General features: G+C 43.8%; 1 protein-coding gene across 3 annotated transcripts; it reads left to right on the forward strand.

Moving 5' to 3' along the window:
- The first annotated feature begins 3,680 nt into the window (after window positions 1–3,680).
- On the forward strand, window positions 3,681–54,944 carry LOC146816580 (uncharacterized). Of its 3 annotated transcripts, XM_085609135.1 has the most exons (6): window positions 3,681–3,780; window positions 3,890–4,020; window positions 17,064–17,107; window positions 50,928–51,014; window positions 52,509–52,631; window positions 54,465–54,944. In XM_085609135.1, the coding sequence occupies exons 1-6, from the start codon at window positions 3,741–3,743 to the stop codon at window positions 54,511–54,513; spliced, it is 474 nt and encodes a 157-aa protein (XP_085465261.1). In that variant the 5' UTR covers window positions 3,681–3,740; the 3' UTR covers window positions 54,514–54,944. The 3 variants fall into 3 exon arrangements, with proteins under 3 accessions (XP_085465261.1, XP_085465259.1, XP_085465260.1); XM_085609133.1 differs by lacking the exon at window positions 17,064–17,107; XM_085609134.1 differs by lacking the exons at window positions 3,681–3,780; window positions 3,890–4,020; window positions 17,064–17,107 and adding an exon at window positions 27,361–27,422.
- Window positions 54,945–72,089: the final 17,145 nt, after the last annotated feature.

Genomic DNA, 72,089 nt, shown 5'->3' on the forward strand with positions numbered 1-72,089 from the left:
TCTGTGACCATGAACTTTGTCTCATTCTCTGCGCGGCTCACGAAGCCTGACATCAGCTTGCTGCCTGCCAAGAACTGTATTTCACCTTCGAAAATTATCTGCTCCGCTCCCTGCCCAATGCATTCCTGTCTAGTAGCTTAAGTAAACATTCTTCCAGCTACCAAGCAAAGGCCCGACTTCTCTGTCTTCATACAAGTAATTCATAGCCCCGTTACTATGGAAGATTCCGCCCTCGCATCTAGTGTAGACACTTAGACGCTTGTACACGCACTAACAGTCAGTATAGTCAGTATAGAATAAGATTCTACTCTAAGAGACCTCTCTTTTGGATAACATAGTTCTTTAAACATAGGATGTTAGATATGATTTGGGATTAGGTTGACTTGACCCTCCAGACTTCTGTCGCCACATGTAGAGCTAAATGTCAAGTCCCCTTCACCCCCTAGTTGCACGTCAATCACACGTCATACTGCCGCGCGCGCATATCTGCCAAGTATTTCTGCTGACATTGCGAAATTCTTTCACGTAACCACCCTCTTATGACATCACATCTGATGACGTTCTTTCATCACTCCCAGTTACGCCTATTTTTGCTACGTATGAATATATTATCACCACTATCAATTGTTACGCCTCTTGTATTGGCCTCACTGTAATGCCTATTGTATAAAAGTAATTGATTGTCAATAACGTATGTACTTCACTTCCTGAACCTTCGTGGTGATGGAACCTGGAGCAACCGATTATAATCGACCATTGGAATAAAGCCCATTTAGAACCTCTAATACCACGGATTCTGCCTCTTATTTACTGAGCTATTTTTATTATGTTTCTGTATCAAATTAAGTCCCGGTAATTAAATTATTTACCACCAGGGAGGCCAATAATATCAAATATCGGTGGTCCAACAGAAAGATTGTCAGAGTATGTAGACATCTTTCTACAACCTTTTGAATCCAACTTACCTTCTATATAAGGGACACAAAATGTATCCTGAATTTACTAACTGATGTTACAGGGAAACCAAATATGACACTAGTAACATTAGATGTTACAGCCCTATAAACTAGTATCAAACATGACCAGGGGATCCAGGTACTAAAAAAACATTTTGGGCACAAGATCAGCAAGCCTACGGGAACACACGACAATGCTGGTGGACATGACGAAACGTATTTTGGAGAATAATGGTTTCTTATTTGAAAACAACTGGTACAGACAGATATATGGTGTAGCCATGGGCTCCAAATTCTCTCCTTCCTATGCCAAGCTGTTCATGGTTGGCTAGAGAAGGAGTGGATATGGGGCGCAAGAGGTACACCATGGCATGACTCTATCCTATACAGGGGTCGATATATTGCTGATTGCTTTATGATTTGGACAGACATGACAGAAAAATTACACAAGTTTTGTAAACATCTAAACCATAATGAGAGTAACATCAAATTTACCTCTCAATACAGTAAGGAGAAAGTGATATTTTTAGATGTGGAATTGTGTATACAAAATGACAAGATTCATAGCAGACTTAACCGCAAATCCACAGCTTGCAATGCAATTTTACATTCTACAAGTGCACATCCTAGGTACCAAATTAAGGCCATTCCTAATGGGGAACTAGGGCATGCTAGGTGCAATTGCAGCCATGACCTGGAGTTTCAGAAGTGTCTAAATGACATGAACACCAGATTCATTATGAGAGGGTATGATATCGCTACACTATCGTAAGCAAGAAATAGAATTACTAAAATACAAAGATCAGATACGTTGAGACAGATGTAAAAAAAATGGTATAAATCAGAGAAAGTACGCTTGATCACAGACTATTGAAATAGATCTAATATACTAGTACGACGCATGTAAAAACATTGCCATATATTGCACGCTGATAAGACTATTGAGGAATTCACTTCTGCAAGGGGAGATGTCTTAAGGATATACTGAACCCCAGTTACCCAGTGTCAAGTTCCCAGCAACACTGGATGAAGGAGTATACACTAGGGGGCAGATTTACAAGAAATTGAAGCATCTGTAGACATGCGTCAGTTTCCCTGTGCCAGCCTGCAATACCCTTACGCCACCATGGATGCGCCGCATTTACGATATGGCGCACCATGGTGCAATGATTGACAGATGCATCAGAAATTCTGAGGTATTTGGTGGCGCAAATGTCATGCATTGCTGGAGTCGTGTTACAAGCTCGACACAACTCCAGCAATGCATGGGGAGGCCTATAATTATAGTACTGCGTCACTCCTTATGCCTGCTTAAAGCAGGCGTGAGGGGTGATGCAGTACAATAAGTATAGGCCTCCCCATGCATTGATTCAAGCAGGCATAAGGTTTTGACGCAGTGGCGTCCTAGAGGTGGCGCAGTGAAATCTTGCAGATTTCACTGCGTCACTTCTACGAGGCTTTCCTGTGTGGGAACGCCCACCTGCATAAATTATACCTGGCGCAGGTATAATGTGACGCAGGGCTTTAAAAGGTGACGCATCTCCCTAGATGCAACACATTGTAAATTGGCCGCATTGTTTATGCCACCGCTGCATCACAAAAGTAATGCAACGGCGGCGCAAAAGTGTCACAAGGGGCTTGTATATCTGCTCCTAGGTTTCTATAAATGTGGCCATTACGGAGTATGCAAATGGGCTCATGATAAGAAAAAAAGAGTTTGTGGGTTGTTACAATTAGACATTTGAAATCAGATCCAACATAAATTGCAATACTAAATTTGTGATCTAAGCGATAAAATACAGATGCAAACGTAGATATGTGGGGAGCACTATCAGAGCTCTCAAAGATAGGATCATTGAACATATGAAGGCAGTGATACACAATGACATGAGATACTCCATAGCTGCACATATTGTGACATGTGAGATGCAAGACAAGCACAGATCGTTTGAATTTTATGGCATAGAGCAGGTGCCAAGCGACCCTCGTGGGTGAAATAGAGACCTCACCCTACGGAGAAAGGAGGCAATGGGGATTTTACGCTTGAGATGTGTTTAAATGGGTCTCAGCACAGATCATGAGCTTCAATACTTTCTGGGCGAATGATAAAAAATATATTTATTGACAATATGAACTTCATTGAGTACACATGCATAATATGACTTACTGATATTTACACAATAATATGACATTGTCAATGATCCTAAGTAAACAACAATGCTCTTTTGAGTAGGAATACGATATAAGGTTGCAATATTATGAAGACTACATTTGTCATCCACACACCGCCTGACAATGTGCACTCCAAGTAAATGTAAATTGTCTACTCAGGTTATGAGTAATTGATATTGTATGATGAGATGATATTGCCAACTGTGCACTCCTCAGCCAATTCGTATAAAGCAACTAAATCGGCTATTTATTTCATGGTTAACTGATCATGTATGACGAGGTTATAGCTCCAACTGTGCACTCTTCAACTAATATATATGAACAAAATACTGAAGGAATGATATGTAGATAAGACGTACTTTTATTCAATCTTCATAAAAGAGATGATGACACTGGTTCCCAATACCAATCGAGATAGGGAATAATAGTAAGATCATAATAATGACGCAAATGATATTAACGCAGTAGGGCTTTCCAATATGGTGACCGCAATTTAGGTTGTTCGCTCATGATAGGAAACAATAGTCCTCTTTCACTTGTGATGAATTGATATTACGAGGCTGTATACCGGCCGGTCGCATGCGAAGACCCGAGCGCACTCGCGTGTAGTGCATGAAGATACTGAGCGCCGTACAAGTAAACTCTAGATTTGGTATGTATTTTCCCATTAGAATCTAGAGTTTTTTAGATATTGGTTTAATCATGAGCCTTAGTGAGCTAGACATCTGACATCCTACATGTGATTGTATTTTATGGATAAGGGTACTTAAGGAAGGAAGATCACGAAAAATTACGAAATAGTCCAAGCAAGAACACGCTTGATTCTGGAGAGTGGGGAACACCCGGAGATTACATATATGCAGGCCGGGACGGAAGTATAACCAGCAGAAAGGTAGGATGTCTTAACAATATTCTTTGAGACGTTTGGATGGTAGTAGACCGGAATGGATTTCCGAATAGGATAACTTATATAGTTTTCCCATGTCTCTCTTATATCTTATAGACAGATAGTTATTGACACATCAACAGGTACATGCTCTTTTTGAATTACACTGTGGTGGCGTGCACAATATTTACACACAGAAGGGTGTTTTTCTATATAGTTTTGCAATTATTATCGGCACTTATTTTGAGGCACAGTTCGGTAGGCTATATTTCAGCAGCACCAACTTTGAAACATTCAAATCAACCGTAAAGAAATGTCAGTGTACTTTATATGGATATACATTTATGCAAATCATCGGGAGATCTTTTATTGATTAGAATGCATAGCAAATGGTCGTTTCACAAATAATCTCAAAAAGTATAAAATTGTATCACATTTTACGCAGATTTGATGTCCGAACATATATCTTAAAAATGCACATGGGTTGTCACCATAAAGTCACCCTGAAAAACAGGGAAAATGATGTTGCTATGCACAAATGTCAGTGGTTTGGAAGTGCAAATAGTAACAATAATGAAAAGACACATTACAATGGCGTATATTCGCTATGTATTTTAGCCCTGATGAAGTTGCAGGTTCTATTCCCTGAGGCCTCGAAACACGTCTTGGCAAAAGACTAAAAGACCAAATAAAGAACACAAGAACTAAAGAATCTGTGGAAACTTGATACATTACGTACTTATTGTATGATGATATTAGTGTGTGCTAGAGGTCAAAATTCAAATGTTTGCCTCTGTGTCCATAATACGGCACGGCAAAGCCACAGAGTCAAAGTGATTCCCTCACTTGCATGAGGCCATGCTCCGTGCAAATGAGGAAATGTCTTCTGAAGATAGTGCAGGTGCTACATGTGCACCGGCACTATCAGTATTACAGAAGGGGCTGCACATTCATCTGCGGACCCTTCTGTAATAGCATAGTGCCCCGGAGCACAAAAAGCAGGCTCATCTGTCCGTTGTGCCCCCGGGGCAATATCTATAATCTATCTAATAAGGCCCTAGGGGCCGTATAAGTGAGAGGACACACTGTTTTGTTTGTGCCACAGTGCACTTTTAGACAGGTGCACCAGGCACAAACAGGGACTACAATGGATGTACTGCCCCAGGACAGCCACAACTTGTGCTGCCCCCAGTGCAATATGGAACGGTTGTTTCAAAGATGGTCTGTGTTTCACAGTGCAGGAGGCAACACGCAAGCACTTTGAAGAGATGAGAGCGATCCCTTGAAGGTAGGTACAGTGAGTGATTGCACCCACCTGCAGTGGGATGTCTCAGAGGTTCATGAGACGCTTTTACCCCCTTCCAGAGGGTTGCCTTCAGGGGGCGCACTTATAGTGTGCCACCTTTTTTGTGGCGCACTGGCAGTGTGATGCTTAACGCCATGTGTGCCTCTGCGCCCACAATACTGGGTGGGCGAAGAATCAAAGTAATTGCCTCATTTGCGTGGGACCACACCTTCATGCAAATGAGGGAATGCCCTCTGAAGATACCACTCACACTACATGTTTGCCAGCGCTAACACCATTACAGAAGCAACAGCACAAGCGTCTGCGAGCCCTTCTGTAATACCATAGTGCCTGGGGGCACAAAAAGCGGGCGCACACGCTGGTTGCGCCCTCGGGGCAATATCTGTAATACGGCCCCAGGTGCTAATCACAGCAGAATAAAAGTTCTATTATCGGCACTTTTTGAGACCCTTTAGCTTTGTTGTTCCAACCTAGGGTGATTCTTGAAAGGCATGACGAAAATCCCTGCTTCCCATGGGATGGTTGCTAATAAACTTTTCTCCTCTCTACACAGTGCTCAGTTTCATTATAGGCTCTCACCTTATACGCAGACACACATAAATGGAGATTACCGAAGCAGTTCCACAATTTGCTAACTTTTCAACAAAATAGTGCAACGGCCATGTTTGCATAATCATGTAAAAACAGTTCCATGTTGAGTGTGCGCATTGTGTGTGCATATAGTTCGCAGCGCTGCTTGAGCGCTGAGTTCAGCTGCTGTGGGCGGAGGAGGTTTAGAGTACCTGAGAGTGGGCGGGATAGCTGTCCGATCCCAATTGCTGGAGCCATGCTGTGGCTCTCTCCTGCCTCATGGACTACTAATACGGCACGTGCAGCGAGGTGGAAAACGCTATTTCCCCCGAAAGAAAATCGAAAGAAAGACATGAGTGTCATTACTGAGTTACACCCAGGTTTGTGAATCTAGGCAACTTAAAAAAAATGTAAACTTATGATACAAAAACAGGATAGAGATACATTTAGTCTCCAGAGCTCTCAGTGCATGCTGGGTAGTGCTGGGAACACTGGGCAGGACACAGGTAAAAGGCACATGATATGCCCAGATGTGACTGCAGGCCACATCTTGAACTGAGTGGGTACTGAGGGCCAAGGACAACTTAAGAATCTTGGGGGCCCTGGGCCAAATGTATTTTAGAGGCCCCTGTTCGGAACAGCTTTGAATTTATGATCCAATTACAGCTCTTTCATGCCTTCTCTAGCCAGGTCACGGACAGTGCTTAGGCCCAAATTCTAAATGTGTTTCCATCTAATATTCAGGACTATAATGTGTGTCTTCAATAGTGTCATACCACAGCAGCTCAATAATGTAATTGCAAATAATCGCTGTGACACCCCTCCCATTTCTCAAATGAGAGGTCCTGTTTCAATCTAAAAGAAACTTTTGTATGGATGTTGCATGGTCATGAAAAACAAAAACACAACATTTCCCTGTAAAATGTCTGTAATAAATTATCACAGATAACCTGCATTTAAAATACATTAAAGGAAAATGGTATTTAAAACAATCTATGTTTAAGAATCATTCAAAGTCATAAGGACAGGACTATCTGTAGAACCGAGAACCTATCAGAGAACCATCTACAAAGAATTCATGCTCAGCATCTTTTAACGGCTCATCTTGTATGTCTGGACATGGTTTTGTACTAAGTTCTGTTACATCAAGACAGTAATGTTCGGGGTCATCTTTTACTTCTTCATTGTATGGATCTGGTAACAGAGTAGCTGGGTTAAGTACAGTACATCGAACAATGGTTATATTTTCTGCTCCTAAAATGTTCCTTTCATATTTTGTTAATCTGCTTGGGGTAAGATACTGTTTATGAGTGCGCGTCAAAAAAATAACAACTGCATGGGGGACATATACCTTTACAGGGTGTCCCATCACAATTGTCTCACTTTGCTCCAGACTTACACATGTTGCTGCCACAGGTTTTAGGTATCCTGGCAATGCGGATGCTGCAGGATCTAAGGTAGCAGAAAAGTATGCCACTGGGCGTCGCATCAGGCCATGAATCTGAGTTAGAACTGAGAGGGCACAATTATTTGTCTCACAACAAAATAAAGCGAAATCTTTTGAGTAGTCGGGTCTACCTAAAGCAGGGGCTTCACATAAACAATTTTGTAATTTCAGAAAGGATTTCATGCTTTCATCATCCCATTCTATCTGTTCTTTTGCTTGTTTCTTTGTCATCGTATCAAGGGTTTTGCTAGCAAGGAGAATCCCATAATCCACTGCCTGCAATACCCAACTATCCCTAGGAACATTCTTATTTCCTTCTGGGTTTGCGGCACCTTCATTTGTTTTATTATCTTTATTCTTTATGAAGTCACTCTCCTTTCTTCTCATTCTATCTAGTGTCCCAGATATTTCACTTCTTTTTTGCAAAACTGTAGCTTCTCCGAGTACACTTTATGTCAACCTTTTGGCTAAATGGTTTAGCAAGGCTATGGAATCTGTAACACAGTCACTTTTTGTTTTTGAAGCGACCAAAAGATTATCAATATACTGTAAGAGGACAGATTCTTTAGGCATTACTAAAGTCTCAAGACATTTTTTCAAAATCTGATTAAAAATTTAAGGACTCTGTGTACCCTTGAGGGACACGATTCCAAACGTAAACATGATCCTCAAATTTGAACGAAAATAAAAACTGGCTATCTGGATGCAATGGGGTGGAGTTAAAGGCATGGCATAAATCAATCACGGTGAACCACCTCGCATTCCATGGTATTTGGAACAGGATCACTGCAAGGTTGGGCACCACTGGACAACAGGGCACAACAATTTTATTAATCTTTCATAAATCTTGAACTACCCTATATTTGCCGTTTGGTTTCTTAATGCCAATTATAGGTGAGTTACAGGGACTACTCAAGATCTCTTTTAATATGCCTTGTTCGACCATTCTGTTAATTTCTGCTGCAACACCGGCTTTAACTTCAGGCCTCATTTTGTATTGCCGGGTGTCTGGAAAAACCGCACCTTCCTTTACGGTCACTTTTACAGGGTCTACATCTGTCATTAATCCTACTTCTTTTCCAGTAAAATCCACACATCTGGATTTACTGTCAGTTTTACCTCTTCTGGCAAGTCATCCTGGGTTATCATTGAATATAATTCATTTACTATTGCTCCTTGCTTAGCTAGCATGATTTTGTATATTCCGTCTTCATCAGGTTTTTGAATAGCAACACCGTCCGGTGTGCAGAATATAGTGCAATTCATTTTGCACAACAAATCCCTTCCTAATAAATTCACGGGACTGGAGTTGCACACTACAAACTTGTGCATCTCTTTAAAGTTTCCAATGCATACTTTCATTGGCTTTGTAATAGGGGTCCTAATTTGTTTATTAGAAATGCCCACTACTTGGATTGCTTCTCCAGAGAGGGGTAGGTTTGGAATGTCTGCTATTCTCACAGTAGAACCGGTATCGCCAGTGTCCAACAAAAAGGTAATATCATTTCCCTCTACCTTTCCGTCGATATACGGACCTGACTGATCTACCGGTAAGGATGCGCCAAGTACGCAATCCTCATCCCCCCCCCTCTCAGGCACCGTCATTGATCTTCGTCCTCAAAATAGGGATCCTGCAAAAGAAACTGTGATGTTAGGTAATTTTTCTTACCACTTCCTTCTTGAAATCCGGTGTCCGTACTGTACTTGGCTTGACTCACAAATTTTGGCATAGGGGCAGGTGGCAATTGAATCTGCAGGTTTACAACCTGTTGTGGTTGACTCATTATCACCTCATTCTGCGTCTGTGGATTTAAATTTTGATTTGGGCTATTTTTATTTTGTATATTCTTACACTCATTTTTCCAATGCCCCAATTTTCCGCACCCGTGACAAGGGAATTTCTTCTTTGCCTCTTCTCTGCTTAATCGCCCTTTTGGGTTTCCCCCAATATTTTCGCCATTTCCTTGCTCATTTTCTGGTTTCCCTTCCATGTTAGTTCACTGGAGTTCTTGTTGTTCTGCCAAGTTTACTTCAGTCCACATCGCTTTCTCTTCTAAAATTTTCCGTCTATTGTCAATTTCATCTCCATAGTACTTTGCATATTTTAAAATCTCATCTATGGGCTTTGCTTGCCAACACAAATTATGCTGCTTAATAATTTCAGAAATGTCCTTCTTTAATCCAGTGACAAATCGATACACAAAATGTGTCATATCTTTATTCCCAATACTTTCCACCCCACTATACTGTTTGAACACCTGTAGGAGGCGCTCATAATATGCATGGACTGATTCATCTTTTTCCTGAGTTCTATCTATCTTTACCCAATCTGTCTCCTTTGGGGGAATTTTCCCTTTCAAGAAAGTTATGACCTGGTTATATTTTCTCATTACTTCTTCAGACGGGGCTCCAGTTTTCTTGTTTCTTGTGTAGTCATCATTTGGCCAATCATTCGTAATTTTACACTCAGCCCACAAATCAGCCGGTACCACTATGTCAAACAAACCATCCAAATCTTTCAACAGAACTTTCGAAACCTTCACAAACCTTTCGACTTGTCTATACCATTCAACAGGCTTCTCCCTCAGCTTTGGGAAATCATTTGTAAATGACAAAATATCCTGTCTAGTACATGGGACATGTACATAACCTCCCATTGGAACTTCTCTCATTGGGTACAGCCCTTCTGCTTTTTCAGTTTCTTTCATTAAATACTCTGATGTTACTTGAGTGGTCTGTGCTTCTTCCTTTTTCTTTGTCCCCCTTGCTTTCCACCTGTCTAGGTCCCCCCATTTTTGCAATATCGTCATTAATTCCTTAACTTGCAACTTTCTCCCCGACACGTTCATATTTTGAAAATCCTTATCCGAAAATTCTGCTCTATAAGGGTTTTGCAGAACCTTGGATCTTCCCACATCGATTCCCATATCCAATGCCAGATTCATTAATTTCTCATGAAATATTTTTGTATTTTGAGTTATACTTCTGCAAATGAACAGCAATTCTTCCTCATTAAAGGTATTCAACCTTTCCAACCCTACATTTCCCGTGACCATCTCTTCCAAATCTAGTCTTAGTTTAAAAACATCTAGTATTTTTGGTGGTGGATCGGGCTTTTCCATGTCTCTTGTCCATCTGTCTAACTCTTCTGGTGTTATTAGTGTGGCACTCTTTGTTCCGGTGGATGTCTCAAATCTCACTTCTTTTGAACAACCTGGTGTGATTCTTTTGGGTGTGTCATTTATTTGCCCTCTTATTGGAAGGTTCATTAATGAAATTACAGACTCACAATCACTAGCTTGGTCATCGACTAATATTTTTCCTTTTCTAGGTTCCATGATCGGTGTGGTCATGACAAGAGTTTTAGGACAGTTTGATTTATCTCCGTACAACAGGACTTATAGTCACAAGTATAGTTAGAGCTTCAGGATGTGTGTTTAACTGTGTTATCTTCTGTATTAATTCTTCTCTGTTTTTATTTATTGCCTCTCTTTCCTTTTCTTGGAGTACCCTTTCCATTGTTTTCTCATGTACTATTTGTGGCATCAAAGGTGTCTCTAAGAATGGAGCGCTTGGGGTATTTCTGCTTGGCCCTTCCTGATATGGCGGAGGACTTTTCATTAATATTTCTTCTAATAATCTTCTTCGGAGTTCCCTTCACCTGTCGTCATTAAGTGTTTTTTCTTTTCCGTACCCTTACTTCCTTCCTGTTCATCGGCCATTAATACAGGATATAAGCCTTCTGTTAACATGGCTTGTCACCATTGTTTCATCTGTTTGCCTTGGGTTTCACGTGGAAATATTGGGTACAAACTACTCAAATTCCTGTTACACCTTGGTCTATCTCGTTCAAATGCCTCCGTTTCCCATTCTTCTAATGCCTCATACTGAGTCAATCTAGGTCTGGGTTCTAACTCATATGTTCTTGTGCGTAAATTATGTAAAATTCTACCATTAAATGTTCCGTATTCTGGGAAAGCCAAAATTCCATCATCTTTCGTATATTCGATCCAATTCTCTAACCATACACAGGTACGATAACCTCTCTCTACCATCGTGTAAGATGCGGGAGTTTTCAGAGGAGGAATGAGAATTCCTTCTCTAGTTTTAATGGGCTTATCTTTTTTTAAATCATTCTTTATTATCTGCATAAACAAAAATTTTCTTTTCTCACCGTACATTTTCCGTGATCTTCCTCTCAAGTATTGCTGGTAAGCAAACCCTAAATAATTTCTATCTGTGCGACTCCCAGTTAATGTGGGATCCGACATAAACAATCCGTTGTCTATTGTTATTCTTGGGATTTCTATGTTTATAATTTACTCAAATTCGTTTCTCCAATATGAGTACGTTTTTTATTTTTGTATCTAATCAGAATTCAATTTACTCTGTGCGTTTAGCCAATGCTAGTGCAGCTTTAAGTGATATCAGTATCACTCCTTTCTACTGGCCCCTCCTTTACAAAAATTTGCGTAAGTCACACACCCGCTGTCCTACCAATCTCAGCGCGGTTCTTTGTGACGTCAGTGCAGCACCCGCAACTGACCCCTTCTTTACAAGGTAATGCGTAACTTAAATTTCTCAGTATTTTGTACGTATTTTGTATCAGTCAACAACATAAAACATTCACTACTGCGTCAGATTCTCTAAATTTTAAAGAAAAGTCAGGTTCTTTTACTGCGAGTAAAACCTTTCCACTTACTCTTCACACACTACGAGTAAAACCTTTCCACTTACTCTTCACTCAAGCATCAGAGAACCTGCTACTCCTTCAGTATTGCCCTTTCTAGGTGATATAAGACCAAAGCTTCACCAACGAACTCTTTAGCTACCAGTTACTCTCACTTACATACAGAAATATAGGACCATATGTATGAAAGCAATTTTGCAATCGCAAACGCTAAAATTCTGCGAATTTCGGCGTTTGCGATTGAAAATCAGCAGTGTCCAATGTATGACACAAAACACCCCTCGCAAAATAAGGAATAGCAAATTTTGCGATTCCCTATTTTGCGTTTGCATTTAAGGAATCGCAAATGTTGATTCCTTAAATGCAATGTAAGAAGCACAATAAAAGTGCGATTTGGCCGCAAGTAATCGCAAATTACCACCAACTTCAAGTTGGTGGTAATTTGCGATTTCTTAGAAAAATTCACTTTTTTGCATTTTTCAAAGTGCCATGTGACTCACATACATGCCCTTAGATCATGTATGTGTGTCACGTGTGCACACATGCACATTTCAGGGGTGCAACAGGGTGTCCTTTTGACACCCTGGCACCCTTGAATTTGCATTCCCAATTTGCAATTCTCTAATTGCGAATCGCAAATTGAGAATGTCTTCCCATTCATTAATATGGGCCTCTAGGCATGAATGGGGAGGTATTCTTTAATTGCGAATCGCAATTTGCGATTCTCAATTAAGGAATATGAAGGATTCGCAAAATGTTTTGCTAATCCTACATACATAGTGTTTTGCGATTCTCAAATAGCGATTCGCAAAAAATCACTATTTGAGAATCGCCAATGGACATTTTCATACATATGGCCCATGATCCCTAAAACAGTGCTTCTAGTTTTACCTAACTTTCCGCACTTTTCTTGAATCCTGACAAGTAACCTCACTGCAGTATGGCTTCCATTCACCATCCGCTATTCAATATTTCTGTGAACTTCAGACAACATGAATAGTGATGATAGCAACAAGAAGTGTTAATGCATATATCAATAATTTCAATTACAATATTCCCAACCTAACTAACTAGAATCTAACCATGCCTCTGCTACCAAGCACAACTGATGGAGCGCGGGTTACTAGCTCTGGTCACAGGTACACCTAATACTCACCTGGGCCCAAACCACATTCATACGATAAGCTAGTACAATCCCGCTGGCAACAATTTTGTGTAATATCTGTAACTTTATTATTCACCTTTACCAAGTCTTATCAAATCGATAAATATAGTTTCCTTTCCTTAATAAATCAGATTGCTGAGTTAGTTTAAGGTACAATGACATTTACCTCTTTACTCTGAATAACCACAGACTCAAGAAGTTTTGAAAACCTTTATCTAAATTAATTTGTGAGTCAAAATTCAATTACAGTAACCACCTTCATTTCAAGAGGCAAAGTACACAAAAATAATTCATAGCAGAGTTAAATGATCAATGATGACGGTACCTGGAAAGGGAGGAGGAAAAAGAGAAAGTAGGCATAAAGGACAAATTTGCCGATTAAATTTATGGTCTAAGATGAACCCAACTCCGTAATAGGGGGCCAGATAGAATCTCCAAGACAGGTTACAGGTAGAAGATTGGGCAGATTCGGATCTGGAAGGGAAACTTCTTCTAATGTACAACGCCAGCGTTGCACCCCTCTCTGGCACTACTCGTCTCGGGTGTCCCTTTTCCGCAATCCCTCTAGATGAATAGATTATCGATCAGTATGTCGAACTTTCGGACAGAGTTTCTGGCAGCAGCAGGGTCTGAGACAGCGTCTCGGACAATAACTGGAGCAGCATACGTGTTGGGTCAGTGACGAGTCAGAATGATAGATCTGACAAGTCGGACGAGATCTCTAGCTATCTTACCTCAATTATACTATTCTCGATTTGTGTACTACCCCCCCATGTATCAATTCTTATGTTTGCCCTTATTCGGATTGGTCAGAATGAGGAGGTGAGTTCATCACACCATTTAAAATTTAAGGTTTTCTCTATGAGCCATTGTTGTATGTGCACGCCCCTTAATTTTCTTTTCCCATAGCTTTATTCCGACACGAATTTCACATTATTCAGTAAATTAAACATTGTATTCAATATTGTTGCTCTTGCAGGGGTCATCAGTTGAGCTTCCCAGGCTTCTTCATTCAAGGTGGCCTTGGCTAAGTGACACGGGAGCCATCATTGTTTCCGGCCAGTCTCTTATGCGCATGCGCGCAGTTCAAGTGAGGTAGGGATTCCGGTCATCCTCCGAGGCCCAAATAAGAACTAATAATAACATTAGAAAAAGACATGTTAGAACACAGAAACAAATGATTTCACTGTATACCACTTATTTCAACTCTATCCCCATTTACTTATTTAAATCTTTTGCATTAGTGTTTAATAAAACTTAACAAGGTTTAGTTTAGGAGGTGCATTAGCATGTGAGTTCAAAGCGGCCATTTTTAGTGCCATTGCGCAGCTGCAAAAGTTCCCCACCAAAAGCGACAGTCATACTATGTAGATGCAGTAGACACATGCACAATAGAAATCCCGCGTTTTATCGGGCATTTTAGGACATTCATGTTACGGGTTAGTAATGCACATAAAAAAGCTTCCCATAGATAAAAGTGTTCGTGATGTATTGCGGTTTTAGTATTCATGAAACAAATTACATGGTATTTGAGAGGATTGAATCCAAGCAAGTTTCTTTCACGAATCCTTGCTCCATCACCTCCATTATGTTAGACCTCAAGTGTATGCTTAACCTTTTCTGTACTGCATACACACTCAGTGAAACAGCTAAAACTAATCTGCTTGCCGCTAATTTGTGGGACTTTCCACTTCCACGCTCAAGATTGATCTCCGTGGCTTCATCATTAGCACCTGCTCAGTAGTGAAGAAAGCCATGCTTCTCAGGTAGCTTAGTACTGACTCCAGCTTCCATATATTCACTGTTGTACCTGTCAGCCTTAGTATGGCCTTTCCCTCAGAATTTTTGCCTTGTTCCTCCATGTTTTTCTGAATTAGTTTTTGTTGACCGTAGGACTGTGTGCACTCTACCACTGCTAACCAGTGATAAAGCGCATGTGCTCACTCCTTAAAACATGGTAACACTGGCAATATTGCCAATTAGCGTATTTAATTTACTTATAAGTCCTTAGAAAGTGGTACTACATGTACCCAGGACCTGTAAATTAAATGCTACCAGTGGGCCTGCAGCATTAATTCTGCCACCCAGTTAAGTAACCATGCAACCTGTTCCTAACCTTTTATTGTAGATTGTGTGTGCAGTTTAACACTGCTATTTCGCTTGACAAAATCAACCTTTTACTAGGCCTAACCTTTCCTTTTTAATACATGTATGTCACCCCTATGGTAGGCCCTAACCAACCCATGGGCTGGGTGCAATATATTTAAAAAGTACGTTTTGTATTTTTAAGTTTCACATGTCCTGGTAGTGAAAAACTCTTAAATCTATTTATCACAATTGCAAGGCCTACCTCTTCCATGGGATAACATTGGGGTTACCTTATTACATTTGATAGGGATAACATCCAAAGGTAATAACCATTCATGTTTGGTGTCTTTGAAATTATCATGAAAAGTTCTGTTTTATGGTAAAGTCAGATTTTGAATTACACTTTTGGAAAGGCCGCATTTAGAAAGTTGCCATTTTCCTGCATTAGCCATTTAGTGTCTCTAAGTCACATGACTAGGTGTAGTTGGCCATTGGTCATGGTGTATTCCTCCCAGACAGCCACACACAGTAGAGAGCTGAGGTGTGCCTGGATGGTCCATCACTGGCAAGGAGTGGGATGAGCTGAGTATAGCCCACCTTATACTCGAATGGGCTGTGTTCTGCCGGCACGCAAAAGATTGCATACCCCCTGTAGTTAGTCTGGAGCCAGGGCAGGGGAGTCCGGAAACCTGGGAAAATATAAAGGTCTTATCTTTGGAGGTACTGGGTATGGAAGAGATATCTATGTTGGAAACCTCAACAATACTTTCAGGCTGAAACGTAGCCTCAATCATGTCCTCAACAGGGGTATGTGGTGGCTCAGTGGATGGTCCTCTGCCTGTTCCCGTGCCTCTGCAAGTCTGCTAGCCACCTTTTCTTTGGTATGTGTCCTCAAATTGTTCCAGCACTTGCTAATTTCTTCAAAATTGTGCAATGTCACACCAACTGCACTGATCTTAGTCTGGATGTCTTTCCATATTTTCACTTCTAAATTTCTAGAATTCATAGTGAGTTCTTTCTAAAAATCTCATCATAGTGTGCAACACACTTTTCAGTAAGCACCTCAAGTTATTTTTCTCTGAATTTCAGCTTCCTATTGCACCCTCCTGCATCCTTATCATTGTCATCTGTGGAAATGGTGACACATTTTGTACAAAAAACCCTCCAAACAAGGTTACAGTTGCTCTTCTGACACAGGCTGCCTTCCTCTGTGAACCTTGGTTCTGGAAACAGCATGGGGAGATTCACTTCCACATGCTGCTCCAGAAAGCAACATTCGCAAAAAATGCAATTATGAAATTATGATTAACTATTTAAAGAACCGCACTTTGTTACTCGCAAATTTGTGAATGTTAATCCTGATGAATCGCAAAATCAAAAACTCTGACTATAATACATTCGGAATTACGATTTCCAAATAGCGATTTGGTAAAAATCACAATTTGAAAATTGCAATTACTAATCATGAAACATATAGCCCTTATGATCTGCTTCTGATGCCAATGTTCCTACATATTTTTATATCTAGATCTAACTGAATCTTTTAATAAAGTTGACTATGTCAATCTTATCACCAGGTTAGCTGAGCTGGCGTTGTGATGGCTCAAAGAATTTCTTTTGAATAAGTCCTTCGAAGATTTGCTCCCTTTGTATCTACTGCCAGACCTTGGTCCCTATGGCGTTCCACAGGGTTCAATTCTCTCGCCATCATTGTTTAATCTGTACATGATTCCACTGTCTCGCCTTATCAAATATTTCAGGCTAACATAATTTTTTTATGTAGACGATACTCAAGTCATCACATGATTCGAGGACGACTCTAGCCAGGTATGGACAACCTATGAAAATGTTTAAATGACATACATAGTCGTGATGTTTAATAGGGCCTGCACACAAAAGCTTCCATTTTGCATGTTCATGTTTAAACTTGACATTTTTTAGACAAGTGACATTTTGCCTGCTTGCCTGTACATGATAACGTACTCAAAGTGTTCTGCTTGCAAGGACATTTCTTTGCAAGGATTTTATCACAACCCTGTACATTATGTTTGAGGATAAAGTACATTAAGCACGCTGCCCTTGTTTCTTGTTGTCCATTTGGAGACAGCTGTGAGTCGGAAATACAAACAATGAATATCTGAGGACCTTAGGCAAGTAAGAACGGGGCCACTTTTGATTATATGACAATTTGTTCAGGAGAGGAGCACTTACATGGATTATCCTGGACGTTCCCCCGTGAATGATTTCCAGCCCTGCTGACTTCTGTCACCATCCCACACCAGGCTGACTTTCTGATACATCACTCATACAGGTAAATGGGGAGCTAAGCTACTCCAAGAGATCTGGCAGAATGTGCACCATATTATGCGCTCTGGCATTGCTAGGGTAAGGTATGGTTATCAGCATGATATATATTAATATATTCATGTAATCACTGCAACATAATATGGTTGAACTATTCATATTTTTCATTATTCCTGTAATGCTGGTAACAATGCTTTTGTTTCCTTCAGCTAATAATTGTAGCTCATGTTTTTTTTAACTCAAGAATCCAATTGCTTCAACCAATATTTTAGATGTTTATTTGTGTATTTATTGTGTCTTCATTTGGGAATGCCTGAGATAATAATGAAAGGATTGATCTGTTTCCATGATTTCCCTGGGAGGGGGACTAGAGGGGTCCTGTTCTGTGGTTGCAGATACCATCGGGTACCCTGTCAGGTTTGGGGGTCCAGGTGGTACTGTTAACTAGCCAAGAATTCGACTAACATATTCTGACAGTATGGGTCTTCTGTGACATTTGTCAACAAATAAAACCATCTACGGTTTCACATCCACCACACACACAGCTATATATATCAAATCGGTCATTTGGCTGTGTATATCTTGATCACTGTGGTCCATTTACTTCAGAAACTGCATATAAATATATTTTTGTTGCAGTTGATACGTGCACTAGATTGCTATGGGTTTAGCCACAATGCAGTGCCGACGCTCGAAATGTCATTAGAGCTTTGCGCATCTTTGTGGGGACGTTTGCCTGTGGGACCTTCTATTCTGACCAAGGTTCAGCATTTGCCTCTAAGGCGTACAAGGACGCGATGACGTCTTTGGGGGTGCTGGTGCAGTTTTCGTCTCATTACAAACCTGATGGCAATTCTATAGTGGAGCGAATAAACCGTGACTTAAAGCAACCTTTGACAGCTAGAGTCTTAGGTACTGGCAGGAACTGGCTGGCCCATTTGTATGGAGTTCAACGTGTACTTAATAATCTCCAGAGAAGATCTCTGGGTGAGCGAACCCCATACGAAATGCTCTTTGGCATTAAAATGTTTGTGCCAGACCTTGATGGTCTAGACGTTGTCGGCTGACGCCATCTTTGACGTAGATAATCATTTTACTATGTTACAGGACCTACAAAAGACCTGTGACAGCTTTGCTACAGAACAGTTACCTACTTCCAATGATACAGCACTGCTTATTCCAGTCTCCGGCTGACTCCCTAAGATTGGAGATCCGGTACGAAAAAAGTTGGATAACAAAAAGTAATTTTGTCCCTCTTATCGTGCGCCTGTCCCAGTTCTTGGATTGAAGGTGACTCGTACAGTGATACTACTACCTTTGCCTGAATGCAAAGAAAACAGATATATTTCAATTGACAATGTAAAACTACACCATCTTGCCGATTCTGAATAGTGTGACTCCCAGTGATACGAGTAACGCTATCTCCCTGAATCCGGTGTTTTCTGCATCTTCAACTCATGCCTGTGTCATTGAAGGTGAGATGGAGACTTCTGTTGACTTTCTGCCTGTTGTACCCTCCTCCTCCTCCAACCCTGACATCGAGTATGCTTATCCTGTGAATGAGTGCCATATTGAAGTCCCGGACAGCCCTTTACATCATCCAGCAGATGCTGCACTGCCTCCGTTAATGAACGTGGGAGCAAGCGGTTATTTTGGGGACCGTACAAGCTTCTCTTATCACTCTCTTCGGCATCAACTATACCAATTCCACCAACGCAAACAAGTATTTTCATTTCCTGGTGCAAAAAGACTTACCTGGTAAGCAGGGTAAGCCAGCAGATCACTGTGGCTCATATAGACCGATCTTACTGCTCAATGTAGAGACGAAGGTGTTGGCAAAAGTCTTGGCGAATAGATTGGTGTCAGTCATTACCTCACTGGTCCACCCAGACCAATCTGGCTTTATGCCAGGTAGAAATACGGCCCTTAATATACGGCGTTTACATAATGTGATGACTCGAAGGACGTATATCGAAGAGGATGCGGCGGTGCTGTCACTCGACGCCTCCATGGCATTCGATTCCATTGAATGGTCATATCTATTCGAGGTCCTAGGAAAAGTGGGAATGGGCCCTAAATTTATAGCCTGGTTAAGCTTTTATATACTGGTGTGCTGGGACAGGTGAGGGTTAATGGTTTTACATCTAGGACGTTCGAGCTACGAAGAGGTACTAGGCAGGAGTGCCCGCTCTCCCCTGTGATTTTCTCTCTCATGCTAGAGCCTCTCGCGGCCTCGGTGCGTAGAGACGTGATGGTGCGAGGGTTGCGCTGTTGCGCTGGGCAGATGACGTGGAAGATCGAATATCCCTCTATGCGAACGATATATTGCTATACCTGACATCCCCGTATAAATCGATTAGGGTGGTGTTGGATATATTCCCGAGTTTTGGTAAATATTCGGGGTATGCGATAAATTGGCACAAGTCCGTATTGTTTATGTTGAGAGGCACAGTTCCCCGCCTTCCGGCAGGCTGCACTATAGCGGTCGCGACAGAGGGGTTCCGTTATCTGGGGATCTTTGTCACCTCAGATCCGGCTTGTTTCTACAGCTCCAATTTGGCCCCCCCTTTGGCCCGACTACGAGCGGAGGTAAAACATTGGAGGTATCTGCCCTTAACACTGGCGGGGAGGGCAGCACTTTTTAAAATGCCAGCCCTTCCTCCTTTTCTTTATATATTACACAATTGTCCCCACAGGGTCCCAGACTCATATTTTAGAGTGGTTGAAGGGGAGATTCGCACGCTGCTCTGGGAAGGCAGGGCCCCTAGAATAGCACTGCAGAAATTGACAAAAGGCTGGTACGATGGGGGCATAGCACTTCCTTACCTAGAACGTTATTACTGGTCGGCGCAACTGGTGACCGTCAGTCACTGGACGTATCACCCCCCAGATGACCCATCATATGCCCTGGACCGGTACCAAACCGACAGCACCGGATATTTGGGGCCCCTATACACTACTGACAGGAAAAATAGGGGGAGGTTCTTTGGACCCACCCAACACACTTTGAAAATCTGGCGTGTGGTTATCGCCCGGCTGGGATGGAAGGGCGTTCTCTCGCAGGCTACACCATTGTGGTTCACCCAGAAACTGGGAATGCTGTGCTATCAGCCCGGGTTTGATAAATGGGACCTCATTGGGATATCAGCAGTGAGGGATCTGGTGAAAAAGGGAGCAATGCTCACCTTTGGTGAGCTCCAGAAACAATATTATCTGGCGCAGGGAGAAGTGTATAGGTATTTACAGATCAGGCATGCGCTAAAGGCGGCGTTTCCATCTCTTAAAGATATACCAGAGTCATCACCTCTGGAAGACCGCTTGCTAGACGGGCCCCTCACTTCAAAGGCAATATCTCTCACGTACAAGAAATTGAGTAATAACCTGCCAGACACCTTCCCGAAGCTCAGGGAGCGGTGGCAGGATGACATCGGTCCTTTAGATGACGAGGACTGGCAGACTGCACTCATGTCCCCTCGAGAAGCGGCTATTATGTTATGTTATGGTGATTTGTAAAGCGCGCGATTACCAAGTAGGTGTCCAGGCGCTGTCCACTACTCCTAGATCCCGAAAGCCGAGATTAATTGCCGAACAACCAGGTTTTTAAAGCTTTCCTGAAGTGCAATAGGTTCTCCATGCGTCTCAGGTGGAGCGCCAGTTTGTTCCAGAGCCTGGCTGCCCCGTAGGAAAAGCTGCATCCTCCCCAGCGGGCTTTTTTTATAACAGGGACCGTGATGAAACTGGCTTCAGATGAGCGAAGACGCCGGGATGGAACATACCTTATGAATCGTTTAGTAAGGTATTCAGAGCCTTCTCCATTCAAGGCCTTGAACACCAGGCACAGAGACTTAAACTGGACTCTGCTTTTAATTGGGAGCCAGTGTAGGTCACGGATGGCCTTAGATATGGGAGAGAATTTTGGGATGTTAGTTAGTAGTCTGGCAGCCGCGTTCTGCAATAGTTGTAATCTGTGCAGCAAGTTTTCCTGAATATTCAGATACAGACTATTGCAGTAATCGAGCCTGGAAATTACCAGGGCTGTTACCACCATTTGTCGGCTTTCATAAGGTAGCAGGAACAGAATCTTTTTCAACATTCTCAGGATAAAGCCTGTTTTAGAGGCTACTGCCTTAACCTGTAGTGCCATAGTGAGTTTGTCGTCCATCACCATCCCGAGATTTTTTACTTTCTTAACCGGGCAGGGAAGGGCCCCCAGTTCCTGTGGCCACCATAACGGGGTCCAGAAGCTAGGGTTGTTCCCAAACAACATGACCTCGGTCTTGTTTGAGTTTAGCATGAGGCAGTTACTAGCCATCCAGCGGGCCACCTCCGACATACAGGTCTGGAAATTATGGTCCAACTCCAATTCACATCCGGGGAGTAGAGACACGACGATTTGCGTGTCGTCCGCATACGATGTGACACTAAAACCGTGGTCTCTGATGATGGGAGCAAGGGAGGACACGTAGATGTTAAACAACGTGGGACTTAGTGAGGACCCTTGCGGGACCCCACAAGGTAGAGAAAAAGGCCGACAAGAGAAATTACCTAAGGCTACTGTTCGACTCCGCTCAGAGAGAAAGGAGTTCAGTAGTTCCCATGCTTTTTTCTGAATTCCCCCTTTCCTCAAACGGTCCATCAACAAGCCGTGGTGGACCGTGTCAAATGCGGCCGATAGATCCAAAAGGATCAATGCCGCTCTACCTCCCTGATCCACCGCTGACCTAATCTGTTCTGTGGCCGTGATCAGCGCGGATTCGGTGCAATGACCCTCCCTGAATCCGTGCTGGGAAGCATCCAGCACAGAGGTTTTCTTCACAAAGGCTGTGAGTTGTTGGTTCATTGCCTTCTCCACTAGTCTGGCAGGAAGGGGGAGACGGGAAATAGGTCGGAAATTGTTTGGATCAGCCGGATCCAGGCTGGGTTTTTTCAGCAGAGGGAGAATAGAGGCCTCCTTCCAAACTTTTGGAAAAGTTCCTCCTTCAAACATGCCATTAAAAATAGGAGTAAGGTGTTTGGCTATAGGCACAGGAGCCAATTTAATGATTCTCAGTGGGCAAGGGTCCAGAGGGGATCCCGAGTTGGCTTTAGCGAGAAGGTCCAGAGTGTCTTGTAAAGTAAGAGGACTAAACGCTTCCAGGATGCCCGGCGACATGGCCCCCTCATTGGCCACCTGCTCGGACTCCTGCTCAATCCCAATTGAGTCGCTAAGACTGGTAAAAATGTTATTTACTTTGGTTGAAAAAAACGAAGCAATTTTTTCACAAAGCTCTGTGCTAGACGGGACAGGGGCCGATATGACTGTGGTTATCTTAGTAATGGTGGAAAAAAAGCTCTTTAGTTGAGTTTTTAGCTGCTGAAATCTGGGCAACGTAATGCTTTTGTTTGGCTTCGCGTAACATGCGTTTGTATGAGGCTAAACTTGCCAGATATAGCAATTTTTTCTCCTCAGTATAATCCTTCCTCCAATTACGTTCGAATCTCTTACAAGTACATTTTTGTACTTTAAGATCGCTCGAATACCAGGGGGCTGAGGGCACCATTCTTTTAAAAATTGCTTGTTTGGGGGGAGCGAGGTCTGCACAGGCCTTCATGAGCCATTTTGTGTAAGACAATGCAGCCTCATCCATGTTGCTGGCAATGGGTATGGAAGAGGTGGTCAGTGCTTTGGATAGAGTCTCTGAGTCCTCCCTGTTCCAGGCTCTGACTTCTTTCCGATCAGTCTGGTGCTGGCCATTGGCTGTGTGGGGTGTAGGACTGAGATTGAAGCAAACTCCTGCGTGGTCTGACCAGGCCAGAGGTAACAAAGCTGAGAAGGATAGTTCAGGGGTGTTAGAAAAAACCCCGTCAAGAGTGTGTCCAGCCAGATGCGAGGGGCCCGTTACTTGCTGTACCATCTCTGCTGTTTCCATGAAATTTAGGAGGCGAGCCGTGTCTGGCTCGTCCACCTGCTCGAGGTAAAAATTGAAATCCCCTAGTATGGTGTGTGAGTTCCCAAACAGCGCATCCTCTACAAGGGTTCCTAACGTGGGAAAGAACGAATGTTTAGCTCCAGGGGGTCTGTAAATAAGGATGCCTTTGAAAGAAAAATTATTAGTTAGCCTAAGATTAAATGCGAGTGCTTCGCAAGCCGGCAGGGAAAGTGCTTTGAAAGTTCCCAAAAATGCGCTATGATAAAGAATGGCCAGGCCTCCGCCCCTCTTGTTAGGTCGGTTGAGAACTTCGCAATGAAAACCAGGGGGGGTAGCTTTGACTAAGTCTGGACCGGATGCCTCATCCGTCCAGGTTTCTGTGATAAAAGCGATTTTAATATCTAAATTCATCAACAGTTGAGCACATTCAATGCTGTGCTTCACCAGAGATCTGGTATTTATAAGAATACAAGAAACGGGCTCCCCCACCGCGCCAGTTGAGAGTTCGCTCTCTGGCAGGGCCTTGCTGGGTCCTGAGCATATAAGTGGGAAAGGCGTTGAGCAGTTAGGGCAGGAGCCAGGGGGCTGAGAAACGCCAGACTCAGCCGGCCGACGAGTACATTTGCCATAGTTACACAAAGATTTCGGGTGATCCAGCTTAGGATACTCCATGATCAGACATCTCCGGGACAGTTTTGGCGAGAATAGGAACTAGACCTGACGACCGTTGTATGAGGGGTTGTGGACAGCAGGCTACATTCTACCATACCCTGTGGACTTGCCCAAGGATACGTGCCCTTTGGGAGGGAGCCTCAGACCACATGTGTACGGCTTTGGGGAAGGAAGTAATATTAACACCACAGCTGGGACTGTTGATTGTTTGGGAGGCGACCGATGTCACGGAGGTTGAACAGAAATTCACGACACTGGGATACACGCTGGTGAAACGGGAGCTGGCTAGAGGCTGGGGGGGAGTGAACCCACCACTTGTCACCTTGTGGGCCAAAGAAATGGATAGATGTATGTTGGCGGAGACTGAGGTTTTTAAGGCTCGGGGGTGTCCCAAGAAATGGGATAGGAAGTGGTCACACTGGAATAAACATCGAGGGGAGGCCTGTGTGCCACCTACTGTTGAAATGGGGATGCATAGACCAGCAAGTCTTGTAGGAAATGCTTAATGTGTAACCAAAAGTAATGTCTGCTTACCTATCTTGTTGATAACCTTGAATATGTCGTCCAATTATGTTATGTATGGCTGTGATTGAAAACAATAAACAAAGTTTAAAAAAAAAAAGACTTACCTGGTCCCACCCTGGACCTACATCTGGCTGGTGCATTTACTGATTTTCCTCTTCATGTCGATTGGGTTTGTGACAGTGTTCTTTTTGCTAATCAGTGGTCATTTCATGCCAGAACGCTGTGCAATGAACTTGGATGATGGAATTCTGGCTCTCCATACATCGTACCATATCATGAAACGTGATCAAGCCCTTGTGAACATTTCGACTTTCCCTGTTGCTGATGGCATAGTTTGGGATAAAGTTGCTTTCGAAATCCATGGTCCGACAGAATTCCTCAACATTCCATACATATTTTGCGTTTCCTTAGGAGATGTGGCATTCATTCTGATGATTGGGATGTACAGGCAGTACATTCACTATTTTTTTATTTAAAGTACCATGCTGCGTTTGATGCTGAAGATTTGTATTTAAATTCTGCCAATTACGCTGAGTTAATCTGTTTCCAACATTATGGTCATCATTTCTTGCATAAAATGCACATGTTAAGACCTGTTTTTAATTTTATGCAGTGGGAACTTTGTCCTACTCCCCAAAAGGGGAGTTCCACCACACTTTAAAATAAGTTCACATATTTTACTGATTACAACACGTCCAACTCAGAGTCCTATTTCTTTAAATTGCAATTGCCTCCTCAATCTAAATTTATGTTGACGCACACAAAGTTAATATATATTCCAATCCATTTAGATCTGAATTGGCCTTACAGGGTTACAAACACTGGAAGGCTACCATTGCATTGAAATCAATTTGGGTTACCAAGCCTTGACAGGTCATGGGTACCGAAGCTTTACATCGTGCCTGTCTCATTCCGACTCAAATATTATTTTGAAATAACCCTGTGCACCAATATACTTGTTTTGGCTTGGCTACCGCCATAAAATTGAATATTCCATCCATTCCCTCATTGGCTGAGTATGATAATTGGTGTAAACACACAAATCATACTATCGTCGAACTACAAGCACTGTTTCGAAATGGCGATTTAAATATCTCTGATGTTGACCTTACGGGATGGTTGTTGTGGCAAACCAATGTCAATGCCTGTCAACTGAAATTTCATAATGCAGCAACCGGCTTCACTCAAACTAGACCTGATCCACGTTTCCCGCATTCACATGCAGTCCCCGCATACTCAGTGAGGAAACTGTCAGCAATGGTTGCAACACTCTACACTGTCGTTGGTAAAACACCACCTGTCTCTCTTGTTGAGCGACATTAATTTGGCTGATTTTATCTTGGGTCCTAAATCACCAAGATCAAAAAGATGTATCTATGAAGCTTATAATGAATTATGGAAACTATCGCGGATGGAAGCAGCGTTCCGCCTGCGCCAAATTGATAAAGCAAATTTGGAGAAAGTTCTTGCAGTGGTCGACAATAGCATTAATATATTGTCTTCCCGTATTTACACGTTAGATAATATTGTTTAATCTGTTATTGATATTGTTCAAAGTGAGGTATCTATGTTAGACCATGGTAAAAATCAATTGCGATCTGTTGCAAACTCTCAAAGTGGGTAAAGTACCATGTTATTATTTGAACTCTTCTGAATTGTTTATGCCGTTTAATTTGACAGACAAAGGTTAATGCCCATGAAAGATGCTACATAGACATTGATGCACATAGAACAGTTAGAACATTTATCATTTTCCGTAGCGGAAACTGATTCAGCTGTATGGTTAATTCGTTGCGTTATTTCTCTGCCCTTCTCACTTTTTCAGCTTAAATCTTGCATGAAACACTTCCTGATAGGCCACTTTGAACTCTTGGGTATTATGTTTCTTCATGAATTATGGTCCTTGCCTTTCACCTACAGATGTCAACGGGAGAATAAGGAAGTTTTCCTGACGGGGGAGGAGTACGATTCCACTGTAGGACATTCCTTAGTTTGCAAACATGTTAAATTGCACGCCGCTTGTAACGTGTCCGCTGCTAATCTTGCTTGTTTTTTGAAAGGTACGCCAGTCCCAGCGATAATTCCCACACTCACATTGCTTTCAAATGGCAGTTATCTTTTTATGAATAACCACGACTGCTGTGGCTTACGGGCAGGCATCGCGTACATAGTAACCGTTTCACAACGTGTTACTTGTTGTAGCAATGTGCTTTTTCTGCCCCCGCATGGGAGTGTAGATAGTTCTCTTTGGCCTTCTATTCCGACTTTGAAAACAGATTTCAATAAACTAAGCGGACTCAAATCGCTATTGTTTCAACAGGCAGTGGCTCTTACTTCAGCTCGAAAGACCGTCGAATTGCAGGTGGCGAGAACGTCTGGTGAGATTCAGTCACTCCTGAATACGAATCTCCCACTCCATTTTGGGGAACTGATACATCAAATATTTAATGCGTCTGACACAGAAGGCCTTGCTAATTTTTTCTAACTTGTGGGCCTTTTGACCTTTTTTCAGACGATTTTTGGAGTAATACCAGCCTTTATCCATTCTATTTTTTACAGTGCCTTTGGAGGGATCCCCTTAATACTAGCGCTGGCAAATTGTGTGCTGATACTTCTGCTCCTGCTATGCAATGGTTGCCCATCTTGTGGTACTGCGCAGACCTGGCCAATTGCAACTGTACCGTGACCGAATGCAACACCTTTTTGGATGCTGGCCATTGACGATGCTTGGCGTAAGTTATGGGCTAACTTTTCCCTTTGCCTACTTCACTTGAGTGCAACCAGTGTTCTTCTGCAGGTGGTGCCCTTTCTATTGGGCCTTGGATCTGTGCCTCTCCAATACGTCATGCGCAGACTATGATCTGTTGGTGGGTCCGTTACTAGCCCATTACCAGGACTGTTCTGGGAAAGGCCGTTTGATGCGTGCAGCTGCACTTGGAGTGTTGGCTGAGTGGAATACCTGTGCCGCTGCACAGCGCCTTTTACAACATTTTGTTTCATCGAATATCACACAGGTTGCCCGGATATGCACTTGGAAGCATCGGATTATGAGGAACACGTGTGTCCTTTCGAACTGCTTAAATGGATGGCATCCCTTTTTGCTACGAACGATAGGGATGACCTTTTGGAACAAATTGCATTCTTAAGTTCAATGGATTTGATAGATTATCCAAATCTGCATTAATCATGCTTTCAACAAAACATTTTTTTCCCCTTCTTGTAATTTTTCCGATTTGGCCATTTCTGAGCGTTTCCAAACGCTGCTTATATTTTGAACTCTGTTTAAGTCTTTTATCTATATACTACAACCTGACCAAGGGGAGGGTGTCATATGGCCGATAGAGTCATTGTTGACACCGCTAAGTTAGCATGAGCTCTGCTGACATGATACTGCTTTTGCGCATGTTACTGCAAAACTCTGTTTATGCCTTTCACATGAGAACCATCTGCTTTGTGTGTTCTTAGTCTGTTCCTGGAGTTTAGTCTGAACGCCGTGAGCATGATCGATAAACAATGCCCCTTGTTATTCTGTTCTGGTCCGTCCCTAGCAACTAGACAAAACATGCTAACGCACCTGGGGCTGCTGGAACAATCGTGCTTTGATATTATGGGGATGCATGTTGGATTGACACACACTTGGAGAGGGACCTTTCTAGGGAGAAGAGCCAAGCGGTTCCTATGATGTAGATACTCCATATAGGCACTAAGGTATGGGGTCTGCTGACAAAGCCCACAGGTCTTCTATCATATAATAATACTTTTCTTGGCAAGGGGAGGGTGGTTAAGCCTTGTAGTCCCTTCTCCACTGTCTTTATTAGATGACCTCTCCCTTCATAATCTATGGACTTGCAAAAAGGCTAATTGCCTTAGGTTTCATGCGTTTTGCTGCTGGTAGTGGCTCCTATACTGTGTTATAGAGCACGATAGTTAAAATAAACATTTTAAACTATAATAGTGTCAATTCTTACTGTATTCTTATTCGTATGAGTGAGTGAGCGAAAGGGTATGTCTTGCTACAGCGATTCCTGAGAGTCAGGAGTGTTGTGTTCTGGGGTGTCTAATCATTTGTTACTTCATGATTGTATAGGAGAGCGAGTGAGCCACTACAGCTAGTCGGTCATGAGATTGTGGGTACTGAGGCTATAGGAAGGCTTAGCCCCTATACAACGAGGTCCCGTATTCCTGTGCATAGTTCTGTGTATGTGCAGAATCCCTGCAGCAGCCCAACTCCGACACCTAACTCTAAATCCCTGATGCCCCAGGTGGGCCCGGCTCCTCAAACTCATCAACCTCTCGCAACTACTTTGGGGAGACTGGTTCAAGCACCTCGACAACTCATTGAGGAACTATAATGTGTATATGTATATTTTCAATTATTATTTAACAAAGGGGGTTATGTAGTGCCTTGTAAGTTCGCTAGCGGTACTCTTCTGGTCTCTGATGGACACCATAGGAGAATGACATAATCTTTTGGGTGTGTCTGGGTGGGGAAACTTCCTTTTGAACGAAGCCGGAATCACGCTGTGCCAACACAGCGCCGGCAATAGAACAAACACAGCATTAGCACGCATTTGTTCTGCACGAAAGTCGTAGCAACTTGGTTTTAGGGGGGGGCGCATTGGTGGAATGGTGTAGATTTAAAGTCAGCCACTTTCCCCACTGATGCACAGATTGGAGTTGGAATAGTAAATTAAACTATTCCAACATTCAGCACCCCCCTAAGGCAAGTAATTAAACCAACTTGTGTGCTGAAAAAATGCATCCTAAAGATGCATTCATAAAAAGACAGCGTTCAGAACGCATGCGTCCTGAATGCATGCGGAATACCATTGTACATTCATCTGGGTGTGGCTAATAAAGTTTATGACGCAGTGAGTGCAGTTAACGATTGCACTCCGAAGAATAAAGACATGTATGGGAGTGCTGGAGACTTCAAGGGTTCAGGGATAAGGTCCTACCGATTCTTTGAGAGGTCACACGGTGCCGGTGGAGGCCTCGATCAGTCGCTGCCTAATGGGGACACTGCTGATACCTAAATGTGGTGCACAAATGTCTTACCGGTTTACTCTCATGGGATTGGTGCTCGGAACGTGGCGAGTAGCTATCCACTGGCTACAGCCCGCCACAACATCGGTTTGGAAATGGACAGATATCTGCAAATGGACAGATATCTGCATGAATGGCGTGTGGCTGAGGAGAGGCAACTTTGTGTAGTATGTACCATAGAATGCCTATATCTGTCTTCTTTTCCTCCCCCGCCCTCCCTCCTACCCCTCTTTGCCATCTCTGTATGCTCCTGTTCCCCTGGACTCACATTTATGACAGGATACTGGGGATGCGGGTTATCCACCATCAGAGGATCTAACCACAGTCGAGGAGTGTCTTTACTCATGGTTTCATTTACTTTAGATGTTTTAAACAGTTCTACTGTTTAGCCTAGGTGCTGATGCTGTTTTGCTGTTATTGCGTTGCTTTTGCTGTGTACGATGATAATCCTCGATTATGTTGACATTTTGTGTATTGATGCATTGCGCCTCTTATGTGCGCAGCTTGCAACAAACAAAATTAAAAAAAGCCCTTTTGTGGTCTCAAACAGACTGAATCTGAAAATCAGACCTTTTGCAAATGCAAAAAGGCTTCAAACATCCGCCCTCTGTGTTCAGTATGTTCAGTTGTATTGGGTGGAAATTCCATTGTTTGCCAATTGCTGCTGCAGGTGAAGCTGACCGGTTAGTCTGTACAATACTGGGTACTTGACCGAATGAACAGTTTTACTTTACCATCAGGTATGTCCTCAGTCCCCTGCTCCTACCATGACTTGCCAGCAGCATTTCTGGTGATTACATGGAAGGCATCTCAAACATGCAGCGTTGTTTGTAAAACCTTCTGGAGGAATACCTCTTTCCTTTATCTGCATTCAGAAGAGAAAACAAAAGGCTGCTCGATATTTTAGCAATGTCTGCAAAACAATTATCAAACCCTGCTGCATGAGTGCAACCTAAGCTTGAGAGTGTACTGAAAAACATTACTGGACCACAGAAATGTCATGCTCTGTGAAAGGCTGTGTTGGACTTGGCCCTTTCTGCAGGGTCATCCCTGAAATTTTTGCCTTCCTCCTGTTTTTTCGCTGACCCGTTTTTGTTGGTTTTATGACTCTGGGCACTTTACCACTGCTGATCAGTGCTACAGTGCATATGCTCTCCCTATTGTAAATTGATGTATGGATTAGTGACTCCATAATTGGGTTATTTGATTTACTTGTCAGACCCTTGTACAGTGCACCATGGGTGCCCAGGGCTTGTTAATCAAATGCTGCTAGTGGGCTTGCAGCACTGGTTGTGCCAACCACCGAAGCAGCCTGTTAAAGTGTGTCGAAGGCTTGCTATTGCAGAGCCTGTGTGCAGTCTGTTACTGCCATGCTGACTGGGCAAGTGCACCCACTTGCCAGTCCCTAAACCTTCCCTTTTCTGCATATTAGTCACCCCTATGGTAGGCCCAAGGGCAGGGTGCATTGTAAGTATAAGGTAGGACAATCCCTGGTGTGTGTGGCATGTCCTAATAGTGAATTACAGCCATTATTGTTTTTCAGTATTGCAAGGCTACCTGTTCCCCATAGACCAGAATATCAGTTTGATTATTACATCTTATAATCCTAACTGACTCAGGGAACATGGTAGAAATTCGAGTTTAGTATGCCTGAACTCAGAATGATAAAATACATCTTTTAGTTAAGTTGGTTTTAACATTCTGTGTTTGAAAATACCACTTTTAGAAAGTATGTATTTTCTTGTCTAACCATCCAAACCTGCCTCTGCTAGGTTGTGTATTCCTTGTGTGGAGTTTGAGTGACAGGGGCTGAGGGATTCCAGGAGACAGGGTGATTCAGCACAGGACTGAGTAGAGAGATCTGCATGCAGATGGGTGGGAGGAGTTGCACCTGGGACCTGAATAGGGCTGTGCCTTCCCTCCACAATGCTGGCTCCACCTCCTGTGGTGTGTCTGATGTCTCTGCCCTGCACTGTGAAAGGAAAGAAGGAAACAAGAAGGAACCTTTGCTGAGGAGATGAACCAGAGAGACTTTGGAGAGACTATCCCTAAACTTGAGGGATTGGCCTGCAGTGGTTGCCTGACTGCCAAAGAGAGGAGAAGGAACTTTGTGTGCTTTATTCAATTTCAATTTCAAAAATCTTTATTTCGGTTCTTTTAAACCATACAAGATACATTTAAACACATACAATTTCCATGTACAGATAGTGCAGCAATACTGTTACAATATTTATAAATGGGGAAATAAAAAGAAAAAAGGGCTTGTGTATGACCTGTCGTCACTATAACTAAAAACATAAATACATTTGTAAATATTTTAAAATAGGCATCATATTAAAAATTAAGATAGCACTAATATAAAACCCCTATTCCATCATCTGTTTGTTTGTGCTTTCGTTCCTAGAACATTTAAAAAAAACAATTAATAATACTTTCTGATTAATATAATATGATGCACAATCAAGACTCCCTTATTACCATTTATATCTACATGCACGTGCTAGGTTCATTAAGTATTACCCTGGAAATGCTTAATCATGTTCGCTACAGCTTCAGTCCTGCTTTGGCCCTTAAAAAACTTACAGCTAGTAGAAATTTACTTACAGTAAATACAGTTAATTGTGCTGTCAGTTTTTAGTATTCTTTCTGCCTCTTTACAAGACTTAATTCCCATATTTATACAAAAGGGTTTAGTCCATTTCTTTCTAGGCTTGACATATGCAGGACAAAAGAATAATACATGCAAATCATTTTCTTTAACCTTATTTGGGCATAGAGAACACAAGTCATTGCCTATTCCAGCATGATTGATAGCCCATCGTGATGTAATTGCATTTATATAAAGTACACCATATCTAAACTTCATATATAAAGTTTTTGCTAGTTGAGGACACACCTCATTTAGAAAGGGCTCAAATTCTGCAACGTTCTTAAACAAAAGGAACCTAGTCGTTAGCGGTCTATTAGGTAGACCATATAGCACACTATTTTAAATATAGGCCCAAAAGGTAGATTTTAGCAGTTTCTTTGAGGCTAAAGACAGCAAAGTTGGGTCGTCCCAATAAAGGGATAGGCCCAGCTTCCTAAACCATGAAAAAACATGTCTAAGCCACAGAATACTCCTATTCTGATCTATCTTCAGGATCTCCTCTAGGCCTACCTTGCAGTGTAACAATTCTGTTGTTGACCAAAGTCTTACCCAGAATATAAGGGGTGTTAGTCGTGCATAGTGGTCATAGTGGTCAGTGTGTTTGACATTCAAATCCAAGGTAATTGGACTTAGTGGTGCTCGTACGGGGAGACTTGAAAGCATTCTATAAAATGTATTTTCCCCCACTTCAAAATTCTTTTTGCATTAAGGCCCCCATATTTCAGCCCCATAAAGTGCGGCTGCTTGGGCTTTATATTTAAACACCTCCAGGGCTGGGGAAATGCTTTGGAGAAACTGCTCCTATGCTTTTTCATTGTCGGCAGAGAGTTTTGGAGCAGAGCTATCTTGCTTTTTTCCATTTGTGACTTCCAGGATAGCTTTGCGTCCAAAAATATACCCAAATAGGTAAAACTCTGCACATACTCCAACTTTTGACTATTTAATACTATGTTTTTTTAAAAACGTTTTATGGGGATTTATGGCCATATACTTCGTTTTAGTGGTGTTTATTTCAAGGCCTTTTGTTATACAGTAAGTATGGAAGGAGTCTAATAGGCTTTGCAATCCTTTTGGTGTTTGTGATATTAATATGGTGTCGTCAGCAAATAGAAGTGCTGGCACCGAATCTCCACCCAATTTGGGTGCATCGTTCTGGCAACCATTCAAAAAGTTGGGGATATCATTTACATACAATGAAAATAAAGTTGGTGCCAGTACACATCCTTGACTAAACCCCTTTTTATAGGGATTGCTTCAGAAAGTTCGCCCCTCGGACCCCATCTTACTTTTTCATAATTATCTTCATGTAGCCTTATTATTTGCTCTAGCAAATCACCAGGCACCCCTTGACATCTCAACGAATCCCATAGTAAGTCCCGTGGGATAAGATCAAACGCTGCCTTTAAGTCTACAAAGGCAACGTAGAGGTGACCCTTTCTTATTTTTACATATTTCCAGCAAAGGCATGTGAACCTAAAAACCTGATCCGTTGTGCTGAGTTTTGTTCTAAAACCAGCCTGGAATTTTGAAAGCACATTCTTATCCTCAATCCAAATATATAATCGATTTAAAAAATGACTAGCAAAAATTTTCTGTAAAATATCTATTCAACTAATTGGGTGATAGTTTGCAGGATCATAACGATTGCCTTTTTTAAAGATTGTAATAATTTCAGCCCCTTTCCAAGTTTCGGGGATTGGAGCGCCCGAGGCTATTGCATTACATAAATGATTTATATATGGTCCCCAGATGCTAATATCAGGCTTCAATAGATCGCCCAGGATTTTATCAGGTCCGGGAGCTTTCCCTAATTTTTTTTTTTTTTTTAAACCGTTTATTACAGAATCCAAAAGATATACAAAGATGGGCCTACAACCTTCAGGCCGGCCGCTAGCAAACAGGAGAAGCATATAATACAAGCAGTGGAACACACACTGCGGCAGAAGAGAGATCACAGGAGTTAAAAGAAGCATTGGAAGCCACACCATCCGAACCCCACACAACGGTTTCATTTTTATATAAATAACGAAAAAACAAGTCCACAAGGCAACCCACAATCGAAACAGCAGCATGTGCTCCCCTGGGGGGGACCCTACCGATCCACAGGAATAACAAGGGGGGGATAGGTCGGGACGGAGACAAAGTGGACTCAATGCCCAGAACCAGGAAGGCAAGCAGGCTAAGGAGACGGGACCGGTGACGGATCAAGCGTCCGAGGCGGGGTACAGATTCCCCCACGGTAGGCGTTCCAGGGGCCCCACACTTTCACCCATTTCCCAGGCTTACCTCTCGCAACATACACCACCTTTTCCCGAAACATACACCAATCCATGTTGTCCTTCCACGCCGAGACAGTTGGTGACCTCTGGGAACCCCACAATTGCGCAATATCACGCTTGGCCACCATATATCCCAGAGTCACCCACCACGTCTGCGGCACGGAGTAGTCGGTTGGCTCCCATACATTCAGGAGACATCTCCTCGCCTCGGGAAGCAGCGGCACATGCGTGACTGCCTGCAAAACCGCATGCACACCACGCCAGAATCGCGCCACCTCCGGGCACTCCCACAAAATATGGAGAAAGGTCCCCAAAGAACCACACCCACGCTTACACAACCCGTCCACAGCATAGCCCATACGCATCAGACTCGGCCCCGTAACATAGACCCTATGGAGTATCTTGAGCTGGACGAAGCGAAGGCGAGCCGGTATGGCCACCTCTTTCGGGGAGGCCACCGCAGACACCCAGTCCTCGTCATCCAGCTCCAATCCATCAGCCCCCCACGCCTCACGAAGGCTAGTCAGCAGTCCCGAGCGATCATTGATGAGCTTTTTGTAAATTAGTGAAATCGTGCCGTCCGGTACATGCCCATCCAGCACTCTATCCTCCAGAGGGGAGTACTCCGGGATGGAGGCAACGTCCGGGAATACGGAGCATAACGCATGACGGATCTGCATATATCGAAAGTACTCCCTGTCCTGCAACTGGAATTCCGTCTGCAGCACATCGAACGTTTTGAATCCCCCCCCCTCGTCCAGAGATCGCCCACCCTGCTGATGCCTATCATGTCCCACTTCTCAAAGCCCTTCGAGGTCCACAGGGAGCCCAGCCGCTCAGATGCATATAGTGGCGTCGCCCGGGTCAACCGATCCTTCCACCCCATCGCCAAGTTTGCCGCGTGCCACACTCGTACCATGACCCGCGTAGGGCCCGTCAGACGTGCGTCGAGCGAGCTAGAATAAAGCGCCCGATTATAGTCGCCACCCGGCAGTAACAGTTTATCCATCTCAAAGGCCGGGTTTAGAGCGGGTCCGTAAAGGCCGTGATTTATCGCAGCCAGCTAGGAGGCCCAGTAATATGGCTTGATATCTGGGAGGGCAACCCCCCCGTCGTACCACGGGAGCGTCAGCTTCGCCAGGGCGATACGCGGCCTACCCTCCCAGAACAGGCGGCGCTGCAAACTCTCCACCTCGCGAAAGTAGCGCGCCGGGACAACGTCCATCGTATTCTGTAAAGCGTACAGGAAACGTGGCAGCGACATCATCTTAAACAATGCCGCCCGGCCGAGCGGCTAGAGCGGCAAGCGCCTCCAACAGGCCACGTCATCCTTCAGGCGCTGGAGGGGGGGAAGCAAGTTCTGTTTATATCGGGCCTCCGCGTCCAGGGTAATGAAGATACCCAGGTACCTAAATCCCTGCGGGGCGATCTGGATAGGACAACCCCGCGGAAGGATAGGGACATCCCCAGAAAGGACATACACACAAGAATTAGCCCAATTGATGACCAGGCCGGAGTTGAGGCCAAATGAGTGCAATACATCAACTAGTACAATCAGCGATTTACGCGGGGAAGCCAGGTATAAAAGAATATCATCAGCGTAAAGGGATACGCGATCTTCATACTCGGGGGTCCATCGGAGACCACGGATAGAGGGATGCCACCGCAGCCACTCCGCTAGGGGCTCCAAGGCAAGCGCGAAGAGGAGCGGTGATAACGGGCAGCCCTGCCGCGTGCCCCTGCCCAGCTCAAACGGGGCCGACACTCTACCGTTCACCGCCACCTGCGCCAGCGGTCCGGAATACAACAATTTCACCCAACCGATGAATCCCGGGCCAAACCCAAACTTCGCCAGTGTCGCCCAAATATATGGCCACTCAAGTGTGTCAAACGCCATCGTGGCGTCCAGGGACGCCAAAATGGCCGGCTCTCGTATGAACGGGACCCGCGCGAGCACCCCATGCAAACGCCGCAGGTTGAGCGCAGTGTTGCGATGAGGGATAAAGCCGGACTGATCCTGGTGAATCAGGTCGCACACCACGCCAACCAGCCGATTGGCCAACACCTTGGCGAGAATTTTGGGTTCCGCATTCAGCAGCGAAATGGGCCTGTAGGACGTGACCCGGTCCCGCGGCCTCCCCTCCTTATGAATAACCACGATAGTGGCCAGACGCTGGTCTAGCGGGAGGGAACCCGCCGAACGGGCCGCGAGGAACATAGCACGGAGATGGGGCGCCAGCGTATCCGGCCGCAGCTTGTACAATTCGATGGGAAGACCATTAGGACCCATGGCCTTGCCGGAAGCGACCGAACGTATGGCGAGGGCTCTCTCCTTTTTATCCAGCCACGCAATCAATTTACCAGCCTTATCACCCACATCATACAGTCTCCCCTGTTGCTCTCTACTGAGGCCCCTGGCCGCCTCCGTGACGAGGGCCTTATAGGCCGCTTGCTTGAGTCGGAGAACATGTAATTTGTCGTCCGTCACCCCACATTCTAGATCACCCTCCAACTCGGTTATCTCAGTTTCAACACGGGTCACCTCCTCCCGCTCGCGCTTCCGGGAATGGGAAATAAGGGACAGGGCCTCCCCCCGGAGTACCGTCTTGAACGCCTCCCACAGAGAGACCGCCGATGACACAGACCCCACATTATCGTCAAAATATCGCTTAAGGCATTTAACCAACTCTGCGCGAATGGTGGGGTCACGCAGATACCAGGGATTAATCGGGACCATCCTGCCCTCCCCCCTCGGGAGAATGTCGAAGTGCAACAGGAGCGGGGAGTGGTCTGAAATACCCCGCGCCAAATGGCGCACCTCCCCGACCCTCCCCGCCTGCGCCGCAGGCACCAGGATATAATCTAGCCTCGAGAGACTGCCATGGGCCCCGGAGTGAAAGGTGTACTGTATCTGCGTAGGGTGTTTCAAACGCCAACAATCCACCAGCCCCAAGGTATCCAAGAGGCCGGACAACCACGCTTGGGCACGGGGGAGATCCCTAGGGGGGTGACGGTCCTCAGTTCCGGAAACCACGGCGTTAAAATCCCCCCCAACCACTAGAATCCCCTCCGGAAGGCCAAGGAGGAGGCGCCCTAGATCCGCAAAAGTAGTCGTTTACAACCCTGGCGGGACATAGACAGAAACAAAAACAATCACTCTGCCCTCCATTCTACCCACCAGAACCGTGTAACGTCCCCTGTCATCATGGAGCACCTCATCAACTTCCAACGGGAGCGAGGTCTTAGCCATGATACCCACACCCCTTGAACCAGACGTAAAGCCCGAATGGGCCAGAAGGCGGTAGCCCCGTCGATTCATAGCACGATAGGAGTTTCCAATGAGGTGTGTCTCCTGCAGAAAAACTATATCGGGTGAAATTCGTTTTAGGAACTGCAGGACCACCCCCCGTTTTATCCTGTCTCCCAGTCCATTAACATTCCAGGACAAAAGACTCAGTCCCCTACCCCCCATCATAGCCGAAAGCGATCAATCGTCCCCCCGAGAGCACTTTAGAAATAGCACAACAATACTTTGGCCTTGTGGTACAAATAAACAATACCCCACCCCAACCCAACAGCCCCAACAAAACTCCCCCCTCCCTGCACCCCTGCATGAGCCCAGACAGCCCCCCCAACTTGCAGTGTGCCTGTCGCCCCTGTATAATTGGAACTAGTTAGACCCCCTAGAGGAGGAAAGAGCACCCCCTCAAGACCCCGCACCGCCTCCAAAAGAGGGAAGACGAGTACAACAAACAAAGACCCTAAGCTTGGCCGAAAGTGGCAGAATCATCCGGAGTGAGCCCCCGCATCAGTACCTCAGACCCGGTCCGGCGGGCAGTCTCCTCCCGCAGCCCCCCCCCTGCCATCCCGATCATGACCCCCAGACAAAGTGTCCAGCCAGTCCCCGGCCATTTCAGGACGATCAAAAAAGTGAGTGCGACCATCCACCTCCACACGCAGCCTGGCCGGGAAGAGCATGGCGTATTTTAAGTTCATGCCTCGAAGCCGCCGCTTGACGCCCAAGAAACTCAGTCTCTGCTTCTGGACCGCTTGGGTAAAGTCAGGATAAAAGTTCACCTCCATGTTCTCCAGCTTAATCGGCCCTTGCAGTCTGGAAGCTTGCAGAATCGCATCCCTGTCCCGAAAATTAAAAATACGGGCAATAAGAGGCCGCGGAGGGGCTCCGACCTTCGGTCTGCCCCTGGGAACTCTATGGGCCCTCTCCACGGCAAAGAATTTACTCAGCCCTCGAGGCTGGAGATGGGTAGTGATCAGGTCCTCCACAAAGAGATCCGCTGCCGACTCCTCCCGTCCCTCGGGTACTCCGATGATGCGGATATTATTCCTCCGGGCCCGGCTCTCGGAGTCCTCCAGGCGCCGATCCATGAGCGCACTTGCCTGACGGAGCCGGTGCACCTCCGTTTGAAGGGACGCCACCTCAGTCGTAAGGCCCGACGCGGTGTGGGCCAAAGAATCGACCCGGTCGTTAGTCTTAGAGAGATCAGCTCTCACAAGGTTGACATCAATGAGGACCGCGTCGATTTTATGCGCTAAAGTGTCGAACTGCTGGCCCACCGAGGCCTTCATCTCAGCAATGGCGCGCATGACGTCTTGCAGAGACAGGTCCGCAGGCAACTCCGGGGCATCCGGGGGGCAGTCAGAGGACTTGTGCGATCCGCCGGGAGACCCCTTCGGGAGGGTGTAGCGGTCCATGATGTTGGCCTGATGTGCGGTGCCACGCCGGGTCGACTTGGCCTTCAACCGATCCCCATCCTGCTTCGTGGCCATCGTCGCGGGTCTCACACCCGCACCAGCCACGCAGTGGAGAGCAAGGAACCAAGGCCGCGGGCTCCGGGGGGCCACCCCAGGACGGCAGAGCGGGCCACAGCAGGCAGGCAGGCAGGGTCTCCCAGCGAGGCCACCCCAACACAAAGAGCGCCGTGATCCCACTTGCGATAGCGGCAAGGGGGCGCAAAAGTGAAAGTGAAAGTGTGGGGTACGCGACTCGCCAGGCCCAGCCCGCCGTTGTTGTTCGCTTCACCACTGGGTCGCCCCCAAACGCGAATCCGGGGTCAGGAGCGAAGTAGGCCGCAAACTTCAATCGGTGCTCACTCCGGCACCCGAGGTCCGATTCGAAAACAGGAAACGGGTAGCACCTCGGCTCAGGCTCACCGACACAGTCCCCTCAACCGATGCAGGATGAAGACAGGATAAACGTAGGAGGTTGCGGAGGTCCTCGGGAGCCTCGCACCTACGCGGCCATCTTGGTTGCGCGCTAGGCTCCTCCTCCCAGCTTTCCCTAATTTGACTGCATTAATTGACATTATTGTTTCATTCAAGCTAAAAACTAAATTTAAATCCTTTAAGTTAGGTGCCAAACCATCAATAAGTATGGATTGCCTACTTCTCGATGCAGCATACAGACTAGTAAAATGTTCTACCCAAGTATTTGCATCTAGGTATATGTCTTTGACATCCCTTCCCCTCTTGTTCCCTTTGGCTACAAGCCTCCAAAAACCTAACTGGTCCTTGACCTTGGCTGCGTTGAGTAAATCTGTCCAAATACCATCGTCCCATGTTTTTTTCGCACTATCAAGAGTTTTCTTATATTTATTCATTGTCTCCCTTATACTAGTCATATTGCTGTTTTTTATTGCCGTTATTAATTCAGCCTTAACATCGCGACAAACTTTATCATACCAGGGATTTACTTCTTTGTTTTGGCCTTTGTGTCCTCCTTTCTCCTTCCTTGGAATATTGGAAACAATCGGCATCAGTGCTACCAAAAGATCTTTATGTAGATCTAACAAATGGTCTTTCTCTATTGGTAGTTCTATATGAGGTGCAAAAATATCTGCAAATATATTATAAATATTTGTCAGAGACTCACTATTCCCTAAAATATAAGGCCACTTCAGAGATCGGTGATTGTTACTTAATAGATGATCATCAAAAAAAATGTTACTGTCCTCAGTGTACGGGAGATAAAAAGAGAAGAGCTGATCAGATAACGTCAATTGAAGGGAACGATGATCGTTCTCTGTTCTTGGGTCTATTTTTAAATCAATTGCATAAGGCCAGAGCTCCAACGATACCATTATGTAATCTATATTACTCCAAGAGTTACCTTTACAGAATGTGTATGCTATCTGATGGTAAACGTCCGTTACAGGCTCTTAATCCATGCCCAGCTGCTAATTTCATTATTTGTGCTACCGTCATGGTACATGGTGTTATGCTAGTGCTTTCTAACGCAGGAATATTATTAGCCATATCTTGATCCTCAAATATGTTACAAAGACCCATCACAGGTTCGAAGATACAATTTAGGTCCCCACCTATTAATGCCCTTGCCTCCATCTCTAAGGAATTTAAAAAAGAGTCCAGATGTTCTATAACCAGTGACTCTTTTTAGGCTGGGCTGGGTCTATTATAGATATTGAGTAGACATAATATCCTTCCATCCTGGGTAATAATTTTACAAGATGGCCTACCTCTTACCGATGGATTTGCATCCACACTGAATGTCTTGTATCCAACTCTGTGTGGTGTTTCTAAAGCCCAAGTGTCTTGTAAGAGACAGATATCACTCTGTTCAATATACTCATGCTAGTCTGCATCTCCAAGTTTCCTATTAAGCCCTGCTACGTTCCACGAAGTGAGGCATACGTTTGATGGTTTATTAATTGCGCTAACAATAAATGAACCACTTACCATGTTGCAGTTAACTCTAATATCGCTTTCACTTATAGCGCCATCTAAGGACCCTAATGTGATGGATAAAGGGATAAGTGTGACTCCCCCTCCCTCATGCTTATTATGCTCTTGTGTTCCTCCTTCTTGTAACCCTGCGTCGTGTAGCCGACTCTGTGATTCCTCTAATCCCCTTTTATTTAGAATAGTCTCCTTGCTCTTATTTACTTTTTGCTTCATTACAACATCTGCATTTTCCCCATAAGATACAGCTTTTTATTGTCAATCAACAGCTTCTAAAACCGATAATCCCTCATACCTGTTCAAGATTGTAAGGGGGCCAGTAATTTCATTTGCAATCCTCCCAATTGGTGGTCTATAAAAATATCTCAAAGGGAGAGCACAAATGCAAGTGCTCTAGAAGGGCATCTTTCTTGAATGTTTAATAAACTTCGGACCATACGTGGCCGTCAGAAGTTTACAACTATGCAATCCTCCGTTATATTCTTTGGGGATTTGCCTACCCACCTCACCCTACGAACCATCAGAATGTCATTCGTATTTTATGGATTGAATTTTTTAAACTTAGTTAACCAATCAACAGTTTTGTTCCTGAGGTTAGACCATGACTCTTTCTGTTCTCTTTTGAGGGTAGGGACCCCAGCTAGAATTAGAACATAAGGACATGAAGCTGGCAGTAAGCTTAAAGAGTCTGTATTAGGAATTAGATCAGTTCCTTTGGGGCTATGTATTACCTCTGGGCCACTACCCATTTCTGGAGGATTTGGGGCCACATGTACATGAAGTCTATCATTAAATCCTTCTTCACTAGCATGCAATACCTGTGGCCTACACCTTGTTTTTCCACTCCCATTAAACCCATCAGTCAAGGGTATTGCCGTAGTTATCTCACTTCTCATGACCTTCGGTCTACTTTGGTTATGAATGGGTAGGGCAACAGCCAGAGTTATTTGTTGTACCCCTTCCGTGATCGTCGTTTTAACAGCCTTACTTAAAATGTCCAATTGTTTCATAACAGAATTCAACTGCTCCAATTTTACATCCATGGAACTAAGTTTCGTGTTCATGCGTTCATCAATCTGGGACAACATACGACCAAATACAGCCTCAAAGACTGAAGTGACAATGCATTCTATGTGCTCAGTACTCGCACCCATTATATCAGAAGTTAAGGCAAAATCTACCTCAGTTTGTGTGGCGACAGATTTGCTTAGAGTTTCCACTTGCTCATGTATGTGGATGGTTCCATTAATCAAAGTAACTGCCCCTCCTATTTTTTTTCTGTTCTTCTGTAACTGTTTAACTTTCACCTTTGATGCGCCTGTTTGCCTCGGTACACGTAGCCTAGATGTCATACCAGGTCTACTTGTATCATCTAAATTGATGTTCATGGGAAAATCTGGTGTAGTTGGTCAAGCAGAAACCGTTGACTTACTATGGACAGTTACTATTGGGCTAGTCGGGATTGGTTGCGACATATCAGTAGGAGTTGGTGAACGAGTTTGTCTGTAAGTGGGTAGTCTAGCGGGATCAAGTGACCAGCGTCTCTCTGCCAACTCCATTTCATGTGTTAAGAGTGATTCTGCTCTGATGATAAAGGCATCTGAGGTGCCAGCAGCACCCTTTCACCTGCTCATATTTCCAAATATTTTGTTCAGTTGATAAATAAACACAAGAAACCAACGTAAAAACAGTTACCACGGAGCAATTAACTAATATTAAGACTTCAGCAGAAACAAACTCCGCAACAACACCAAGAAACTGCTTACAAGATTCCAAAGACAGGTCTGGTTTTAACATTCTGTGTTTGAATTTACCACTTTTAGAAAGTAGGTATTTTCTTGTCTAACCATCCAAACCTGCCCCTGCTAGGTTGTGTATTCATTGTCTGCAGTTTGAGTGACAGGGGCTAGGGGATTCCAGGAGACAGGGTGAGTCAGCACAGGGCTGAATAGAGAGATCTGCATGCAGATGGGTGTGAGGAGTTGCACCTGGGACCTGAATAGGGCTGTGCCTTCCCTCCACAATGCTGGCTCCACCTCCTGTGATGCGTCTGATGTCTCTGCCCTGCACTGTGAAAGGAAAGAAGGAGTCATGTAAACAAAGGGCTCCAGGACTGACCAGAACTGGTTTGGACTAGCCAAAGGCCTCACTGCCTTCAGAGAACAAAGAGAAACTGTGTATTAAAAGGGGGCCCCAGACCCCAGAACTTTAGATTACTTTGGGAAACAAGAAGAAACCTTTGCTGAGGAGAGGAACCAGAGAGACTATCCCTAAGCTTGAGGGATTGGCCTGCAGTTGTTGCCTGACTGCCAAAGAGAGGAGAAGGAACTTTGTGTGCTTTATCCAACTTGTGAAGGATCTCCAAGGGCTTGAGAAAAGAGTTTGCCTCCTGCTCAAGTCTCAGGGACAACAGACTTGACCCACCAGCTCCCCAAGAGTTCTTTGGAAGTGCCTGCTGTTTTGCGAGGCTTTCCGAGGGACTGCGTGCCGCAAGGAGCTGGAAGCGCTACTCGCGAGCAAGAAGTGTTGTCGTACTGCCACTGACGCGTCATAACGAGAAAGCGCCTCGCATTGCCGGAGAAGAGGATCAACGTTGCATCAGATGCCGCCGCATCACCGGGAAGCGTGTCGCAGGGCCTGTCGCGGCCCAGAAGAACCGTTGAGTCATCGCAGGGTCCCCGACGCACCTCGCTTCGCCCGAGAAGAGGATCGACGTCGCAGCAGACGCCGCCGCATCACCAGGAAGCGTGTCGCAGGTCCTGTCGTGGCTCCGATCATTTGTAGAAGCAACTTGCATCGCCGGAGAAGAGGATCGACGTCGCATCCGATGCCGCCGCATCACCGGGAAGCGTGTCGCAGGGCCGGTCGCGGCTCACATCGTTGCCAGAGCATCACGCACCATTGGAGTAGAGGATTGACGTCGCAGCAGCTGCCGCTGCATCACCGAGAAGCGTGTCGCAGGGCCTGTCGCGGTCCGCAATGTGTCGCATCAAGAAAAGACACCATCTTTGTTTCTTTGCACCAGATCTGCATCGCATCATGGCGTTGTGTGCCGCATCGCCACAGAAGCGCAGTAAGAAACCGACGCATCACCTCCCCTTGTAGAGAAGAACCGACGCATCCCCTAAGCAGCATTAGGGACCTGACGCATCACCATTCTTGGGTGTAAGGAACCGACGCATCACCTTCTCTGCAACACTTTCGTTGTATTGCGTTACGCATCTTGAGGTACATTGAACTAAAAGTGTTGCATTTTAACATCTGAAGAGAACTAAGCTAATTCTACCATTTTAAGTACAGTATTGTGGATTTTTGTCGTTTGTGGTCATGTGATAAGTCTATATAAAGAATACTTATTTTTTATATAAAACTTGTGTGATGTCCATCTGTAGTGTTGTCACTTAATTACTGTATGTGTTCACAAATGTTTTGCACACTGCCTCTGAGATAAGCCTGTCTGCTCGTGCCAAGCTACCAAGGGGGTGAGCAGGGGTTATTTTAGGAGTGTACCCCCTTACCCTGACTAGACGTAAGGGCCTCTACTTGGACAAAGGTACCTACCTCTGCCAACTAGAGAACCCCAAATCTAACAGGCTTTGTTTAGTTCTAGCCACTGTCACTGCTCGAGGTGGTATAGCTTCTTCCGCCTTTGCACAACCGAAGCAGGGGCAAGTAACACAAGACAGTTGTGCGTGCTCCCTTCAGCAAATTTCTCGGTAGGGGTGTAGGTACAAATAGTGCAGCAGGTGCAGTGACATCAGGGACTAGCGGCTTTAGGGGCCGCGGAACCTCAATTATGGCTGTAGTTTAATATCCAAGTAGGGGACAAGGAGGTCAGTTTTCTGTCCTTGCACATTTGCAGCACCACTGTGTTCTGTGGTAGTGTAAATGGCAATCAATTTGCTAAGGTGAGGACGCCATTCACCCAGCCTCACACAAAGTGGCCACAGCAGGAACATGACATCAGAATTCCATTTCCGTGGTTTCTCTGTAGCGTTTAGCCACTAGACTATATCTTTTCCATATGGATGTCACATGAAGCCCAAACGTATACTGCTTTAGGTTTCCAAAGGTGTTTCTTAAAACATTTAATTCTGAGCTGCTTACTTTAGATAATGAGCGCCTAGTGTTGAGGTCAGGAGGACGGGTGCCTGTGTATGACATAGATAAAACTTGTTTCGAGAATATCAATCAATCGCACTACTTACCCGTGAGGGTCTCAAGGCGCTGGGGGTGGGGAATGCTTCTACTGCTCGAAAAGCCAGGTCTTGAGGAGTCTTCTGAAGGTCAGCAGGTCTTGGGTGTGCTGTAGGTGGGTGGGGAGGGTGTTCCAGGTCTTGGCGGCGAGGTGGGAGAAAGATCTGCCGCCGGAGGTCGCTCTTCGGATGCGGGGGACTGTGGGGAGGGTGAGGCTGGCGGAGCGGAGCTGTCAAGTACCTTGGCCTGAACTTGGATGTTCCACAGGAGGAGACGACAGTTCCTCAATCCCCTACCCCACTACCATGAATATATATTCACGAGGAGTAGAGAGGGGGAAAGGGGAGTTGGAAGAGAAAAGAGAGACTGCACTGCTTCACTTCTCGTGGACTGGTCTTGTGCTGAATCTTCTGGAAGACCTAAAACCAAAGGCAGATTATAACATCCACTTCTACTCAATTTAACTATCCTTACAGTACCCTCAGTAAATACCTTTTTATCCGCAGCGCCTTGCTGCTCTCTTATGTGTCTTGTATGGAGATGTGTTGTGTGCGATTCAGTAATCTCCTGCAACATAAAATTCTGGTGAGTAATTAAACTTTACAATAGAGTGTTTTCATATGCATCTTTCTTCTATCTGAATTCTCCGTTACCTGTATAACCAGATTGCGAAGCCCTTCCTTTTTCTTTCTTTATAAAGGGTTCCAATTAGAATTACCAAACTGGATTAACTCTCTCCTCATATGAGTTAGTCTTTCTTATTGTCTGTTCCTTCCTTGCTTGAACCTTTCTTCAATTCAGTTGGTAAGTACTATTATATCTCTCTCTATATATATATAGATAACCATACCTACATGAAGATAGTAATGATGCTTGTATTTTGGATTTAAAGATACTTGTTTTCCAAACTAAATGCCCCAAAATATTTTAAGTTCCTTCGATAGGGGCGTTCTCAAAGTCAAATTCTCGAATAAACTCAGAACTTACTTGGTGTTCAGGAACCCTCCTTATACCTCTCACCAAGTTACATGGACGACTTCTGAAGCGGGACTTGACTGACGCTCCAGAGAATTCTTCTCTGACATCATTCGAAGACTGCTCGGGAGTTCGTTCTCTATTCTATGTAGTTGCGATAAATAACAGAATAACAGAATGTCTAAAATTTGCCCAAACTAGCTCCGGAAAATTGGCAGCGGGAACTAAGCTGCCTGTTCTCCTCAGAAAAACGGTTGAAGTGCGCCGCGCTAATGTGGAGCGCGAGCTTTACAGCTGCAGAAGTTTCAGCACTTCTCCTTTCTCCATCTTCCCTCCCCTGCTGTCTTCAGTTTCTCCAACTCTGGCCATCTTTTTCAACTTGTCTCATCTTCTCCGTTCTCTCACCTTTTCCCTTATTTCTTTTAATATTTTGCCAGTCTACTGTCATTTGCTTATTTTCTTCAATCTCGCAATTCCATCTTTTTGCACTCAATAAGACTGCTATCTGCCAGATTTTTCTCTCGCCATATTTTCACATATCTCCAATTCTCTGCCCATAATCTCTTCATTCTCCTTCCTTCTCTGCTGTTCCCTGTTCTTCAGTGTTCATTCTCTACTCACATTTCTCTTCTTTGTCATTATTCTATTCTCACACGCTCCTAATTTCTACAGTCTCTCACAAGTGTCATCTCTCACATCATTTCTCGTCTTTCTCCCTATTCAACTTTTTATCATTTTTCCCATGTATCACTCTTTACTATGTTTGACGTTTCTATCAGTTCAATACTCGGACCGTGGCTATCCCTTGTCGTTGCTATTTTTATGTTATTGTCATGTTTTCTGTTTCCATTTTACCATTTTGCTCTCTTCCTCTACTTTGTTTTACTTTGCCCATATTCCTGTTCTCTCTTTCTTCCCTTTTTCCTTACTCTTGTTTCCAAAATACTGCCTCATCTTTCTCTTCATCTGTCCTCATTTTCTCCATAATCCACACCGTGACCTGCTTTTAACAGCATCCCATCTAACTCGGTTTTACCTTTGGTTACCCTCCCCTGCCCTTCTCTCCCATTTATGTCCTTCTTCTTCTTCTATGCCTCTTCCTTTTACCCACTCTACTGCCTTGTCCTTTTCTGTTTTTTCCATTCCTCTTTTCCTTAGCAATAATCCTCTCCCACAGCTGCTATTGTGTCACAGGCCGATCCCTTCCACTGCCTCTATTAATTTTCTGTTGCTGACAGTTAAGCTGATATGCGGATCAACATATGAAGGGGCAAATTTACAGGCCTCTAACGTCAGCGGAGCATCACTTTTTCTCACGCTCCGGTGGAGTTGTGCCATTTCACATACTTACCAGGTGACGCTTAGCCACTTAATGATTCCTTAATTCCACCTTGTAAATATGCCCCTTGCTGACGCAGTCTGCTGTGGCAAAGGGATGGGCAATGGATGTTTCTGTGGGCGTTCCACCGCAACACCCAATGCTTTTTGGTGCTGACTCAGATTTACAAGGCTGGGGCAGTGCCAAAAACTAAGGCCAGGTAATACCTGGTGTTAGAACAGCGATTCTGCATCACACATAGAATTCGCAAATCGCTATTACTAATTGTTTATGTGCAGGAAGGTGTCCCTTCGTGCACATAAACAATTGCCCATGCAGTGAAGGGACACTTGCAACATGGCACAAGGGTGCCTGCTCTGGCACATCCCTGCTTTTAAAAAATGGCGGAGCGTGGCGTTGCCAAATTTGGCGTAAAACCACTCTCCGGCATTTGTTTGTTAATATACCCCACAGTCTTTGCCCTGTTTGCATTGCCCCATGCTGGGCCACCTAAAAAGGGGTTTTGCTGCATTCATTGTTAGAGTTCTAGAAAGAAAGCTGCTGATTTTGCTCACTAGACCTTAGTACCCTTTCAAGCTAATATTTTCCAATCACATCCCAACTCTAAATGCATGTGACAAGTTGTCTGTCATGATATTATGGTTTAAAAAATCAGCATATAGTAATAATATGTCAAGAACTTTGACGTATCTATCACACTGAAGAGTAAGTATGCATTTAACAATCTTATCTTCACAACTACTTACCTAAACATATTCTGCAAGGTAGTTGTTAGGTCAATGTAGTGGATGTAATGTTATTGTTAATGGAATTAAACCCTCGCAGCTTGGTGTACCATCATTTTTCCATTTTTTATTAAACTCTCTTTCGCCCGTTAACAGAACTACACCAAACTACATAATTATTGTTGAAATAAAGTTTAGGATAGAGATATTTTCTTTGCCGATGCTTGTCGAAATGAGGAACCAATGGAGGCTGGTGCAATGAGTGGAAACGAAGCGCTGGCTGAGGCAGAGCATCAGCATTTTTTATTGATGCCTGAATTCTTCTGATTTTCCTTCATTTATTCTGTTTCACCAAGGAACATAAGCGTTTTTTCGGGCAGCATTGAGTTAGCCTTTTCTTGCAGGTGTATGGAACATATATTCCCTTAGAAAAGTACACTTTTCAGCATCAGCTGTTTTCATGGAGACACGGTAGTTCATTCAATCCATATTGATCTGTGGAATGAATAGTAGTTTATTTAACAATTAAAAACTAACCCTGGGCGTAGTTCGCGTAGCCGCGCTTCGCGAAGATGTAGTTGCACTACGCGACCTTCACGTAGCTTCGCGAGCTTGCGTAGTTGCTTGGTGCGCCCGTTCGCGATGGCTTTTTCTTGTTCGGGAGCACGGTGAGCGTATTCGGGGAGCTGTTTGCATGCTCGGGCGATATATCTCGCGATCTTACCCATGCGGTCGCCAACGGCCATTTTGTTTTTGAATTGTCCCGCCCGCTCACGATGCCTTATTTCCTGTTCCGGGTCGCGGATAGCGTGTTCGCGATGTGCATTGACATGTTCGGGAGCGCATTTTACTTGTTCGCGATGAATAGTACATGTTCGCGAGAAATATCGCGCAAACTTACCCACGCGGTCACGAATGGGCGCGGCAACCTTGTATTTCACTCTATGCTATGGTTCTGGGCCTACTTTTGTATCCTCCCTTTATCTTTGCAATCCTTTGGCATTTTTTCTGACTATTTTTAGTTATCATCTATCTCTCTCTTTGCCTAAGTTTATATTTTGCATTTTATTTCTACTTTTACTGTGTTTTTGTTACTTTTATAAAGTTCTTTCTATCTTCTTCCCCCCTAACTTCTTTTTTCCCCTTCTAACTTTTCTTTTCCGCCTCCCACCCACCCCAGAACCATGGCCAAGGGCAAGGGACCTGCAGGGCCGCCTTTGTTTTTTTCATCCAGCGCCACCTCCCCTTGACCTTGGCAGCAGGCGGCAGGCCCGGCTCCGGGTACGCTACCCAGGAGCGGCACCGTCGGTGGGCGAAGGTGTGCTGGGCCGTGTTCCGGTGCTCTGGGGTCTGGCGCTCCCACAATCAGCTAGCCCACCGGTGGTCCGACATCCTGGACCGGGAGCAGGACCTGTTGAACCTGCTAGGTGTCGAGGTCATCGGGCTTGGTGAGTAACTTATTGTGTATATTAAATTTGATGAACAATAAGATTACTGCTGCGTGCCAAGCGTTGCTGGTAAATTACGTTCCAAAAAGCAAAATGTTCTTTGATTTAAGGACCCAGGTGCTCGGTGGTACTCTTACTTGTTTGCAACTTAGTTTGCGCTAGCTTGTGCTGATGCTGATTATGTAAGAGTTTATTTTACAGAACTGAAGTTAGGTAATGCGATTTGCTAGAGAGACTCTAGTCCTTCCATTGTCCTACTGTGAAATAGTGGTGGATTGATATTGGATACTAGGTTTAGTTTGTTAGTATTAGTTAATAATTGTTTTATGCGGTCTGCGTGACGCCTCCTCTGTCACTGAGTGCTGCTAACCCCAGTCCTCCGTCGAACCTTTTGAACTTTGTTTAGTGAGTGGTAGGCTTAGCATGGTCAGTCAGTAGCAGAACTAGATCAGAATCATGCAACCAACCCACAATTTGTTGTATGTATGTATGCACTAATGTATGCATGTGTCCTCCATCTCATCTATGCATTTGATGGCTGAAAAAAATGGAAATGAAGACTGAGTGAACAATTGGCCCGTCTGGAATAGGTGGTGTAGGTCAGGTGGTACTTACTAGGCTTCGTATTGTAATCAGAATGATTATGGAACACTGGAGTGTTCATAAATAAGTAGACGATCCGTGAATGCAGGAAGAAGCCAGTAGTCGATCCATCTGATTAGATAGGTCAATTTTATTACAATTGTTATTTGTTTCCTAAAATGTTGTTTGACTTATTTTTCCAAATGATTTATTATTATTTGTTTCACAGCACTCCTTAATGTTTGTCTCTTTCTTTATTATATTTTACATGATCATCAGCACCACCCAGGGGCAAGAAGACGGGGTCGGAGTCGGCGGGGGAACCACAGGACCGCTCCTCTACCGAGGCTCCTGCTGCTGGCTCCAGTAAGTCCTCCAGTGGTTATATTGACATTTATATTTCCCTAACTTTTAGTGCATCTTTTTTTTCCGAACTATAAATTATGGTTCCACTTTCTAATTCTATTTTTTACAAAATCTTACTTCTTTGACCTTGACTATCTGTTTCCAAATTCTGTTTATCCCTGCCTCTAACTAAGTTGCTTCTAACTGCCTCTGCTATGACTCTCTGTACTACTACTACTATTACTATTATTACTCTGTCTGTAGCGAAGCTTGCACAGTTGCCCACTCTTTATAGAAGGTTTTCTTTGGAATAATAAAACTCTGATTGACCAATAGCTCTAGCCACTGTGTCCTGTCCTTTGGGTTGTCCTTTTCAAGTCTTCTCAATGTTGAGGCTTTGACAATTACCACAAACAAAATGGCCAACCAGATATTTGACCAGTATTTTTGATCAGATAATACATGATACTACTATTGTCTAGTGATTCTTCAGAGCCACATACAGAACTATGCACAACAAAATAAGATGTTGCTGATGGGAGGTTGGACCTTACTGATCACACATCAGTCCGAAGAACCCACGACGATCCCCTGACCGACTAGCTATAGTGTCTCACATTAGGGTCCCACTCCCGACCCCCCCCCCCACGAAGAAGATACACAATGTTGATGATGACTGAGACTGACAACCCAGAACATAATAACACCATTTTGCTCACTCACTTGTGTAAGTCCACCCCACCACACCAAATACCACAGAGTCTATGTGTAAGTTCAAAAGGTTTATTTGAAACAAGTATCAAACTCTGTACATCGTTAATATGAAATTTAATTTACTACAGCCATAGTCAATAAGCCAGCAAAAGGCCTAAGATTAAAACAGTAAACATTTACAAGTGCATGACAATAAGAACAAGAGTCAAGATCTTTTGAATTCTGGAAGACCCCTCACCGTAGAACGTAGAAATACTGGTTACATCATCTTGCATCATAATATGTCTGTAAATCTCTGGTTTGTAGAAGGGAATCTTCCGCCTATTATATGAGAAAAATGCTGCGCGTTAGCCGTTAGATAGTATACTGGTGAATGCAAGCATTTTGCAGTCATGGCAAAAAGTGTAACATGTATGTGATGGCTAAGCAATATGGACTAAACAAACTCAATAAGTGGGTTGTTTTTCGACCTCTTCACTTGTACGCAACAGTCAAGTGGCCTCAAAGGCATCTACTGCACATGTCAATAAGCTGGCAGGTATAATTAAATATGTGCCAAAAGAGTAGTAGTTGACATGATGAATCTAAAAGGGTTACACATGGCTCAGGCTAACTTTCAAAAGAGTAGAGTAGGACTAGATGACCCTTGGAACCATATCACTACTAGTGTCTGTCTACTGACTGTACTTACTGTCTAGTGCTGATGTATGTTGTATTAACTTTTTTTTCAATGTTCCAAGTGAACACTTAAAATAGGGGGAGGTTTCCAGGCATCTAAAAATGTGTGATGTTTTTTTCTAGGCACACTACCATCCACCAGTGCCGGCGGGGACAGCGGCGATGCGACCATTCCGGAGGGGGCAGGAGAACTGGCGGCACCTGCAGGAGAGACAGGGGGGGAGCCAGCAGCAGTGGCCGGCGGCGGTAAGTTATATTCATTACTTCTTGACATTACTACTAGATGGAAGTGTGTTCACTATTTCACTGTACTGTGTGACTTATTTATTAAGTTGTAGTGAACATTATACAACAGTTGAAGAAGACACCCTTTACTTAGCATTAGCAGCGTGAGTTGAGTAACCAATGGCCTCTTCTATTTGACTCCAAAATCCGCTGTGAAGGTTTTATGGAGAAGACAAACTCAGATCAGATGACCTTGATGGATGTGTTGAACAAAGAGGGAAAGAACTAAGGGTGGAAGGATGGGCAAGATAAATAATATGACTGAATGGCAGAGAAGGATATGTTGTTGAAAGCATGCATAGGTGGCTGATAGTAATCAGATCAGATGCATGGGTTGTTGAAGGATGGGTGGAAGGTGAAAGAGAATGCCTGCCTGGGTGGGTGGGTGACACAGTATGGGTGGATAGTGCTAGATAGCAAGAATCAGCGTTGTTTGGTTCAAATTCAAACTCAAAGCCAAGGCAAGCAAGGAAGGAGCGGAAGCATGGGTGGTTGTTGGTGAAACCAACTAAGTATGAGATATATAAAAAAGAACGATAAACATTTACTTTAATGGATGTATGCCTGGATGTACTATCATCAATAGACAGTATAGGTGGAAAGTGTCACTGGAGATTCTTACTTTGAAGAAAATGTAAAAGAAACTGCGCGACAGTAGCAAAGCGTAGGGGAATATAGGTAGTATTATCAGAATACAGTAGACTTGCAGTAGTTTGCAAGCACGTCATATATATTTATATATATATATATATATATATATTATCAAGCGGAAGCCCCTTCCTACCACTCTGGGGACCACTCCCTACCTATTATTATTAATGTATTTTCGATTGGGTCAGCCAGCCTGCAAAGGGTGGCCTATCTGTTGTTTATGGTTATTGGTTACACAATCAATGAAAGCAAAGTAGCCTCTGCAGTAGCGGTTGGTGGTGGGAGTGCTGGCGGGCGGTGACATGAGGATGGGACGGGTGGCTGGCACTGGCGAGTAAACTGTGTATTACGGCCAAATACAGGTAATCAACATAAAAATAAATACATTTATTTTCAATGTGCGCACTGCACCACCGAATGCGATGCAGTGCGTTCAACAATTTTTTTTTTTAATAATGTATTGTTTAATTATCTGTGATTGTCCTTAATCCATTGTTTACTATCCCCACCCTGCACCTTCCCACGTCACCGCCCGGCAGCACTCCCACCACCGACCGCTACTGACCTGATGTCGTATCGTATTAGCATCTATAATATGAATATGAATATGAGCAATGATGATTGGATTAGATAAATAATCAGCCTTTTTGTAGTACCCAGGGCAGGGTGTAAGTGAAATTGTGCATTTGCCCTACCTATGTGCATAACAGACAGAGTATGGCCAGTGCCAACGGCCGTAAGGCGTCATACAAAAATATGAGCTTCCCACCTGCAGACAGTAGTAGTAAATAAAACTAACGTGAGTCTGCATCATGTGGATCATATCTGTTTCTCTTGGGTGCAAGCTTAGCTGACTGAGCTGGCATGCCGGCTACAACAAGGTTATGGAATTGGGCTAAACTACAGATAAGAACAACACGACTGGTGTACCGTAGTACATAGTATGATTATATTTATAATGTCGGAAACTCCCACAAATGTTAGAGTCCAAGGAAGTAGGAGTAGAGATACTTACCACCAAATCACAAATGTTATGAACTGTGCTTGCTAGTGATACTGTGACACTATGTGTTGAATGATTTTAGTGTTTCTGTTTTGCTGAGAGTATTGGCTACAACATGTTCTTTTTCTTTCTTGATATAGATACTCCTTCCACATCCACAAAACCATCTCGGAAGGAGTTGGCCGCTAGGGCCCGGCGCCGTAAACTGGAGGCCATCTGCGAACATTATCGCCGGCTGGTGGCTCAGGCGGAGGAGGAGGAGGAGGCGGCTGCAGCTGCAGCCTCCTCCAATGACCCGGGCCCCAGTCAGGCCCTGCCTCCAGTTTCACTGCGCCGTGGTCCGGCAGCCGCCCGCCGCTGTGCCTCCATTTCAAGCACTGCTGCCCCCCACCCTGCATGTAACTGCAGGGCATTTCGCCGCCACCTGCTCCGCCGGATGGCCCGCTTAGAGGAGAACTTAGAGGAGCTGGTAAAGATCCTGGTGGACAAACACCTGAAAGCCCGCCGACAATAGAGGACCTCGTCATTTGCCCCTTTTTTAATTCCTTTTGTTGGTGGGTGGGTTTTTGGGCGTTTGGGGTTCGTTCGGACATTGGGACTCTCGTTTCGTTTTGGACATTGGTTGGGGTTAGGGAGGGGGGTGGGTTAGGTCAGAGTGGGATAGTTTATTTTTGTTAGGGGATATTAAATTTTATACTATTTACTTATACGATGTTAATGTTTTGTGGTGGGTTACAGTTTTCCGAATTCAATCTAAGTTACATGGTTTGTCACTTTGTTTCCGTGCTGCTGCATGCCCACAGCCAGTGTTTGATTTAAAATATCTGCCGATTTTGTAACACACAAACCAATAGATGCAGTTCCCCTCACTGAGTTATTTTTAATTGTCATAATATAATAGTACTGTCAGTCTCTCCTCCTAGTCCATACCTCCCACCAAACTTATCTTACCTGTGATTGATGATGAAGTTCGGCACACTGATGGCTGCATGGTTGGTTTCCCAAATTAATGGAGAAGATGCCATTATTGTGGTGGTAGTAGTATACACTGGCAATAGCATTTGAAAAAAGAAAGAGAAAGTCACTTGACTGAGAGACTGTGGGAGTAGTAGTAGAACAGAACACAAAGTAAACTAAAGTAAACTACAGCATGGGTGGGCAAGCAGAAGAAGATCCTTGCCCTGCCTTAGTTGAAATTCAATTAGTGTTGCTTTCACCACATCTGCCCCAGCAAGCGTGTGATCAATTGTTGGTGTACATTTAATGTAGTCATCACATCACACTTCAATATAAATCACACAGCCCGGGGGAAGAGGGTTAGGGATTGATGAATGGATGGGAAGTGGGGTTTTGGGAAAGGTTTGAGAAAGAAAAACAGACAGTATGCATGGACACAACAAAAGTAAAACACAATCTTGTAAGACGACCATGAATAATTCACAGAAGGCATTTAGGAGTCCTAAAGTTAGGACTCCTAACTTCTGTGACTACCGAAGTGAGTAAGTGTCTTCTGTGAATACCAAAATGAGTAAGTGCCTTCTGTGAATACGAAAATGGTAGTAAGTTTAGGATTTTGTCTTAAGTTAGTTCTGTGAATCGGGCCCATAGAAGCCACTTTATGCAGTTACTTACACATATGATCTAATCCAGCAACCATGGTCCAGTAAGAATGGGAATACCAAAATACAAGTGGCCATGGACCATGAATCTTGCGCCATTGATTGAGGGTTTATTTTTACCCAAAACAGAATTATTACGTACTTTATGCTCTCATTGTTTAATCAGGGTATTCTTGTAGTTGGAGGGCATGGTGTTTGGCAAGAGTTTGGAGCCATTCAGGTAGGGGTAAGTTCTTTATGACATTTAAGGCCATAAAGCAACAGCATGTAGGTTCAGCCACAGCTGCAGCCTCCCTCCAACTTTCCCTATCTCCTAGCTTTCAAACACCAAAATTCTATTTCATCATTCACTCTCAGCATTCCACTCTGAGCTAAGTCTTACAGGGAATGGGAACACATCACTGTTTATAAAGTACAGGAACTATCATTCACAAAGATGATCTTTTGGCATAACTGGATGGTACAGGTTTGATCAAATATGCTAATTTTTCTGGATGGAACTGCACATATGTTATGGATTGGAGATGTTTGAGTTACAGAATTACGTGAAGTTAAGACCATTTGAATATTTTGTATTTAAGATCATCCGTATGGGTAGATCTGAGTACAAATAGGAAAAGTGGTATGAGAGATATTCAAGGGTGTCAAAAACAGTGTTCAGGATCATCCTCTGTAAATGTAAATGTGTAAGAAATTAGGCTGTTGGTTGAATGCGGGTTACCCCTGTTCAAGCAAACGGCACAATCCCTGTCATGAACCACAAAAAGTCACTAAACCAACCCGTGATATTTAGAAAACTATGGTACCTTTTAATAAATTACTTGACACCAAAACAACCAAAATCTGATCACTAGAACTAGAGTCATGAATTTTTAAGGTTTAAGGTAAAAAGTAGTGGGCTAAAATATCAAAGCGCCGACCACCAACACCTATTCCAAAAATATGTCCGACTGCGATGGAGCGTGGGTCGGATACACAAAGGGTATTAGGCCTTGTCAGAGCTTACCTTCAGACTTAGATACAATTATGAAAAAAAAAATTCTGAGAAGGTAAAGTTCAGCGGGAAAGGCTGCAGGCGGTGTCCGGGGAGGAAGCATCATTGTCAGGGAGTCGCTGGATGAAGTTGAGGTGAACAGTTCTATGTTCGTACTTGATCTCTTTTTTGAAAGATGAAAATCTCAATTGGGATGTGACTGGAAGCTGAAGGCAATAAGAGTTCTACGAGGCCGGATACCCCTTTGGTGAAGAACGGCTGAACAGGATTTTCTGCTGCGGAGAAGAACGTATCTGAAGCTACCTCAAAGTCAGGCCAATCGGCGATGTACCTTAGGTGAATAGACAAGCAGGTTGATCCCGGTCTTCTCTCGGTTCTCAGAGAAGTTTTTAGCCAAAACTTTTTAAAGTCTCAGGTTTTGGATTTTTGCTCTCTGAGTACCTTTAGCACAACAGACAAGGACCCAGAACTGGAGGGGCACCCCATGGGGGGGGGTTAGGATTCACCCAGGCTGGGTCTAGATGTGGGTTCAAGATGGTTTGAGCCTTTCCTGTTTTTAAGCTTCTGTTCAAGAGGTCAATTAACTAGCACTTGGAGTCACTCTGGTTGTCCTGGGTTCAAGTTATAAACAGGACTCAAGCAGTCTTGTGGAGTACACAGCAGGCCACAGCAGCAGACAGTCCATTGACAGTCTTTCCACCGGTTTCTAGAGAATTCCCATTGAAGTCATTGAAGTTTCCTTACTCCCTGCCCTGCCTCTAATCTAGCCGTATGAACAATGCAGGGGTGGCAAGTCCTTTGTGTGAATGCAGAGCACAGCCTATTCCTTTGCGGTGGGGCTGTGCCCAGCTCTGCCCCCAATCCTGCCAGTTGATGGAACATCCAGGCATACCTAATCCCCCTCTTATGTGGCTGTCTGGGAGGAATGAATAAAGTCCAACTGCCAACTACACCCAGTAATGTGACCTAGGACATGCTACAGGCATCAAATAGGTAAGGCAGGAAAATGCCAATGTTTCTAAAAGTGGCGTCTCCAAAATTCCTTTCCAAACTTAAAATCTAACTTTATCATTGTTAATTACAATTTCTCAGACACCAAATATGAACTGTTTTTTTCCTCATACCACCAAGAGCGTCTGCAACTCTCAGGGGACCGCTCCATCTATATAATCGCCCAGCAGTCACTGCATTCGTACATAGTCCTGACACCATACAGGACCTTCACCATTATTGGTGCCTTGGTGTAATCATTGGGATATATGATCTGTGCCGAGGAAACCAAACCAAGATGAGAAATCAGACCATTTCGCCATAGCAGAGCTCGATTTTGTGCCCTGATCCAGCCTCTATACCCTGCTTGCAGCCCTGATCCCATCTTCAACTTTCAGGGGGATAGGATCTTTCCGTATTATACAAATATACCGTCTAGCTATTAGTATCACATAGAAAAGCAACTGTCTCTGTGATCGTCGTGGAGATGACTGATTATCTCATCAACTCCAAGTAGGACAAGCATTGCATTCAGTATAACCCCCCTACCCATGATATACTTCAGGGAGAGCTCTATACCTCCCCAATAGGCTCCTGGTCTGGGACATTGAAAAAATATATGAACATCATCAGCCTCTAGGTGTCCACACCTAATACATTTAGGAGAGGGCTGGGGGCAAACTTTGTAATTTTGAACGGTGTCCAATAGAGTTGATTAATGGTGAAAAAGTGGTTCCTCTTCAAGTTTGCAGGTCTAATCGTGGAGTATAGAAGCCTCAAAAGTTGTCCCAAATCGATTTAATGCCCTCCAACAGAAATACACCACTCCATACTTGGTGGTGGGGGCGATAACTTCTTCTCCTCAGCCTCCAGAAGTTTTTCATACCACCTTGCTACCTCCTTACTTTTAGGTCTGGTATCTTGAAGAAAGGTCTCTAACTCTAAGTCGCCCGCCAACTCCTGTTTGGAGGCAGCAAACCAAGAAGTCAATTAGATAAATTATAAATTTAGAGAGATTATTTCCTGTTTTTGCCTTAAAGTCCTCCCATTGGAGCAACCCCTCATTCTTTCTCAAGTCTGCCCATGTATTAAGACCGGCTCGCTTAAGTAGAAGCCTTAATGTATCTTTTAAACAGATCGGAGTCCCAGGGGAATCCCAAACTGAGACCAGATCGGAATAATAACCTAATCCCCACATTCACCTCAACCTGTACTACAAATTTAGAGCTGAGTTTAGTACTTTCAATTGGACCGTCTTAATAAACCTAGGAGCACCAAACTTTTGAAGAAATCCCTCCATACTCGCGCCTCTCACCATTTCCCCTAATAGATTCCCCCACGAGGAATCATCAGGCTTTCCCATCAGCATCCGGATATTTTTTAAATTGGAACGCTACGCAATATAAGTTGAAATCAGGTAAGCCCAACCCTCCCTTAATAAGCCTACACCTAAGTTTTTTCCTGGCCAGCCTAGTCCCTTTATGAGCCCAAATAAAACTGGCAACCTTCCCCTGGATTTTTTCGATGTTGGATTTTGGGAACATAAGTGGAATAGCATTAAAAAGATAGGTCAGTTTGGGGAGTATCACCATTTTTATCAAATTGAGGCACCCAAAAATACTTGACAGGAGATTTTTCCACCTGGCAGGTAAACAGTTAATTTCTCTGGCTACTCTCGCCAGATTGATCTGGGGGATTTTAACAATATCCACGATTGTAATCCCTAAATACCTAAATTCACGGTTACTCTCTGTTAAACTAGAAAAGTTCATGTTTACGTATTGTTTTGTGTAAGTTAGCATTCGCTGCACCATTTTCTTTGCAGGCGCCATTTTAGGCTGTTCGAAACCTATCTAGTTTAATTCCGAGAAATGCTCCAGTCTGAGTTTCGTTTTTGCCATGTAGATCTGTTTGCGTAATGAGTACACTGCTCCTATTAGCACATACCTTTCTCACTAGATAGAAGCCCTCTCCCATTTGTCTGATGGCAGGCCCGACTGGAACAACCTTGGACTTTGCAACTTTGTGTAAGGTATGAGCTCTGAGACTGTTTTTTTCTTTGTATTTTATTGCCTAGCTGCACCTGCCTGGAAAATTCCACTATGGGCGAGTTTTAGCCCAGTTACGAAACGTAGATAATGTATAGTTATGCTTGTCGATTTCAGTCTGTCTGCAGCACTACTAGCAACTGGACAGATTGAGCTCCACTCTGAGTGTATCTAATAAACAGTTATTAGTTTGTATTCTCTACTGTCTGACTGACTCTTCATTTTGGTATTGAAGGCTAAGAGGTGGTCATTAGTGACCCGGGTGACCCTAATCGGGCCACTTCCTTCATCTCCCACCCCAACCTCTAACATTCCAGCACATACCCTCCGTTTTAGATGTATTCAGAGAGTACCCTGAGAGAGCCCCGTATTCAGCTGAAAGGTGCTCTACTCTCGGAATCGTTAAGGTGGGGTCTGCCATATAGATAAAAAGATCGTACGCATACAGCGCAACTTTACTATTATAGGGTGGAGAACTAAAAGGCACCACCAAAGCGTCTCATCTTAAAAGTTGGGCAAAATGTTCTATGTCGATATCGAACAGAAGGGCATACAGAGGGTAGTCCTGCCGTTTTCTTCTTGAAATGGTAAAGCTGGATGTTAGTGTATCATTAAGGAGGAACTTGACAGAGGCACCCTCATAGATCGACTGTGGTGTATCCAAGAAACAGGAGCCAAATCCCATTACTCTCAGAACCTCCCAGAGAAACCTCCAACACACTTGATCAAAAGCCTTGGCCGCATCCATGGCGAGTACTGCCAATGAAGCAGATGTATCGATGGCAAGGTCTATTATGCCAATAAGTTGCTGAGTATGCTCCTGTATTTGCCTCTTAGGGATGAAGCACTTCTGATCTGAGTGTGTCAGTTGTGGGGCTAACTTAGCGAGTCTCCCAGCTAAAATGCTCATGAAGATTTTATAATCCACATTGAGCAGGGAGATCGGTCTTTAGAGGGTTTTAGGATGAGAACTATTATGGCCTCTTTCCAAGATTTTGGGATGGGGCCCCCAATCCAAATGTTGAATTAAAGAGGGCTTCCAACACGGAAATCAGTTCCTCAACCAATAAACTATAGACTTCTTTTGGAGGGGCATCTGTACCAGAAGTCTTACCATTCTTACTGTTAGCCAAGCTTAGACAAAACTCCTCCTTTGTAATTGGGGCATCGAATAGCTCCCAACTCTCCACAGTAAGACAACGGAGCTGAATCTTATTTAGCCTAGCTTGGATACTGTCTTGATTGGGACCTATTTCCTCCTTATACAAAGTAGAGATTAAAGCAACTAAGCAGGCTTGCATATCCCCAACTTTATCCGAAACATCCCCTCTAGCATTCACGACCAGCTGCTTAATGTTAATCCTTGATCTGTCTGTTCTTACTTTCCAAGCCAAAAATGCACCTGCCCTTTCACCATATTCGAAGTTCTGCATACCTTGACCCATTAATCTTGCCTTGCCCCTTCTAAGAGCCTCTGTGCCTGTTCCCTTGTGGCAATAGAGCCGAGACCTACCTGTTGCAAATTGGCCTCAAACAATCCAATTTTATCCTACAGCTCCTTTAAAGTATCTCTCTCAGCTTTGGTTTTAATATATGTCAGATTTTGTAAGATCCCCCTTATATATGCCATGAAAGCATCCCATACGACATCTAGAGAAGTGGAGACAATATTATCATTAAATATGAAATTTTTCCCTGTTCCCAATCAAATGTTAGCACTTATTAAGTGTAATAAGGCAATCCCATTTTATCCTATAGGAGAGGTCGATCTCACTTTGGTGAAAAATGAATTTAGGTGTTTTTCACTAACCGGATATGTAAAACTTAAAAGTAATTGTTCAAGATTTTATCATTAAATCTGTTTATTAAAGATTTAGAGAGAAAAGTCATCACCATAAAGAGCATAAGACATTGAGTACTATAGAGAGGTTATGAGGCTTCATACAGTAGCAGTGTCATGAACATTGAACAGATGCCATTCATCATAAGGCACATATGAGTTAGAAGCTCAACATTAAACCAGTTGCATAAACGAGTCTTCAGCAGCAGGTGAGGGAGTACCCTCAAAGATGACCAAACAACATAACTTGGGGGACAAGATGGAACAGGGGGAGAAAAAACGGCAATGTGGGGGGGTGACGAGCGAGCCCTGAGCAGAACGGTTAAGTCATGTGTGGTAACTAGGGGATGGGGTGTCCCTCCTCGGATCTGCATGGCGATGAGCCAGAACGAGAAGTACCTTGAGTGTATGGCAAGAGAGCGTCCTCAAAAAGCTGAAGGGCTCGCAGCCACAGGGGGTTGTAGCGGGAGTGTTCTAGCTTGGAGAAGTGATGGATGAGCGGCTGCCAGGTGTGAGTGGATTTGATGTCAGTGTGGACAAGGCGGGCCATTAGCAGTTTCATTGCCTTGAAATGCCAGCGGCGCCGGAACCATGACGAGATAGGTGGGGGTAAGGTTTCCTCCAGTGAAGGGCAATGGTTTGCTTTGCTGCCCCTAGCATCTGTGCAATTAGACACCAGTCAGAATGAGTCATGGCGGCGATCTGAGATGGCCTGGTGCCCAACAGGGTCACCGTGGGGGAGCTTGGTAAGGAGACGCTCACAGTATCGTTAATGTTTCTGAAGACCTTCTTCCAGAAGATTGTCAGGTTTGAACAGGACCACCAGATGTGTATGAAATCCACCACCACTGTCTGCATTGCCAACAGGGAGGGTAGAAAGTTGGGAGCACTTTCTGCAGGCACGTAGGAGTATAATACCAATGTGTCATCAGTTTATAAGCTGATTCGTGCTAGGGGATGCTCTAGTAGATTTTGGGGATATCGCACCTGAGTTGTTATGCTTATCACACAGGAGGGTCTAAGGGAAGAGAATGCTACACAATAGAGAAATCTATCCTATACTACTTCCTAGAATCTATACTCACACCTGATATAGGGTAGCAATAAACATAAAGAGGAGGACTGTGATAGGGAAGGGGCACAACTGTGTTTAGGACAAAAACCCTCACTCACCCGAGGGTGACATGCTTCATCATTGGGTTCCTCCAACACACTGGGAACTCAAGGTACCCAGTGTGGTCTACAACTTACCCAGAAGGGAAGGAGCGGGAGTGTTTTCACCAAAGCACATATGATTTTAATCCCGGTGCTTGCGTCGGCCAACGGACCCACCTCGACGCTCCCGACGACGCCTGCAGCCTCAGAACCAGGGACCCCTCCAACCGCGACCAGCAGAGAGTAAGATTTCCCGACACCAAAAGGCACCCCTGCACCCGGAGCCCTGCGGCCCCCTGTGCCCAACTCCTGGGTGCCTACCTATCCTCCAACTACCCAACTTACCTCTCGAAGTGGTGGTCGCACCTGAAGAATCTTCGTCCCCGAGCTTGCAGCCTTTGTTCGTTCTTGAGCTTCTCCTTTGAAATTCATTGAGCGCCCGACGGCTCAAAAAAACCCTGCACCCAGCCGCCCCAGTGCTCCTGGCAGTGCAACCTCTACTCTAATCTACTTCCCCATTTGCCCTGAGCAAGTGACCAGGAGCCCAGCTCCCACAGCCGCTTGGCCTGCTAGCCAGCAGCCACCAACCAAAGGCCCCCTGCCTCCCATAGGATAACATTTGGCCTAACTCACTCTGCACCCGGCTGCCCCTGTGCTGCTGAGGGTGTAACAACTGTACCTACCTGATCCTGGGAGACCCCTGAGTCTATGCCCAGAACCTTAACTCTGCCAGTTGAGTACTTACCCAAAAGCCGATAACTCACTTTTCTTCAATAGGGTAACATTGACTGGTTTCACTTGTAAATTCTTGTAAGTGTCGAGTTTTGAAACTTTAAAATATTCATCTAAAATCAGCCGAATTACGAAAACAAATTTGCTCACCTGTTATCAGGAGAGATCCCAGTGCTGGATCTTGGTGCCCAGAACTGAACCTGAAAAGTAATTACAACCGTACTTACCTATAACTTGATTTTCCTTCCATAGGATAACATTACCTGATTTTCACCAGAAATTCTTGTGTGTTGATTTTGCAAACTTACAAATATTCGTTAAAAATCGCCGGTATAACATCCTTTGGAAATCTTCTCCTCTTCCTTCACTCCTCCCTGTCTTTCTTCATCTCTGTCCTACTTTTTCCGTCTTTTCTTCCTTCCTTTCTTTTTTCCTCTCATCCCTAATTTGCTATCTGATGGTGATACTTTTGATAATTACTTCTGCCGGTTATCAATTTTTTCTTCCCTAATTAATTTATTTATCTGATATCTGCAGATTAATGAATGTTAATGATGTGTTTCTTATTATTTAATTTCAATCTAACATATTGTTTGTCTTTATCTGATATCAATTGTATCACTTTTGCTTGTATCCTATGTCCTTATTTGCTCCTTTAAAATAATAAAATTCTTTTGAAATGAAAAAAAATCGCCGGTATAACAAAAACACATTCTTTCAACTGTTTACAGGAGATGCCCCAGTGCTGGATCCAGGATCCAACACTGAGTTAGAAAAAGTAACAATAACCTCTCTTACGTGCTAAGTAAATTTCCTCCCATAGGATAACATTGGTGATTCGATGTGAAAAAGTTTCTAAGTGTCAACTTTTAAAATACAATAATATTCCTTAAAAATCACAACTGTAACCAAAACGTTTTTACTCAACTGTTTACAGGAGATGTCCCAGGACTGAATCTAGGATCCAGTCCTGTGGTAAGAAAAGTAATCCAAAAAGTAATCTATTGCATATAACTAGAAATTCCCATTGAACTCAATGTATATTTGTGTTTGAAATTGTGTTGCCTATTGCAACAACTGTAACATTGCATTCAAAAGTCAATTGCCTATTGAAAAGTATTTATCTAAAGCATCTCATCCTGAGAAAGTATATTTTGATACCTATTGTTGGTTCTAAATTAAAACAAGCATATATTTTTATATACAAACCATTGGCCTAGAGTTCAGTTCTTGAGTGTGTGAGACCATTTGCTGACTGGGTGTGTACAACAAATGCTTTACACTGTTCTCTGATACTGCCTTACTGCTCGACTAAGCTACCACTTTAGAGAGTAAGGTTATATCTATCTTTAGCCTCTGCCAAACCTCTGGGGACTGTGGACTCTGTGCACACTGTACCTATTTGGGAACAGTATATACAGAGCCACTTTCTTACAGGGGCATTTCATGTTTGACATAACCTTAGAGTCTTCAACTGAGTTTGCTCGCATTTACCACCTGGTTTTCATTTGGGTGGACCAGATACAATATTTTATGATTACTTATAATGTTTTGAGGACCTCATGTATCCTTTACCATTGATCTTTGAAGGCTTGACCCACAGTCTATGCACAGTTAACGGGCATGTTCCTAGTGTCTAGAGAACCTAACATAGACACGCACACTCCCATATGTGACACCTTTTTACCATTATCTTGGTTCTGTTTATATTTTGGCCTGCCCACTTCATTACAATCAAGGTTTGAATTTTAATTTTAATTTGTACCTTAAATTAGAGGAATCGGCATGGTGAGAGACTCTGTAGATGGTTGAGTCGGACCATACACACTGATCTTAGGTAAGATCTTTTTTTGAAAAGACATTTCAAGAGAGAGAAAGAAGGGTGATGGTACACTTTGGTGGTGTGATGTTCCTTCTTTGATATACTTTTTATACTATATCTTTTGCAGGGCCCTCTGACCTATCATATGGACTGCTATTGCCACAGATTGATGGTCAAGAATTGAGGCCTGAGTATCAACCTTTTCTATACTTTATTTTTTGCACCATATTTTAGCAGAGTGACATAAGACCCTGGTCCTGATGAAGGCCTTGAACATACCAGTCAGGTAGGCAGAAACATGTTGACCTCACAATGGGGTATACATCCATAACCCTGTATCTCAATGCTTTTACTTCCTATCCCGTAGAACGGAAGAATAAAGTTGCCTCTACGGAGTTCGTTTTAATACACGCACACATCTATTTTTGTTGCACTCTGCCTTTCACTGCCCCTAGAGGGATTGAAATCATACGTGTTTGTTGAAAACACTCCTGCTCCTTCCCTTCTGGGTAGGTTGTACCCCACACTGGGTACCTTGCACTCCCAGTGTGTTGGAGGAACCCAATAATGAAGCATGTCACCCTCGGGTGAGTGAGGGTTTGCGTCCTAAACACAGTTGTGCCCCTTCTCTATCACAGTCCCCCTCTTTTTTGTTTATTGCTACCCTATATCTGGTGTAAGTATAGACGCCAGAGTTGTTCCCAGCTTTCTGGAGCTATCTCTTCCCCCATGTCTGCGAGCCATTGCTTCTGACATGTGTGGGGGTGAGTGGGAGACAAGTGATGTAGCACCTTATATGTGCGAGAGATTAGGCTGCGGGCAACCTTGAAGGCTCGAACCAAGGTCTCAAAGGGAGTAAGCGGTCTGGTTGCTCCCTGAATATAGTTGGGGGTGAGCAGCCAGTGTTGGAGTTGGTAGTAATGTAGCCTGGAGGATTCTGTGATGTGGAAGGATTTCTTGCATTTCCTGAAGGTTTTAAAGGTATCCCCCTAGAAGAGATCATGAATTGTGCTGCATTTACCCTGCCCCCATGAAAGGAATTAATGTGGTTGTCGGGCAGGGGGGGGCGGGTGGGGGTTACGAGCCACTGGAGTACTGAGGGAAGGGAAGGATGTAAGGCCTCTGGGAATTGCTATTTTGTCCCAGATGTCCAGTACTGTTTTCATGGGGGTGGCTACATATGCGCTACGGGATTGAGCCAAATTGGGTAGCCAGGCCAGGTCCTATAGGGGCCTTCAGGCGACTGCACTGTCCATGTGAAACCAGAGGTTTTCGCTTTTGCAAACAACCCATTCTGATATGTAGCGAAGGTGGGATGCCCAGTAGTATTCTAGGAGGTTGGGGCAGGCAAGGCCCCACCGGTCTCGGGCAGCAGGAGTAATTTGTTGGAGTTCGTGGGCGACCTTTGCCCCATATAAAGGAATTTAGATCACGCTGAAGGATTTGAATGTCTATTTGAGGAATTGGCTTTTGGAGGTTTGGGGACAGAGATAGTATTTTTGGTAAGATGGACATTCTGACCGCATTAAGGTCGCCAAGCCATGATTTTGGGTGTATTTTCCAGCGGCGTAAGGCTTCCAGATGTCTCGCCTGCATTGGGCCTGAGTCCAAGAAGATAATGACGATCCCTGTATGCTCCTGTTCCCCCGGGCTTATCTTTACAATGGGTTACTGGGGAGGCGGGTTATCCACCATCAGAGGATCTAGCCACAGTAGCTAAGTGTCGCTAGTCATTATTTCATTTACTTTACATCTTTTAAACTGTTCCACTGTTTAACCTAGGCGCTTATGCTGTTTTGCCATTATTGCGTTGCTTTTGCTGTGTGCAATGATAATCCTCGATTATGTTGACATTTTGTGTATTGATGCATTGTGCCTCTTATGTGCGCAGCTTACGACAAACACAATTTAAAAAAAAGCCCTTTTGTGGTCTCAAACAGCCTGAATCTGAAAATCAGACCTTTTGCAAACGCAAAAGGTCTTCAAACATCCGGCCTCTGTGTTCAGATGTTCAGTTGTATTGGGTGGAAATTCCATGGTTTGCCAATTGCCGCTGCAGGTGAAGCTGACCGGTTAGTCTGTACAATAGTGGGTACTTGCCTGAATGAACAGTTTTACTTTATCATCAGGTATCTCCTCAGTCCCCTGCCCCTACCATGACATGCCAGCAGCATTGCTGGTGATTACATGGAAGGCATCTCAAACGTGCAGCGTTGTGTGTAAAACCATCAGGAGAAATACCTTTTCCTTTATCTGCATATGGCATTCAGAAGAGAAAGCAATGTCTGCGGAGAAATGATCAAACCCTGCTGCACGAGTGCAATCTAAGCTTGAGAGTGTAATGAAAAACATTACTGGACCACAGAAATGTCATGCTCTCTGAAAGGCTGTGTTTAGTTCTAGTCACTGTCACTGCTCGAGGTAGTCTAGCTTCCCCCGCCTGTGCTTGTTTCTTAGCAGGGGCTGCATAAACAGCACAACAGAAGCAGGGGCTATTAATGCAGGACAGGGATGCTCCCTTCAGCAGATTTCATGGTAGGGGTGTAGGTACAAATAGTGCAGCATGTGCAGTGACATCAGGGACCAGGGGCTTTAGGGGCCGCGGAACCTCACTTATGGCTGTAGTTTACTATCCAAGTAGTGGGCAAGGAGGTCAGTTTTCTGTCCTTGCACTTTTGCAGCACCACTGTGTTCTGTGGTAGGGGACCTTATCAGTGTAAATGGCAATCAGTTTGCTAAGGTCAGGACGCCATTCACCCAGCATCATACAAAGTGGCCACAGCAGGAAGATGAGATCAGAATTCCGTTTCCGTGGTTTCCCACTACCGTTTAGCCCCTAGGCCATATCTTTTCCATATGGATGTGACATGAAACCGAAACGTACACTTCTTCAGGTTTCCAAAGGTGTTTCTTAAAACATCTTATTCTGAGCTGCTTACTTTAGCTAATGAGCGCCCAGTGTTGAGGTCAGGAGGACGGGTGTATGTGTATGAGATGGATAAAACTTTAATATAAAACTTTGCTTCGAGAACATGAAATAGATTGAGTGTGTGTGTGTGTGTTAAAATAATCTGCCACATATAATTTCCAATAGAGATGTTGAGATATTGCTCATTCACACAAAGGGTGGGAAAATTTAGACCCCACTATGAAACTACTCAACTAATACTTTATGCCATTATCTTCATCCTCCAGCAACCTAATTGGTTGGAATATAAATTAGTGGGCAGCGGATGATGTTATCTTGTCACCAAATGTTCTTCACCCTTTAAAAATGTATTAATTTCCCAGTCTTTGGTGGAGTGACCTTCTAACTACAACCATCTTTACCTTATCTCAACGGGCGAGGCAGTCAAGGATGGGCTGCTTTACAGGTCTATATATTGTGTGTCCGTAGGATTTTTGCCGATGGCGTGATACAGAAACTCTAGGATTGGTTGTTGGATGGAGAATTGAACATGATGTTTTTCCTGGGATCTGTAAATATATTCAACAGAAAAGTTACTCAATTAAAGGAATTCTGAATGCACCAGACCATGTAAAGCTGTGGCACATGTCATTACTAATCGCATCAAGGGCAAAAGAAGGCTCATGCGCCTAACGTTAAGTTTAGGATAAATATTATTTTCTTACCTGTAACTAGGGGAACCCAATTTCTGATTTCCAACACGTGCTTTTGGTGCAGTTCGGAACACAAAATCTCCTCCTGCTTCCACGGACGGAATGATTCCACAGTCACACGCACATACACACATCACACGCTGGTGGGGCCCATCACACCAACATTCATTCTCACCAATCTATCCGTGCCTACAGAGAGATCTTCAATTTATTCCGAACTACAGTTCTATTTTCCTTGGATGGAGGAAACCACATCTATTTAATTTTACCCTAACAATTCCTCCATCCGGAGGTCAATCGGATCATTTAGTTGTTCTAGAGATTTGATGACAAACACTTCAATTCTTATGTTAATAAAGAAACATTTCAAGAAATAACCACCCGACACAGTTCTTCAAACAATAATTTTTCTTTATCTAATTTTAAAGTTCAGGTTAAAATCCTAACAAATGCAATAGTATCTTTTGTCATAATTACCTATTCTGGCTAATTGTCGTTCTCTAAGTCAGAACTGGTCCTCAGAAATTCATCACAGATTCTACCGTCCCGTCCTCTGCTGTCAGCGTGAAGAGTAGCATCGATCAGGGTGCGTCTCGAGCTCATTGGGTGGTAACCTAATTTCCCTCTCTAGACTACTAATATTTACACCAAATTTTGCATATTCATGTTACATTTTCTCTATTTCCAGGCTGCCTATTGGTTGAATTCAGCCCCGTCCCAAAATATTAAGAAACAATTTAAAAGTTCTCATACGGATGATGTATTAAACTAGACGTATGGTAAAATCGTTCCCAGGTCAGGAAAGTATCAGTCTATTGTGAATAGGTGGCTTTTGGTTCCCAGTTTGCAACATTTCTTCCGTGTTCAGGGACATTGGCATCTCGCCCAGAGTAGTCTTCATGGACCTGGTTCAGGGGTTCAAGGAGAGGTCGCTACGTAGTCAGTGCAGACGCCTTCCTCCATTGTCAATTGCATGAAGTCATGTACTTTAGTGAGGATTCAGTCGGCAGCCATCTTTTAGTAGGCCGAAATAGTCAACTTAAGGTAAAAGAAACACAAAACGTAATTAATACATAGAAATGAAAAAAACAATGTTATTCCCTCACTAATACCCTTATGTGTATGCATTTATCTAGCCATATGCGACATTTAAAGCCGTTAATGCTGGTTTATTTAAGCGCAAAACACATTAACATTGCTTAAGCTAAACATATAAATTTAATATGCGTACAAACTTAGTTCACTTATTATTTTAGCCATGCAAATGCATTCCCACGTGTATTCTCTTGGTTAATAAGGTTGATTAATTTAATTACCACACATTATTATTCATTAGAATTAGTTCTTTAGTTGTTTTAATAAAGCTTATGTAAATGGATTGGGTATACCAAAATATTTTATTTTACCCGCTCCATCAATCCCCCCTTTGGTGATTTTATCACCACCAAAACAACCCACAAATTTCAATTTTATTTCCCCTTTTGCAGAAATTTGAAATGTCTTTTTGTTTAATTAAAATTTTGTTTCCCTTTCATCTACTCTCTGGGTTTTATCATACATACTCTCCTTCCACTCTTCCATTTCTATTTCATTGAGATCTTTTTCTGGTTTCCTTTCCCTCTTTTTGTAAATTTCTCTTTTAACCTTCTTTTTGTTTCTTCTATATCTACAACACATACATCCTAATCTAAGTAATAATAATACAATAATCACACAGGTTAATGGAAATAATATTTTCCCTATTATGGTACTATCTAATTTACCTAAGAAAGCTTTTATAGCAATTATCATATTACTAATTCTAGTCCAGATACTTTCAACCTCCAGTGGTTTTATTTCGTCATGCAATTCTGTAATATTTTTGATATAGACTTTTAGATCTCTGCTTTCGTCAGGAATGTAAGTGCAACAATGTTGAACTTTCAGCATTCCACAGACTCCACCCTCTTTTGCCAATAAAATATCAAGGGCAAGTCGATTTTGCATAATCATACCACACATGGCAACTAATTCAGTGTTTACCAATAGAAATCCTCCAGCTGTGCTTGTTGACAAACGATCCACAATGGTGGACAGCTTCCGAATATTATTTGCATTCAAAGATATTCCCACTGCTGGTATCAAGGCTTCAAAAATATCACCTACAATTTCTAACCAAGTTTCTCTTCTGCTACGCATTAGTAGGTTATTTGGCCCACTGTTTTCTACTCTATCCATGTGAAAGATTTTTGGAAAGACCAGGCCTACATAACATGTGCCATACCAATGGTAAGGCAGCCTATAATAAGCCTTATTCACACAAATATAATACAATCCAGGAAAAACTGGGTCTTCTCCACCTCTAAATCCCCATCCGGATGCAATGAAGTATGTATCATGACACTCACTTGTCCCTATGTATATGTAATCATACTGGGATCTTTCTCTCATGATGCATAATTTGCCTTTCTGTGGTTAATCTATAGCTATTGTTGGCCTAACATCACCTTGCGTTTCCTTATTCCCATCTATTGCCCAAATGTTTTCCCCTTCTTTATGTCCTTCTGCATTCTTGTGTATTTTCAATCTTCTCTCCTCAACCATATCCAAGAATGTTTTCTCTTCTGGTTTCAAACTATAAGTTAAAATGTTCTTAAAAATATACTCTAGAGTTAGTCCTTTAGTTTCTATAAAAATTGCTCCTAATGTATTAGCTTCTTTAGCTGGATTTAATTCTTTATTCATGGGTAATCGTCCAAGAATATTATCTATGTTAGACAAATTATACTCTAATTTTCCTACTTGATAAAATATACTAGTTAAGACACTACATAAGTGTGCTGGGAGGTGATGATAAGTCACCCCTTCTGAAACAGATGCAGGTAATTGCATGCAGACGTGGCAATCCCTTACTTCCATTGTTTTAACATATTCATACAATAATTTTGAAAACACATTACTAGAG

The sequence above is a fragment of the Triturus cristatus genome, chromosome 6 (genome assembly GCF_964204655.1).
Source record: "Triturus cristatus chromosome 6, aTriCri1.1, whole genome shotgun sequence".
NCBI classification, from domain to species: Eukaryota; Metazoa; Chordata; class Amphibia; order Caudata; family Salamandridae; genus Triturus; species Triturus cristatus.

Excerpts from the sequence above, each read along its gene's own strand:
- LOC146816580 (XM_085609133.1), top strand. The coding sequence starts at position 3,741 with ATGAAGATACTGAGCGCCGTACAAGTAAACTCTAGATTTG. Across the intron at positions 51,015-52,508 it reads GGCTCCTGCTGCTGGCTCCA|GCACACTACCATCCACCAGT; the intron begins GTAAGTCCTCCA and ends GTTTTTTTCTAG. Across the intron at positions 52,632-54,464 it reads AGCAGCAGTGGCCGGCGGCG|ATACTCCTTCCACATCCACA; the intron begins GTAAGTTATATT and ends TTCTTGATATAG.